The following is a 72,089-nucleotide window of genomic DNA, read 5'->3' as shown; positions in this document are numbered from 1 at the left end:
TCCAAGTTTCTTGGAGAAATACAAGCTGGAACTGCCTGATAAGTCTGATCCAGCTAGGTGTAGACATATGTTTAAGGAGGACTGCTATGTTACAAGAAAGCATGTTCAGGTGGTGGGGGGATCAAATCATCCATTGTGCTGCCCAGCGGAAGTCAATCCATATCTTAAAGTCCTTCATCTCTTGAGGCCAAGCTGGGTTTACTTAATGTATGTTAAGGATTTCAATCAGGAAGGGGTGAACATTTCTCAAAATGAAAATTTGTGGCAAACTTTTCCATGCACGAGTTGAAATGCATTGTTCCTGCATGGCTATCTGTCTATGGAGCCTGTCATTTTTTTCACAGAGAGCCTCATTGTCTCCCTGTGCTTCCTGTCTGGATTGGGATTATTGGACCAATGTTTGCATCTTCCACCCTCCTGGTATGCTCTAACAGCTTTTCATAGTCCATTTTGAGTCCACCCAGTCCCTGAAGGGCCAGGTGATTTTCTTCTAACTTGGTTTTTAAAAGGATGACTTCCTGGCCTAAGGCGTCCCTTTCCTGGGTTAGAGTGCCCCTCTGCTCAGCCAGGTCGTCCCTTTGTTTTCTAATTGCATCAATATGACTTTCTAGGGCAATTATCTGCCCTGCGCAGGCTCTATTATAATTTAATTGCTGCTCCAGCTTTTGTTGGCTCTGTTGTAGAGAATCCAACCTTTCTTGACACTCTTTTTGCATTGTCAGTAATTTGGTATCTTGCTCTGCCTTCTCTTGCTGCAGGAGGTCCAGATCTTCCTTTACTTTTGTCGGGTACTGTCTGGTTTCACTCTCTGATTCTTGGCTCTTTTTTAGCCTTTGCTCTGCAGAGTCCAGATCAGTTTGGGGTTTCTCTAGGGATTGTACTTGCCTCTTTGCCAGATCTAGGCTTTCGGCATATTTTTCCTGTATTACTCCAGTGTGGAGGTACAGGTAGCTGCTATTTTGGCAATTTTACATTGCTCTTCTTTTACTTTTGGGGCCATATACAATTCACAAAGTGCCTGGTGTAATGGACCCTGGTCCTGCCATGTATCTAAGTCTGTGGCAGTGACTTGTTGTTTGATTTCCTGCAGCCAGACATTCTCATCCTGCTCTACCCATTCACCCCTGACAAACAATTTGTGCAGTAGGTGTTCCCTTGCAATATTGATTTCCACTCGGGTCGCCATTCCGGAAATATTAATTTCCTTCTGGCTTATTACAGGGTAAATTTACTTTTTCAAACAGGCCTGATTTCTAGAGTATTTATTTTAGGGGCGCTTATACAGTGTAGCACAGTACTCACACCACACAAAGTATTATTACTCTGCAGGTTAGATTGCTGTGTTAGACTGTCACGGGTGGCAATCAATCAAACCCCGGACTCGAGCCCCCATATTTGTTAAGGATTTGAATCGGGCGATACACTCTGCTCCCAGCCTAGTATACCGCGCAATGGAAAAACTTATTAGATATATGGATTCAATTATTTGAAAGATGTACCACTAGTATCACACCCCTTATTTAAGAATACCCTGGGTCACGCTGGACCAGAAATCAGGCTGGTTTGCAAAAGGGATTATTTATTTACTTAGTGAAGATCAAAATCACAATATATATTTTAATAGATAAACAACAATCACCAATGGGGTGACAGAACACAGAATGAACACATTTAATACACTGGGACTATGTTATGAGCAAGCAAATGCAGCACAGAAAATAATACTTTTGTGTTGGTTTCAGATCAGATAGCACAATGGTTAACAGTTCCCCCTTCAACACCCCTCAACCCCTCCAATAGGCAATGTAAAGAGATAGGAGGAGAGAACAGGTATTCAGGAATGTACAGATCAAACAGTGTCACACTCCCCCTTCCCCCTTACACAGAAAGAGAACAACAAAGTGGGCTTTTCAACTGTTAGAATGACTTTTAAAGTCTTTAGAATAGACTGGGCAAAAACACCAAATATGGTCTAAAATATTTACGTTGCTCTAAATTCTTATGGGAGCCGCTTTGAATAGTTGCACACAAACACAAGCAATGATTTAAAGCAAAGAAAACATTTGAAATCTTAAAATCCAAGTTGGAAGCAGTTTAGAGCTATTTTACACATGTAAAAAATGTCTCAAAAAGAAAATTTGCGGCAAACTTTTCTGTGCGCGATATTTGTGAGAATGCATAGGTACTGATGTTAGCTACAAGTAGGAGTTGAAATGTTGTTTCTATCACGAAAAATGAGGGAGTTACAGAGGTTTTAGTGAAGGTTGTTTTTGTAAAATAGGCGCGAGAATTGAAACAGAAATGCACTTTTAAAAATGCCAAATGGGTTTGCTTACACTATATTAAAGACTACCAAAAAGTTGAATGCCACACAGGAAGGTCATTTACGGCCGAATCATAACAGTTCAGGTGTGATACTCTGCTTTCTGTTTGGTTTGCGAATTACTTTCTTAATCAATCAATAGAAAGATAGGGTTTAGGAACACATGTGAGAAAAAAGGCAGTGCAAAGATAGTTCTGACAATACTGGTTCTAAATGAAAAATAGGATGGGTATAAGCTAGGGACAAGGCTATGCAAAGTACATACGCTATATGACACAGTTCTTCCTATTTATACTCACTGGATACATTTTTAAATGGGACCGTCAGGATTCTGGACCGTCAGGATTCTGGACCTATCAGGGACTGACAGCTAGGCACATCGGACTGGTCAGGGTCAGTAAGGTGCTCTGGTCACAGCACAGTACAGGACTGGACAGGGTCAGCAAGGTGCTCTGGTCACAGCACGGCACAGGACTGGATGGGATCTGCCCTTGTTGGTTCTGAGGATTTTTTTTGATTCAGCAGGCGAGCAGTAAGAGCACAGCCCGGCTGTATTATGATGCTTCCCCTAGGCTTTTGGGGTGGTTCTGTTCTAGAATTTGAAACCTAGCTGAGAATGGTTCAGTTATGCAATTGGCCCTTACTTTGCCAAGTTTCTGGACTCTGCAGCAAGGAAGATGTAGATTTCAGCAGCAGGATGCTCCGCCAGCATCAGGAGGGTGAGTGGATCAGTCTGTCCGTATGTCTGGTGAGCTGTCTCTATTTATGCTATGAAATGACATAATACAGAGGGTGTGTGGGCCGGCTTCTCTAAGCTTGCCCCTTTGTGCTGGGATAGGGTCAATACTTTATCTCCGCCTTGCAATTTGAGTGATTGGCTCAAGGCTGGGTGATGTCAGGTTCATGACTTTCTTCTTCACAATCCTTAGAGACCTCCTTTTAGCCACTGGTCTCAAAATCGGATTGTACCTTAAACACACATTTCTACATTAGTCACCTTTATACAAATTACACATACAGATGGCATATTTTATATAGCAGCTATTCCTCAAAACCCTGTTGCTGTGGGATCATGTCTCCCCTTTCCACAGAATTTTGCCCTTTTCACTATGAACACACTTTCCGATTTTTCTGCAACTTTCCACAAATATGCATGCTTAATGTAAGCGACTTCAATTCAACACTACAGCTAAGTCAATGCCTAGTCTGGGATGCTGATGGAAGCCCTTATTGATGTATTTTTATGTCCAGTTCATTTACTCTGGATGACAACCCTTATATAACACCCCTCTCTCAGAATCCCCCTGACCCCGCTGAGCCAAGAAGTAGGTTTGTTTTGCAAATTTAAAAGGTTTATTTGAAAATTAAACAATATATATCTATCACACTTTTATAGTAAATTAATATTTGATATCACACTTGAGAATATGATGTTGATCAACAATGGATAATGTTATAGTGGTACACTCTTTTTAATGGCTTAGAAGTTGATATAGAGAGGATGAAGTAGCTGAGAATGCTTTTATGGCTTCAAGGACAATGCAATAATGAATGGAAATGCAGTACAGAAAATAAACATGATATGACTTCAACAAAAGACAATGTAATCACTTTTCTTTGACAATTCACCCCCCTTTACACAAGGTAAAGAGATGGAAGGAAAGCACAAAGTTCTCAGGAATGCAATAAAATATAATTCAGTTCCCCCCTAGCAAGCTTAGAGGAAAAGGGATGATTTTAACACAGGCAAAGTACTTTAAAGGTGGTATACAAAGAAGTGACAAATATGCTAAAATGATTTTAATTCCCTCTAGAGGTTCAGGGTGGGTGACAGTTACTTTGTATTAGTTCAGGATCACTTTAGCAATGCTCTATGAATGATTGTCAGGTTGCAAACGAATTTTAGCAAAGGAAAGCAAGGACAAATATTTTTACACATGGCTGAAATTAAGCAAAATGTCAAATCGTGGCAAATTTAGTCGCGTGTGTTGAGCGCAATTACGGAGGCACTATAAGGGGTAGCAAGTCGGTTCTAGGCTCGTTGGAAAGCTTAGAAGCTTAGCTTTAAGATGACAGTTAAAACTTGCTCCTAGCACACAGAGATACGGCCGATTTAGTAAAGGTAGTTTTTCAGATTTGAAATTTTAAAGCTCAGAATGACAGATGACAGTTTTCAGTTTTAAAAATGACAGAATGACACGATTTTAGGAGGCAGTTCTAATAGGCTAAAATAGTTTGGATTAGATTCTTTTAAACTAAGAGATTGGTTTTGGCACAGTGCTAGCTGGGTACTCACACTAGATTTTGGACCGGAATGCGACTTTGTCACCGATCGGGTCAGGATTGGCTGGACTTCTGCTAGCAGTTCTTCACAGCGATCTGGTCTCTGGTTCTCTCTGGTTCCGGATACAGCACTGCTTTCTGGATACTGCTACAGGTTCTTGCAAAAGTTCTTGGCAAAGAATTCAAACAGCTCGCCCGGCTGTTGAATAGTTTGGTTGGTTTTGAGGCCTGCTGAATAGAACTCAGCTTGTGGTTTATGCCTGTGCTTTAAATTGTGGAGTCAGAGTTCTAAATTCTGGACTCTGTCTAGCTGGAGTCAGTCTAGGTCTCTGGAGATTGATGGATTTGAAGTCTGGAGTCTCCCGGCAAAGCGTACCGCAAGAAAGTGGAAAGTGAATGTCCCTACCTGGGTTTCAATGTTCCTTTTATGTGTTTTGAATATAGGTGTGTGCCTGGGCCTAGCTAAGCCTGCCCCTGTCACTTATCATTAGCCAAGCTTTCCTCTCTCCCTTGATTGGGGGAAAGAAATGGAGTGTCAGAGTGATGCTGTAGGTTTTATGGCCAGAGGAACCTCCTCTTGTCAAATTGCACACAAATCTATTTCTGACCCAAATACATATTTATCTATGTACCATTTTTGTAATATTATAGGTCCAGTTAACATATTTTCTGTAGCACCAAACCATCCGATCCCTGTCTTTGTACAATGTTGTGTCCACTTATGACAGAATTCTCCCCTTTTCATCCAGGTAACGACCTCTAAACCTTTCCAGATTTTACACAAATGTGCACCAGGAATATGAGTTTCAGATGATAAAGTGTCAGATTTTTAACATGCATACATTTAGAGTAACAGCCTTTTTTCCGCTACTATCCCCAAGAACATACCACAGGGTCCTAACACCTCTTAAAATGTGCACAGAAAAATCACAAAAATGATGATGTTATTTATATAATTTTGACAAGTCCGCACAGTGAATTATCCATCTTTTTAAAATCATGCTCTGGCCCCAAAGGGGTGTGGTTTTCCAAAGCACATGGTGGAATTTCTGGTTTATCCACTTCCCCCAAGCTCAGCTGGCTCTCACAGGCACTGCCCCTCCCAGTTTCTCCCAAGAGGAAGCCATTTTACGACCCCCCCCAATATAACATTTGCCTGAGTCCAGGACAGGGCTTTGTGCAACTTCCTGCAGTCACCAGGTGCTCCTCCCCTTTTCCAATCAGAGAGGTGTCATCTCCTTTTGGCAGGGGCAGCAGGATGCAGCTAGGCCTGGGAAGAGTGGCTGATCAGGTTTCTCCTGTCGAGGGTAGTTGTCAGGCAGAATTCAGCTAAATGTCACTTTAGTTCCCAGTTTTCTACATTCAAATCCAACTTACAATTTTTGCACATGCAGCTAGAATGCTGATTCTAAGTTCAAAACTATGACATTTAAACAATTGCAACCTATGTGACACTCACAAGTAGGTCACTCATTTATTCTAAACATTTTGATTTTAGTGGCTTTACCCCCAAATTCACTTAAGCTGCTGACATCCCCAGCTATTTTATTATATATACATTAAATAATTACTTCCTTCAAGTGATTTCAGAATATAGTTTGACATTGTATCCATCTCTTAGCAAGTCGTTCCTTGGCCTGGTTGGGGTTCATTTGTTCAATTTTACACAAAAGTCTGGTGGTTTTAAAACGTCGGCTTTCTGATAGTGGTGAGCACCAGTATTGCATCCATTTTTGACATTAAGAAAATGAATTCCCCACAGTTCTGGGTTGCTTTTGGCAATCAGCATTGCCATTGCCAATGGTTTCAGGCTACTGTGTGTGTAGCCCAATGGTGGTTTTAGGCAGTGCCCTCCTGTGTTCCCAACATAGGCAAAAATGGGTGGCAGCCTATTCTTCATGTTTTCCCTGTGCACTCTCTGGGGAGTTCTGGCCATCATGATGTTTTCAATGCCAGTAATGCACAGTTTTATGGTAGGGCTTGGATGCATGGGTAAAAACATCCCACATTAACATGGGGACATGCGTGTACATTTTCACAATTCTAACAGTCATGCATTTTGCGTAAAATCACATTTCTTGCCATTTCTTTCCAGAACAAGTCACACAGTGTTTCCGCCTCTTAAAACTTGCAGCCAGAAATTAAATGAACAACTCTGTTATTTTTATATTTTTCACAATTTTGACTAGCAAGTTATAAGTCTTTTTAAAAAGTGTTCTTTGTTAATGTTCAGCCACAGATGGTTGTTTGGGTCCGCCTCTTTTGGTCTCCCTGCAGTCGAGGAGCAGCCTCCTCCTTGTTTGTTCCTTGCAGAGGCCATTTACGACCCTCATCACACTTTGAGTTTCCTGAGTTGCAGCTTGTCATTGTTCATTTTCCCTCTGTAGATGAGATTCTTTCCTACCCTGTAATTAACACTTCCCTGTGAGTTCCTGCTGAGGGAAGGCCTTCCTTCTGTGAGAAAAACCTGCTATTCCGGTTTTGCAGCTCAGCCAGGTTTTAATTTAATTGTTAAATTCTTTTGGCTTTTCTTTAGCACAGAACAAACTTGTTGTATCAAATAACAAATAGAATTCTCATTCAAGATTTTCAACCTGTGGGATCAAAAACAACTACGATATGGGTTACTATCAGAAACAGGCCTCTTATATTGCAAACATTTGAATTTCAGTTTATATCATTTTAAAGTTTAATCAGGAAGGCCCTGACAGCTGTCATCACAAGTAGCCCTCTGCTGCACAGAGATTTTTTTACAGATCCACAGACAGGCTGCTTTTGCTGTGGAGATCTCTTCATGCTCTTAGCCTTTCTGGGCTTGTAGGTTCACAGTGATTCCTTAAACTAAGTGAATTGTAGCACCCAGCGAGAATTTTGAATATTTGGAAGGTGTTCTGTACCGGCATTCTGAAATGTCAGCAGCAAAGAAAAGGTGATTTAAAGTAATATTGGAGTTTCCTTTAGCAAAGCACTGCTTTTTCCTTCTGCACTCCACTTTTAATTGTTGTGGAACCCAGTGACACATTTCAGTAGTGAGATCTCTGTTACACCACTGATAACAGGCGTGGCAGATTGGGCAGCCATCTTTTTGTGCGTTGAAAAGCGCGATTTTCAGGGGTTTTGGTGCGCACAAGGGTTTTGCAGCCATTTTGCTGTTTCTGGCCCCACCATCACAGAGTGATGCAGCATAGCAGAGCAAACATGGGTCAATACATCCCACATGTAAAACTTGCATGCGTCGCAATTGTTTCCACCTCCGTGGTCAGCTGTGGTATCACCGGCCTGATCATATCCTGGTAGGTATGCCCTCAAGCATTTTTCAGTTCCCTTAGGTGGGTATGTTCTGTAATCAATGGACAGCAGTCCTTTGATCAAATGACGATTAGAAAATAATATGTGGATATAAGTCAGACAAGCCATCCAAATCGCTACTTTGTACACACCTAACTATATCTTCCGGAATTACACACTCTATCGTTTTCCTGATCCAGTAAATGCATGTATCTGTTGGAGATGCTTGACTTTCAAAGCAATCTGGGGGCAACCTGGGGGCATTATGCTTGATCACAAATGTCATGGCCTCCATAGATTGTGTCATGTCTACGGGTTCTAACCGCTTCCCAGTCTAAAAAAACCCTCCTAATCCCATTTATTCTGCTACCAATCTTTTTGAATGTTCCAAACTGCATGAGGGTCAACAACTTCAATAGTAGGCCTCAGGCAGTTGCTGGATGGCAGATCTCCACGGGGAATAGGTGGGTCTCCCTTATCCTGCCTGTTTAGCCAGCCTGTTTTGGGATTGTAATATAATGGTGGACGTTAACGCTCTGAAGTGGCAGGTGGGTCGGGGTCTGACCCGGTGTAATACTCAATCCTCCTTCATTAGCTGTCATCATTGGGGATGCCTAATGCCCAAGCCCAACCCCACACCCAAACTTCATACCAAGTTCCTTTATGCTGCTATCCAAGTATCTAATCTGCATCACTAGTTCTTGCATAACTCCGACTAGCTGCCCTATATTGAGTTCACCTATAAGCTCCTTCATTGAACTCAAATCTCTAAGGGCGTCATTATGTGGCACAACACTGGTGGGGTAGCAGTAGGCTGGACTCAAACGCCTCGGCATTCCACACCCTGGGGTTCCTTCACATTTTTTTTGGGGTGCTTTGAGTTACTACCATACAATAATGTGGGCTTCTTAGGAGTCGTAGAGATAGCAGTTTTCCTGACCCTTTTCTGCTTTTCCTGTAGGCAGCCACTTTGTTCCAACGGTGTACCCTGGGGGATCAGCGCAGAAAACCTGTTGGATAGTAGGAAGCTAGAATCAATTACAATAGTCCCCACTGTCAGCGAATTCTGGAATCCATTGCTTGAATCAGTGTTTTTTCCTACAGTGCCACAGTCAGCAACGCTATCTATATCTATACCTGGGTGGCAGCAACCTCCACCACATTTTTCTTTGGGTAAACTTCAATAATGTCAAAATGATTAAATCCTGCAGACTCACCCACATTAACAGGTAATAGAAAGTACCCCAGTGCCCCCATGTCCATCGATATCAAAGGCCTTTAGCAGGTCCTCAACCTTTCTGATTGGTCCGCATTTGCCCAGCATGTTGGTAGTAGAAAGGTTGCTTTTGAGGGAGAGAGGTGGAGGTCTTTGGCAGCCAGTGCACATGCAGTGATTTCATTCTCGACCCCTGCTACAGCACAATTTGAAACACAGTTAACTGTCAATTGTGTCCGCTTTTTCCGCAGCCCTGGGCCCCTCTCCCACAAGTATCTATGCAGTCGATATTTTGGATAAGGTGCTAAATTTCGGTAATCAGAATAGTAACATCGTTTATGGGGCCAAACATATTTGAGATTTTTTATTTTTTTTGTCGATCCTCAGACGAGATAGAGGACATAGCGTTCTGCTTGGTCATAATGCTAAGCGCAGAGTGCAAAGTGCAGGTGCAAAGTACATATATTAAATTATTAAATTATGACGATATTACAGTATTTAACAATGTTAAAAATGTTAAAAACATTAGGGTGTTGAATGGTATCTGGTGTATAATAGATGCAGTTATAATGACCATCGTCGTAAGCCTGCAACTAACATCCCAAATGACTGTGTATATTTTCTGTGAAAAGAAATGTTCATAATGCAGGCAGATATTCAAAATGCCCTGCTGATTTCAGAAATCGACCTTAAATGTCCAACATTTGGGACATTTCTGCAGATGATCACTGTTCATATAGCATGCATTGTTTCTCTTGAACTTCCAGGCAGAGAGGAAGCCCACAGAGCCACAAAGTGCATGCTTGCCAACATGAGCCATTCCAATCTGTAGGTGCGTATCCAACAAGTCTGAGTTTTATAATGGGAAAAATGGAACTACAAATCCCAGAATGCAAAGAGAAAAAAAACAGGTCTGTAAAGGCACCTAGGGATTGGAATGGGTCAGGGTGGCAAGTATGAAAGTGTGCCAAAATTACTGAGGACAAAAAGGTGAGATCACAGAGGCAGCTAAAGACATATGCATGCATCAGTGCATCATTTTGAGCATTACATTGATACATTCAAGCGTGTACTTTGCATTGTTTTTTTTCGTGTTTAACCCATTGAATTTACTTTTTTTTTCTACAGAGTAATTGAAAGAATATGTCCACAGAATTGTGCATATTTTACCGCAGATTTCGTCGGCCTCTATTTATCTTTACCTCTGGGGTAGGTTTAACTATGAATAGCCAACATTTGCTGGGCTCCTAAACACTTGAGTGCGTGTAATGGTGCTGTTTTTGGAAACATGAATCAAGCTACTTCGTTAATTCAAACGTATATATGTTTGAGACAAGAAAACCCTTGTTAAGAAGGAATGCCTCTATCCAGTAGATGGCCCTTCATGTCTTCTGAGAACTTGTACTCTTCCTGGAATTGTTTTCTCCAATAGTGGTGATAGTTTGTGGTACAAATATCCATTAACATTAATATAACAATAGTTTAATAGCATCACAAAATATGTCTTTAACTTGCAAACGTATGCATGTGTTGCATGTTTGGACATTTTGGATCACAATTACCTTCAAAAAAAATATTCTTAAATGCCTCTTTCAATACAGATGGCAATTTATGCTGACAAATTGCAAATCAATATGAGCTTTCCTCGATTTGTTTTGCTAAATATCACTTTTTTTCAAAGTTAATTCATAAAAAATATACATAATATAACTTTGCCATAGTGTCTTTTCCCAATGTTTCCACCTTTTTTACCACCAAAAGTGGAGGGAGACCCCCAAAGTCCCCTCTTGAAGCTGAAACCACCCTCATCCCAGATATACCATACCACAATTTACCAGATATAGATTTGTGGTAAACAGGTGATAACAAATTGCGAGAAATAAATCGGCAAGTCTCCTTTCAGCAAAGTGATCAAACATATGTCTCATTAAGGCTAGAGAACAGGTGTTCTTGGATTGTGGTGAAGTCTTTTTTTTTTTTTTTTGAATCATTGAAATACCAGTCAGAAATGTAAATAAACACAAAAAAGGAATGAATTACATTCACATTATCTGATAAGGAGTAGTCAGCGGGTCAGTGAATAGATGTGCCAGGAGACACTCATTCAGTGCGGGTTCAGTCAATGATGGCTTTAGATACAGTGTCATATTTAGGACGCGGCCGGTCTCTAAGCATTAGAGTTTTGGATTGGCTCAAGGAATGCAGAAATGGATGCGATCTGGCGGCCCGTCACCATTTCTTTGAAGATTAATTTTGTATTTACTTTTCATGTGCTAAAAGAATGTATACCGTGTGTACAGAACCACAAATAGAGGTGTCAAAGAGGTCATTTTTAAAGGTTACGTGAGGTGTTGCACTGTGAGGCTACCGTAGGCGCCGGGCCTGTTCGATGGCATAAAAGGTTGACAGGCCCCTGACTACTTTACTTTCTACAATGGCCTGTCTGCGTAGGCCCCACGGCACTGTCGCGCGAGCGGGCCTCGGAAGGAAACTCAATCCCACTGCGCCTGGCACTCCTCCAGAGTTCATTAGATTGTTGACGCAGAGGCCCATCATGCAAGGGGGAAGAATGGATTAAATGCCCCTGTGCTTTCTTCTCATTACAACCCGTGTCACACGGCAATATTGATTTCATGCCACCTGCTCTGTTCTTGTCACACATTTTTGTCACAAGAATGATGTTGGGTAATTCTGATGCCTATATGTTGTAATGCGCGGTGGTATGCAGCCATTCCTGCTTGACCTTTTGGGCATTTCGTATTTTGATGGGGTAGCAATTTCCCTCCTTGTCCTACTGTGCATCGAAAGCTATTGTCAATAGGGCGAATACACTCAATGCAATTACAGAACATTACAAAGGTCACCGTACTGTAATGCAACACACATTGTTCCAGAGTACATATTAGAAAAGGAACTGGCTAGAGCCAGCTCAAAAGAGACAGACAATTGCATAGATGTGTGACAAGATGAACACGGTTACAACCAGCATACATATGACTTTCACCTTAACTGAAGAGTGTCATCTCCTTCCACAAACCATGCAACTCACTTTACATTTGTGCCAGACTATTAAAGTAACATTAAATAAAACACTAAGGGCCTGATTTACAAAAGCCCTTTACAATGGAGCAACCCCATCGAAAACTGCTTTGTAAATCAGACCCTCAGAATCATATATAACAGATTTATCAGGTTAACGAAATCGGACAGACAAATGCGTACAAACAATTTGTTCTGAACATTGCCTACTCCAAAATGATCAACTCACATCAAAGCCACCCATGGGTCTGCAAGCTGCTGCTCTCCAGATGTTATGAACTAAAACTCCCTTGAACCCTCACCATTGACTATACTGGATAGGGATTGTGGGATTTGTAGTCCTAAACATTTGGAGAGCCAAAGGTTAAAAAGTCCTGTAATTAAACCATTCCATGTTACAAAACAGCTCTCAAGTGGAAGTTATAGTCAAGAGGATGATTTCATCAGGTAAGGCATGTGAATAGGGGCCAAATCACTAGACTCTGGAACCAACTGTACAGAAGGCAAACAGGTAGAAGTGTATCTGTGGCCATCTCCTTGTAGCATAGCAGTATTTTCTTTTCCTTGGCAAGTGTGCTAAACATTTAGACCACCATAACTGCATGGGAGGGCATGGATTGTCAGTTTTGGGAAATGGTCAATCTCGCTGCAAGTAGCATGTGGGGTCCCAACGGTGGTTAATAGTTCACCGTCATAAAAGAATAACCTTAGGAGGCTTCACCAGGTCTAGCTTTGATGTTTGTTTGACAGGAAGGAGAGAATCAACAATGATTGTGTATTCTAAAGTAGAACTACATTTCTTTATTACATCATGTTTAATATTTTGGCAACATAATCAAAGTTACTTGTGCTCATGTCGCAACTTTGTAAGCTTTGCATCTCCAGACTTCTGCGCCCTTTTACTTACGAGTCTGGTGCGCATAACAAATGAATAAACAAACAAACAAACAAACTTCTTCCGTACAGGACAAGGAGATAGAAAAGATGTGCGGGTAAAGAGTGAGTGCTCTGCATACAGTCTTTCGCTCCCCATTTAGGAGGTCATTAGCAGAACGCGGATGTAAGTATTATGCATGGAAGGCCTGGGAGAGAAGAGATATGTTGCATGTGTATAATAGATACTGCAAACAGTTACATGAGCTATTTGTTGTTGCAGTTCCAGACAAGGAAGTTGCTGTTTTACTGTGAACAAGTAAAAGAAGAGACTCATGTACACAAGATCATACATTAACGGCGATGAAATAAGTAAGTGCAGATCTATATTAGGCTATAAGGGCCTTATTTACAAAGCGTTTTCCAATAGGATTGAGCCATAGTAAGATACATTTGTAAATCCGAACTAAAGTCTGCATGAGATTTATTTAATAATAAGATAGCAAATAAAGTGCTATTTGCATATGGTCTTTCCCCTTGGGTAATGGCTTAGCAGGCGAAGAACTATGATCTGGAGGGTTACCCAGAGCAATGCCACAGGTTAAGATTAATTCAAAACCTTCCAGCTGTCACCTTTTATGTTTTGCTTTTTCACCCCGAGTGCGATGGGAATGCCCAGATGTGGTCTACGTGCCTGCTGGGCCTAGTGATCCAAGCTACTCCTCACTGATTAGGTTAAACAATGCCAAAACATATCTAGGGATACTTGTGGTCCCATGTAGAAGGGATTTGACCAAGCAGTTTGGGCTGGACTACCACTTTTGGGTTTGGACCTAGCCTTATTAGCATATGGTCTGTCCCCTTTTGTAATGGTTTAGCAGCAAGGAAAGATGGTCTGGGGGGGGCCCATAGCAGTGCCAGAGGTTAAGATTAGTTAGAAACCTTCCAGCCATCACCTCTTTGTTTTGCTTTGTCACACCGAGTGGGAAGGGTATGCCCAGACGTGGATCCGGTGACTGCTGGGTCTATAGACCTAAGCTACCCCTCACTGATGGAGCCCAACAAGGCCAAAACCTGTCTGGGGATGCTTGTGGTTCCGTGCAGAAGGGATGTGACCAAGCAGTTTGGGCTGGACTACCCCTTTTGCGGTGGGACCAATCCTGCTTTGCATATGGTCTTTCCCCTTTTGTACTGATTAATCAGGTGAAGAACACTGGTCTGGAGGGTTGCCCAGAACAATGCCAGAGGTTAAGAATAATTCAAAACTTTCCAGCCATCACCTCTTATGTTTTGCTTTGTCACGCCGAGTGGTACGGGTATGCCCAGATGTGGGACCCGTGACTGCTGCACCTAGAGACCCAAGTTACTTCTCACCCAACAAGCCCGAAACATGTCTGGGGATGTTTGTGGTCACGTGCCGAAGGGGTGTGACCTAGCAGTTTGGGCTGGACTACCCCTTTTGGGGTAGGACCAAGCCTGATTTGCATATGGTCTTTCCCCTTTTGTAATGGCTTAGCATGCAAAGAACAACGGTCTGGAGGGTTGCCCAGAGCAAATCCAGAGGTTAAGATTAATTCAAAACCTTCCAGCCATCACCTCTTTTGTTTTGCTTTAACCATGTGTAACTCAATATTAAGAATAACTCTCAACTCCACAGTTGGATATTGGTTAAATTCAAGGGAATATTGGTATTTCCCGTTATCCTGTTTGAATAATCAGATTGTTTCTTTGTGTTTTTTCCCCTTTTTCCTGCCCCCATATTCACTCCCTTTCACTTCACTACTCATTTGAAAGCAACTAGCTAATATGCTACGAACTTGCATACTGTTTTATATCCTGGCTACTAAATTGTAAGATGTCTTCAAAGTTAATGAATCTCATGTTATATTTATGCTTAAGTATTCTTTTCATTGTATATATGAAATGCATTCTATGAGCTTAAGGCTATGTTACAAAATTGAGAGTTCATATAGACTCAGACTGTAATTGTTTACTTCTGTACTAAATAAAATAAAATTCCTTAAACTAAAAGAAATAACTGTAAATATTTTTCTACCTTTAGATGAGGTACTAGATTTGTTCAATAAGAACGCCCACTAGAAGTTTCTAGTGGCTCGTCCAGTATTCATATGTGTTCTATTTTTAATAGAAATCTAAGATGGTCTAAATTAATTCATATTTTACTATTTTAATGAGGTGCAAAAAAGTACATATTGATAAATACAATTATTTCCATAAACACTCAATCAAAACATTTCACTACTGAACAATGTATACAAATATAACTATACAGACAATAAAAAATGCATGGATGCTGGGAATCTTGTGTAGCTCTCAGTCAGTAGTACACTGAGACTTTTATGGCATGCTCAATTGTTCATGCTCGTACTGTGTACCCCTGTATGCTCATACACACCGTTAATAATTACAGTGCTGTCTGAAGCTTCCTTTTTTGGGAGCTGAAATACTTATACTGCGGCAGATTTTGGACGAATTCCAGATTTGTCCAAGATGTAGCAAAGTGCTGAGTGCCAATATTGAGAACAAGGTGCCTAATAGAAAAATGAATTCTAATATGGCTGGCTGCATTCAGTTTGAGCTGATCTCTTAGCCTGAATGTGCACTAGTTTCTACGAGAACTTCGTCTTCATCAGGGAAAGTCTTCCTCAGTACTGAAATTCAAAAACCATATGTTTGAATGAGTGATGACGGAATGTTGTATGCATGGAATCACTTATATACGCATAATACTGGACTCATATGTTTTTTAACAAACAAAAACATGCATGGAGTACGTATGTACTTTTTTTAACCTCCTTAATGAAATAAAAATGAATTAATTCAGACCATTCAGCATTCTTTTCAAAGTAGAACGTATACAAATTCTGGAGGAGCCACTAGAAACTTCTATTAGGCTTTTTAAAGAAGAAATACCTGATCTAAAGGTTATTCTTTAGATTTAGATACAGAAGGTTATCCATACACTTTAACAAGTGTGTTTTTTTCATAGATATCCTTGCTAGTGTATGGAATTACCGGGACTCCCTGAGTAGGATATTGAATGTGAATAGACCATGGGTTCCAGGGGGAGTTGCCCTGTTCTGGCTACAGGCACAATCAATGAAGTATTTCGGGTTGAGGATAAGCGCATATTTCAACGAACTGATTCAACTCAACTATCCCACTATAGTGATCTAACTACTTGGAACATCCTACCATTATCACTTACGGGTCGCATCAATGCAATGAAAATGAATACTCTGCCTAAATTAGTATATTTGGCACAGATGATTCTGCTGCCCCGACTAGCACCCATGATTCGAGATATAGAAAGACAAATTAGGATATTTAAATGGCGCCCTAAAAAAGCAAGGCTCAACATCAAAATACTTAAGGCAACAAAAATTGATGGGTGGGGCTTGCACTTCCATCTTGAAGGGCCTTCTTCCTTGTGGTGCAAATGACTTGGCTTAATAGACAGTTCAACACAGAGGATACTAGCCATTGGAGACTAACTGAGCTGGAGCTGATGCACCCATATACCCCTCAGGAGATTATTGTAATATCTCTCAAGAGACTACCGAAACATGTCAAGACACATACCATACCATGTACCATGATATGACAATGCCAACAAATACAATGAAAGAAAGGGACTAATACAAACCACATCCCAGCGTTGCTCAGTATACAGGCATTATTGTCCCTTTGCATGGCACACAGGAAATGGACAGGTATAATATCTGGATCATGGATATATATGACAGAGCCACGCTGTTACCAGTCCTTGATGTCATGGACACATTGGGCTGTAAACCTAATGAATGGCTGCAGCATAGTGATGTGATATAATTTGTGAATTCACACATTTCAGACACCACGCATACCAGAGATATTTTGTCCTGTGACTCTGAATTACTCAAGGAAATCACTGACTTCCCAAAGATACATGTATTCAATATACTATGTATTCCTAATAATCCATGGAGGAACAGTATCCTCATGACCAAATGAGCAGAGGACCTAGAAATGCCACTAGACGCTAATGATATATTCACAGCCTACACATTAATTAATAAAGTATCGCTCAATCTAAAGAACAAGGAGAACCAATATAAATTGGTACAATGAGTTGTAAGGATGCAGAAGAAGGAAACTGACACAAAGGCGGCACAGTGGTTGTCAAAGTCTTACATTCTTTGTTAAAAGAAAGAACAAGGACTACCTGTCCCTGTTTCTATGAGGCGTTTCCCTGCCTAAATTAAACACTAAATAGGATTCAGCAACATGTCTGTTTAATTTAAGTGTCCACGTTCTGTGTCATAATCCCTAGTTCTGTCCCTCACACTCATAACTAAAGAAGATAAGGATAAACTGTTCAGTGCTCATGAGAATGGCACTTTCTCCTGGGTTTGTGATCACACAACAAAGTTCAAACAATGTTCACCAAGGAGATTGACTCCCTTCCCATGCTTGAAAATGTCCTCAAACAAAAATAACAAGCCCAACAACCCTTCTCCTCTTGGGTCGTTGATGTATATGGGGAATGCCTCCCTTCCCCTGATTGAAATGTTCTTTTAACATGTTGTCATCAAAGGCCAGGTGGAATGACTCCCTTGCCCTGGCTGGAAGCTTGTTCTTACTTTAGCCACTTGATATCAGGAGGATTACTCTCTCCTCCTGATGTTTCTCATTAAAACCTGCCAGTGACATAAGGCCCAGGGGGCATTACTCTCTTCCCTGGGACACTCCCCTGGACACTCCAGTGTCTCCTCTGTTCAATACCATATAAAGTTCAATCTGAGGTTGGTTCCCAGGTCAAATTCTTCTTCTTTGATTTGGCAGACCTGGTTCACTAACCTTCCAAGTACTGCCACGAGGAAGATGACTCATGTCTCTCTCTGGACTTGGGTTCTCGACCTGGGTTTCTCTTCTTGGACTCAGCCTTCTTGGTTCACTACCCTGACAAGTACTGCCATGAGGAAGAAGATATGTATTATTCTCTTGGTTCGTGTTATTGACCCCGAATCCCTCTTATTCTTCTTTGGTATGGATCCTTTATCCTTCCCTGGTGGTCAATTCGATTCCCCCATCCACTGACAATAAGAAGATGAACTTTCAGGTAGGTTTGATGCACTTAAGAGCCAATCTGGATGTCACGACTATTAAGCAGAGGGAGAGGCTTTAATGCCTTCCACCTTTCTAACTCCAATTCCTCCCGGTTGTCCTGTACCTCCCTTTACCTTCATAGAGATGTCGGTGTCGCTGGGGCTTCCAGGGACAATGGTTTGCCTCTCTGCTGCTTGAGGCTTCTCTCTGCATCTGCGATAACAGTCTGGCTTCCCTCTGTGCAGCTCAGCTTCTTGGCAATTCTCTCCGCGTGTACAATGGCAGTGCGGTCTATCTCTGTGTCACGTCAGCGCAGTACTTCCTGGCGCAGTTCAGCTTCCTTCTGGCCTTCGGGACAGCTCCAACTGCACCGAGAAGAAAGGCTGCAGCATCTCTGCAGTGTCCTCTGCGCTCCTTCTTCTTTGATCCCCCAAGCAGCTTTGAAACTCTCATGCTTGAGAGTTTCTACAGCTGCTGTGATTTTCAGCTGGAGTTGACAAGTCTGTTTGTTCCTCTTTAGTTTTTATACAATATAGCCCTTTTCCCAACTAGCTTGCTGTATAAGTCCTTCATCTCTTTTATTGTGTTGTTCTTGATACTGGAGTGGGGCCACCTCTTTCCAGTACATGTGGCAAGTGATCTTCACTTTTCCTACACTCTTCCTCATCAGTTCCCTACAGTTCTCTACCTGATAACAGTAAAAGGTATTCAAGGAAAGAGAGGTTAGATTGTGTGGGGGTGTCCTGATGTTACAATAGATGCATTCTAGATGGTCATACTCATCCCAAGAGGGGATCCCTCCCCATGAGATCCTCCTGCATTATATAACCCTCAGTGGGACAATCGGGTAGTGGCCTCACTTCCCCGGCCTCATGGGAATGGGATCCCACACAGGGAGAAATGACAATATCTAGTAAATCATCACATACCCTTATGTTGCTGGCCTCCCCATCTCCTTCAATAGTAAAATGTGACAGAAAATTCACACTCCCTTGTTCCTTCCCATCCCTGTGTTCCATGCTGAATCAGAAGGGTTCTAGGTCCAAGAACCAACACATGATCCTAGAGTTGGTACCCTTTCAGAGACTCATTACAGGCCCTCATTACAAGTTTTGCAGGAAAATGCAGCTAATTCTGGCATGTCGGTACTACTGTTTCCAGCAGACAGGCCACCAGAATTACCGGCACATTGTATCTCTGCTGGCATGCGCATACCCTCTTGCGGGAAATGGTAGTATTGATGCAGCAGAATTACCAATGTCAACACAAAAATGCCAGTGATTGCATCAAAAATATGCAGAAAGCACTGATACCGGCCCCCATACTGCCGTAATCACTACTGCCGATATTTCCAATGCAGGAATTTCCAGTGCCGGAATTTCCAGCACCAGGTCTAGCTTTGATGTTTGTTTGACAGGAAGGAGAGAATCAACAATGATTGTGTATTCTAACGTAGAACTACATTTCTTTATTACATCATGTTTAATATTTTGGCAACATAATCAAAGTTACTTGTGCTCATGTCGCAACTTTGTAAGCTTTGCATCTCCAGACTTCTGCGCCCTTTTACTTACGAGTCTGGTGCGCATAACAAATGAATAAACAAACAAACAAACAAACTTCTTCCGTACAGGACAAGGAGATAGAAAAGATGTGCGGGTAAAGAGTGAGTGCTCTGCATACAGTCTTTCGCTCCCCATTTAGGAGGTCATTAGCAGAACGCGGATGTAAGTATTATGCATGGAAGGCCTGGGAGAGAAGAGATACGTTGCATGTGTATAATAGATACTGCATACAGTTACATGAGCTATTTGTTGTTGCAGTTCCAGACAAGGAAGTTGCTGTTTTACTGTGAACAAGTAAAAGAAGAGACTCATGTACACAAGATCATACATTAACGGCGATGAAATAAGTAAGTGCAGATCTATATTAGGCTATAAGGGCCTTATTTACAAAGCGTTTTCCAATAGGATTGAGCCATAGTAAGATACATTTGTAAATCCGAACTAAAGTCTGCATGAGATTTATTTAATAATAAGATAGCAAATAAAGTGCTATTTGCATATGGTCTTTCCCCTTGGGTAATGGCTTAGCAGGCGAAGAACTATGATCTGGAGGGTTACCCAGAGCAATGCCACAGGTTAAGATTAATTCAAAACCTTCCAGCTGTCACCTTTTATGTTTTGCTTTTTCACCCCGAGTGCGATGGGAATGCCCAGATGTGGTCTACGTGCCTGCTGGGCCTAGTGATCCAAGCTACTCCTCACTGATTAGGTTAAACAATGCCAAAACATATCTAGGGATACTTGTGGTCCCATGTAGAAGGGATTTGACCAAGCAGTTTGGGCTGGACTACCACTTTTGGGTTTGGACCTAGCCTTATTAGCATATGGTCTGTCCCCTTTTGTAATGGTTTAGCAGCAAGGAAAGATGGTCTGGAGGGGGGCCCATAGCAGTGCCAGAGGTTAAGATTAGTTAGAAACCTTCCAGCCATCACCTCTTTGTTTTGCTTTGTCACACCGAGTGGGAAGGGTATGCCCAGACGTGGGTCCGGTGACTGCTGGGTCTATAGACCTAAGCTACCCCTCACTGATGGAGCCCAACAAGGCCAAAACCTGTCTGGGGATGCTTGTGGTCCCGTGCAGAAGGGATGTGACCAAGCAGTTTGGGCTGGACTACCCCTTTTGCGGTGGGACCAATCCTGCTTTGCATATGGTCTTTCCCCTTTTGTACTGGTTAATCAGGTGAAGAACACTGGTCTGGAGGGTTGCCCAGAACAATGCCAGAGGTTAAGAATAATTCAAAACTTTCCAGCCATCACCTCTTATGTTTTGCTTTGTCACACCGAGTGGTACGGGTATGCCCAGATGTGGGACCCGTGACTGCTGCACCTAGAGACCCAAGTTACTTCTCACCCAACAAGCCCGAAACATGTCTGGGGATGTTTGTGGTCACGTGCCGAAGGGGTGTGACCTAGCAGTTTGGGCTGGACTACCCCTTTTGGGGTAGGACCAAGCCTGATTTGCATATGGTCTTTCCCCTTTTGTAATGGCTTAGCATGCAAAGAACGATGGTCTGGAGGGTTGCCCAGAGCAAATCCAGAGGTTAAGATTAATTCAAAACCTTCCAGCCATCACCTCTTTTGTTTTGCTTTAACCATGTGTAACTCAATATTAAGAATAACTCTCAACTCCACAGTTGGATATTGGTTAAATTCAAGGGAATATTGGTATTTCCCGTTATCCTGTTTGAATAATCAGATTGTTTCTTTGTGTTTTTTCCCCTTTTTCCTGCCCCCATATTCACTCCCTTTCACTTCACTACTCATTTGAAAGCAACTAGCTCATATGCTACGAACTTGCATACTGTTTTATATCCTGGCTACTAAATTGTAAGATGTCTTCAAAGTTAATGAATCTCATGTTATATTTATGCTTAAGTATTCTTTTCATTGTATATATGAAATGCATTCTATGAGCTTAAGGCTAAGTTACAAAATTGAGAGTTCATATAGACTCAGACTGTAATTGTTTACTTCTGTACTAAATAAAATAAAATTCCTTAAACTAAAAGAAATAACTGTAAATATTTTTCTACCTTTAGATGAGGTACTAGATTTGTTCAATAAGAACGCCCACTAGAAGTTTCTAGTGGCTCGTCCAGTATTCATATGTGTTCTATTTTTAATAGAAATCTAAGATGGTCTAAATTAATTCATATTTTACTATTTTAATGAGGTGCAAAAAAGTACATATTGATAAATACAATTATTTCCATAAACACTCAATCAAAACATTTCACTACTGAACAATGTATACAAATATAACTATACAGACAATAAAAAATGCATGGATGCTGGGAATCTTGTGTAGCTCTCAGTCAGTAGTACACTGAGACTTTTATGGCATGCTCAATTGTTCATGCTCGTACTGTGTACCCCTGCATGCTCATACACACCGTTAATAATTACAGTGCTGTCTGAAGCTTCCTTTTTTGGGAGCTGAAATACTTATACTGCGGCAGATTTTGGACGAATTCCAGATTTGTCCAAGATGTAGCAAAGTGCTGAGTGCCAATATTGAGTACAAGGTGCCTAATAGAAAAATGAATTCTAATATGGCTGGCTGCATTCAGTTTGAGCTGATCTCTTAGCCTGAATGTGCACTAGTTTCTACGAGAACTTCGTCTTCATCAGGGAAAGTCTTCCTCAGTACTGAAATTCAAAAACCATATGTTTGAATGAGTGATGACGGAATGTTGTATGCATGGAATCACTTATATACGCATAATACTGGACTCATATGTTTTTTAACAAACAAAAACATGCATGGAGTACGTATGTACTTTTTTTAACCTCCTTAATGAAATAAAAATGAATTAATTTAGACCATTCAGCATTCTTTTCAAAGTAGAACGTATACAAATTCTGGAGGAGCCACTAGAAACTTCTATTAGGCTTTTTAATGAAGAAATACCTGATCTAAAGGTTATTCTTTAGATTTAGATACAGAAGGTTATCCATACACTTTAACAAGTGTGTTTTTTTCATAGATATCCTTGCTAGTGTATGGAATTACCGGGACTCCCTGAGTAGGATATTGAATGTGAATAGACCATGGGTTCCAGGGGGAGTTGCCCTGTTCTGGCTACAGGCACAATCAATGAAGTATTTCGGGTTGAGGATAAGCGCATATTTCAACGAACTGATTCAACTCAACTATCCCACTATAGTGATCTAACTACTTGGAACATCCTACCATTATCACTTACGGGTCGCATCAATGCAATGAAAATGAATACTCTGCCTAAATTAGTATATTTGGCACAGATGATTCTGCTGCCCCGACTAGCACCCATGATTCGAGATATAGAAAGACAAATTAGGATATTTAAATGGCGCCCTAAAAAAGCAAGGCTCAACATCAAAATACTTAAGGCAACAAAAATTGATGGGTGGGGCTTGCACTTCCATCTTGAAGGGCCTTCTTCCTTGTGGTGCAGATGACGTGGCTTAATAGACAGTTCAACACAGAGGATACTAGCCATTGGAGACTAACTGAGCTGGAGCTGATGCACCCATATACCCCTCAGGAGATTATTGTAATATCTCTCAAGAGACTACCGAAACATGTCAAGACACATACCATACTATGTACCATGATATGACAATGCCAACAAATACAATGAAAGAAAGGGACTAATACAAACCACATCCCAGCGTTGCTCAGTATACAGGCATTATTGTCCCTTTGCATGGCACACAGGAAATGGACTGGTATAATATCTGGATCATGGATATATATGACAGAGCCACGCTGTTACCAGTCCTTGATGTCATGGACACATTGGGCTGTAAACCTAATGAATGGCTGCAGCATAGTGATGTGATATAATTTGTGAATTCACACATTTCAGACACCACGCATACCAGAGATATTTTGTCCTGTGACTCTGAATTGCTCAAGGAAATCACTGACTTCCCAAAGATACATGTATTCAATATACTATGTATTCCTAATAATCCATGGAGGAACAGTATCCTCATGACCAAAAGAGCAGAGGACCTAGAAATGCCACTAGACGCTAATGATATATTCACAGCCTACACATTAATTAATAAAGTATCGCTCAATCTAAAGAACAAGGAGAACCAATATAAATTGGTACAATGAGTTGTAAGGATGCAGAAGAAGGAAACTGACACAAAGGCGGCACAGTGGTTGTCAAAGTCTTACATTCTTTGTTAAAAGAAAGAACAAGGACTACCTGTCCCTGTTTCTATGAGGCGTTTCCCTGCCTAAATTAAACACTAAATAGGATTCAGCAACATGTCTGTTTAATTTAAGTGTCCACGTTCTGTGTCATAATCCCTAGTTCTGTCCCTCACACTCATAACTAAAGAAGATAAGGATAAACTGTTCAGTGCTCATGAGAATGGCACTTTCTCCTGGGTTTGTGATCACACAACAAAGTTCAAACAATGTTCACCAAGGAGATTGACTCCCTTCCCATGCTTGAAAATGTCCTCAAACAAAAATAACAAGCCCAACAACCCTTCTCCTCTTGGGTCGTTGATGTATATGGGGAATGCCTCCCTTCCCCTGATCTGATTGAAATGTTCTTTTAACATGTTGTCATCAAAGGCCAGGTGGAATGACTCCCTTGCCCTGGCTGGAAGCTTGTTCTTACTTTAGCCACTTGATATCAGGAGGATTACTCTCTCCTCCTGATGTTTCTCATTAAAACCTGCCAGTGACATAAGGCCCAGGGGGCATTACTCTCTTCCCTGGGACACTCCCCTGGACACTCCAGTGTCTCCTCTGTTCAATACCATATAAAGTTCAATCTGAGGTTGGTTCCCAGGTCAAATTCTTCTTCTTTGACTTGGCAGACCTGGTTCACTAACCTTCCAAGTACTGCCACGAGGAAGATGACTCATGTCTCTCTCTGGACTTGGGTTCTCGACCTGGGTTTCTCTTCTTGGACTCAGCCTTCTTGGTTCACTACCCTGACAAGTACTGCCATGAGGAAGAAGATATGTATTATTCTCTTGGTTCGTGTTATTGACCCCGAATCCCTCTTATTCTTCTTTGGTATGGATCCTTTATCCTTCCCTGGTGGTCAATTCGATTCCCCCATCCACTGACAATAAGAAGATGAACTTTCAGGTAGGTTTGATGCACTTAAGAGCCAATCTGGATGTCACGACTATTAAGCAGAGGGAGAGGCTTTAATGCCTTCCACCTTTCTAACTCCAATTCCTCCCGGTTGTCCTGTACCTCCCTTTACCTTCATAGAGATGTCGGTGTCGCTGGGGCTTCCAGGGACAATGGTTTGCCTCTCTGCTGCTTGAGGCTTCTCTCTGCATCTGCGATAACAGTCTGGCTTCCCTCTGTGCAGCTCAGCTTCTTGGCAATTCTCTCCGCGTGTACAATGGCAGTGCGGTCTATCTCTGTGTCACGTCAGCGCAGTACTTCCTGGCGCAGTTCAGCTTCCTTCTGGCCTTCGGGACAGCTCCAACTGCACCGAGAAGAAAGGCTGCAGCATCTCTGCAGTGTCCTCTGCGCTCCTTCTTCTTTGATCCCCCAAGCAGCTTTGAAACTCTCATGCTTGAGAGTTTCTACAGCTGCTGTGATTTTCAGCTGGAGTTGACAAGTCTGTTTGTTCCTCTTTAGTTTTTATACAATATAGCCCTTTTCCCAACTAGCTTGCTGTATAAGTCCTTCATCTCTTTTATTGTGTTGTTCTTGATACTGGAGTGGGGCCACCTCTTTCCAGTACATGTGGCAAGTGATCTTCACTTTTCCTACACTCTTCCTCATCAGTTCCCTACAGTTCTCTACCTGATAACAGTAAAAGGTATTCAAGGAAAGAGAGGTTAGATTGTGTGGGGGTGTCCTGATGTTACAATAGATGCATTCTAGATGGTCATACTCATCCCAAGAGGGGATCCCTCCCCATGAGATCCTCCTGCATTATATAACCCTCAGTGGGACAATCGGGTAGTGGCCTCACTTCCCCGGCCTCATGGGAATGGGATCCCACACAGGGAGAAATGACAATATCTAGTAAATCATCACATACCCTTATGTTGCTGGCCTCCCCATCTCCTTCAATAGTAAAATGTGACAGAAAATTCACACTCCCTTGTTCCTTCCCATCCCTGTGTTCCATGCTGAATCAGAAGGGTTCTAGGTCCAAGAACCAACACATGATCCTAGAGTTGGTACCCTTTCAGAGACTCATTACAGGCCCTCATTACAAGTTTTGCAGGAAAATGCAGCTAATTCTGGCATGTCGGTACTACTGTTTCCAGCAGACAGGCCACCAGAATTACCGGCACATTGTATCTCTGCTGGCATGCGCATACCCTCTTGCGGGAAATGGTAGTATTGATGCAGCAGAATTACCAATGTCAACACAAAAATGCCAGTGATTGCATCAAAAATATGCAGAAAGCACTGATACCGGCCCCCATACTGCCGTAATCACTACTGCCGATATTTCCAATGCAGGAATTTCCAGTGCCGGAATTTCCAGCACCAGAAATAGCATAAGCTCAGGAACGTGAAGCCATTTTGAAAAAACTCAATGCACTTTAAATACCCCACTTCCTGACGCCATCCACACCATCTAAGATTGCAGGCATGTCAGGAAGTGGGAAGGCGTATGTCCCAGATGTTCGGCTTTGCAAGCTGTATTTCACTGACCAAGAGTTGATGGCCCTTACTGGCGATTTGGTGACGAATTTGGTGGTCCTCTTCAGGGCTGATAATTGCAGGACCAGCCAGAGGAGGAAGACAGCCATCTGGCAGGAGGTGGCTGGCATGGTGACAGCTGTGGGGACCATCTCACACATGCCATGTGACTGCCACAAGCACTGGTACGACTTACAGCTGAGGGTCCGTAACATCCTGGCCACCCATAAGAGGGAATCTACTGTCACAGGAGGAGTGGCAGTGGCACCACTGACCCTGATGCCCTTGGAGAAGACATGCAGCTCCATCTTGCACATGGAGGTCATCGAGGGAGTCGAGGCAGCAGAGGCCAGAGCTGAGTCCCAAAGCGATGGTGGTAAGTACCACAAACCCCATGTAAATACCAATTTTGAGCCTAAATAAATGTATCCCTTAGCAGAGAAAAACTTAATGGGCAAGGGAACAGGCCCAACACATGTCAGTCACAACAAATAGGCCAATCACACACACATGCCAAAATGCACTGCCCAACTGATGGACAGATGATGACCACCCATGTGTGCCAAGGGAGAACATGACAGGGGTCATAGGCCCACCACACACACCACAAGTCACCTTGGCAGACCAACAGTCAATGTGCACTCCCACCACCCACATGTAGAAGCACACATCAGAGCAAACAGACCAAACAAACAGCATGACAATAGTAGGAAACACACAATGCAAGCCCACTGATATGACTCCCAGAAGACTAACAGCATGCTCATCTCACCCCAACAGGCACATCCTCTGATGATGACGATGTGGCAGAACCGTTGTCAGGTTCAGCATGTGTGGCCAGACCTGGCAAGGCCTCACCACCACTTCCTAATGCCCCAGCTCCACCTCCTCCTGTGCCAGCACCTCCTCCTCCTGTGCCAGCTCCACCTCTACACACAACAGCTCTACCTCCTCCTGCAACCAGCACCACCTCCTCCTGCACCAGCTACACCTACTCCTACGCCACCTCCACTGCCAGCTGTGACACCACCAGCTGCTGCAAAAACAGTAGCCCCACTGCCCCTCCTGTGCCGATCCACACCACCATGGGCAAACCAGCCACCAGGTCAATGTGGCCACTGCAGCACATCGGAGGAGGAGGAGCACACCCCCTACCCAACCCATTGTTTAGCCTGGCAACAATACACATCCCCCCTTGTCCACCCATCTCCAACATCCAGGACATGATGTGCGGCTCATTGCAATGGAGGACCGGCATGGGGCAATGACAGAACTGGCCCAGAAGCAGCTCAATGAGGGTGCTTGGAGTGTATGAGGAAGCAGAGTGTGTGTGTGGGGGGACAGGGTGTGTGGGGAAGGGAAAGGGGTTGTGGGGATGGAGAGTGTGTGGGGAGGGGAGTGGTGAGGGGGAGGAGGATGTGTGGGGACAGGGTGTGTGGGACAGGCGAGATGGTGTGTAGGGATTGGGTATATGAGGGAGGGGGGTCAGGACAGGGTATGTGGGGAGAGGTGCATGTGGGGACAGGGTGTGTGGGGAGGGGGAGGGGGAGGGTGTGTGTGTGAACAGGGTGTGTGGAGAGGGGGAGGGCGAGGGCAATGTGTGCGGATGGGGTCCATGGGGAGGGAAAGGAGGGCACATGGTGTTGTATTTAGAACATCATTTCAATACATAATAGTGTAAACTTGAAGCAAAGAGTGGGCATTCCTTATTTTGGAGCAAGTATTTATTGTGTGCGTGCATCATATGCAGAAAAGTGAAAGGGAAGTGCAGAGTGAAATACATACTCACAAAACATTATTTATGAGTTCTTGATGGACATGTTCCCATCCCTGGACTCCATACGCAAATGCATGGGCTCTACTGGTGATGCATCATCATCCTCTGGCAGAGGAATGTCCTGATCTGGGGGAAGGAGTATGTTTCCTCTGACACATATATTATGCAACAGTGCACAGGCAGAGACTGTCTGCCCCACCTTCTCTGGCATGTACATGAGCTAGCCCGCAGACTGGTGTAGGCATCTGAAACCTGTCTTCAAGAGCCCAATGGTCCACTCAATGGTCACCCTGGCCCTCACATGCACCCTGTTGTATGCTATTGCCTCAGTATCTGGTGATCCCTCAGAGGGGTCATCAACCACAGAAGTAGCTGGTATCCTGTGTCACGTGCAAGGGGGTAAGGACACAAAGTTAGCCCTATCTTGCATGGAGCATAACTGTGTAAATTAGGCATAATGTACACTTAGCCTGTGTGTGGGAGTGAGGGGTCGTTTAGGCCCCCCTCATACATTCAGCACAATGTAAACCACTTGCTCCTACAATAATGAGGGACGCTTCCATTTGCTCGCATGCACACTAGCAATTTCATTGGCAGTGGCAGAGGCAAGGTTATTGTGTTGGACACTTGGCTTCCATTTTGTGTACCCTCGACTCCATCTTTGGACTAGGCCTCACTGCGATAATACGAAAAGGCTCCTCTCCCCTCTGCAGCGCCGCGCACACCACACTCATGGCCACCACCTTTTCCCACTGTGCTTGAAAGCTTTGCTGCTCCGTTCTCACGGCTGCGTCAGAGATAATTGCAACAAATACACCAATGTAACATCTCACTCTTCATCTGAGATCATTGTCCTATGTGTGAACCAGTTCCAACTATGCCCTGTAGCTCATCCATCTCCACAAACCTGCCCGTGCCCTCTTACCCCCGCTGTTGGAAAATTACTGCCACTACAACCCTGTGTCCCTACAAGGTATTCCCTTGATGTACCAGAGTCATGACCCCACTGTGAATCCCACCCCAGTGTGCCCCCAACTAACACCAAACCTCTGTCACAGTACATTGCACCCTAGAAGTAACAAATGTCAGAATGTCTTATAGCCTCTTTGATGCACCTGGACCCACCCCACCGCCAATGTTATCTTACTGACCAGGATCCTAAGCCCGGTACTTCATATAAGTCCCAATGAATATGATTCAGAGATCTATGATGGTGTACTCAAAGGAACTGTAGTGACTGTTATTTAGTGCATGTCTAATGGTAGTATTTCACGTTAGCATAGTTAGGGCTCGCCCTACCACACCACGACCTGACCCTCACCCCTCCTGGACGCTAGCAGCCGGGCCACGTGATGTTCACCCTCCCGCCAACTGGGCAACCAATCCGGACAAAGCAGTGCCTCCTTGGACATATGTATCTATATTGTCTATCCAATCCTGCGCTGGTCTGGTACCCTATGTTAGTTGCTTCATCTATGACGCTGTTTCACTTTATATTGTCATGTAATTGTAATGTTTGCCAGAGAGCTCTCGGGCAGCAGCGTTCTCTGGATGCCAATTTTATATAAACAAAACTTAACTCTCACAGCCTGTTCTCTTAGCCTCATTCCTCATTTGGGTAATTCTCATTTATTGGTATTGCTCGTTTTAGTTGGGGAGTGCGCCTATACATTTGGTGACCCCCGCAACGTGATTGGGACAGGTAACCCGAGGCCCTGTACGTTGCAGCAAGATCCGGGACGCCCCCAGCAAAAGCCATTGCCTCCGCGGTTGACAAGTTTGCGTGCACAAACAAGAGGTTCCACTGGTTCCCGTGTTCCAAATACCCAACTAAAACTGCTCGCCAAGGCGGGACACGGCTTGGTTTGGGTGCGGACCAGGTTGTGGATAGACCGTGAACGGTGGCCCTCGGACCACCATACTGAACACGTGAGTACTGGTTGCGAGACTCTCAGGGGAGGAAGGAAAAGTTGGGAAAGGGGTATAACAAAGTAAAAGAGATAAAATAGGGGAAGGTAGAAACAGAAACTAAGGGTATAGTTTAGGGTATGTGTGAATGTGACTGAGGCTTTGTCTTATCTATCCTTTATATGGCCATTAGGTTGTTGTGGAAATAGAGATAAAAAGAGTATGGGATCCTAGCTCCGAAGGGGGGTAGAAGGCGGTGCCGCATCGCATTGTCTTGACCAGTGCAGGGAATAAGTGGAGATAAAGAGTATAAAAAAATGTAGGAGTCTCATATATTTAGTAGACTCGGAAAAGTAATTTAGAATTTTCTTTTTCCGTGTGGACAGAAGTGTTGGAGAGATAGAGTAAGGGGGCTCAGAGGTGGGGAGTGTCTGATAAAATAAGAATGAGGGAAAATTACATGTTCAATGTGCTAAAGTTCTTTGTCAATGTGTTAAAGTTTTTGATGTTGGTTCGTCAGTAAGTACATATTTATCTGTGCACGCACCAAAATAAGGCCTGATAAGAAATATTGGTAAATCATTTGTGATTTACATTGGTAAAAAATGTGTGATTGCTGCAAAGGGGTGTAAGTAAAAGAGGTTGTGATATCTTCTGATGTGGACGGTGAAATAGGACTGAACAGAGGTGTTAAAGGAAGGAGGTCACTTGGTAATTGACATTTGGCAAGGCTCTTGTAACCAGGACACATGTCTGGCAGAGAGTCTCCCAGGACCCCCCTTGTTATTTGCATATTTCAAGTAGCTTTGGGTCTCACCCTAAATTACTAGGGGAATCCAGACATGGACCCCTTGCTCACTATTCTTAGAGAGGCACAGCTACACCCTACTGCTGAGGTTCAACCAGACCGAAACACGTGTCTGGGGTTGCTGTTGGTACTCTTGTTCAGAGGACAATTGCCTAGCATTTCGGTGCTTGACTGCCCGAGGGCAGGACAAAGACTGATATGTTTAGGATATTTCTCCTCTGTGAAAGATAGTGAGCTAAAGACTCTGGGAAAGGCTCTTGTAACCAGGACTCATGTCTGGCAGAGAGTCTCCCAGGACCCCCTTGTTATTAGCATATTTCAAGTAGCTTTGGGTCTCACCTAAGTTACTAGGAGAATCCAGATGAGGACCCCTTGATCACTATTCTTAGAGAGGCACAGCTACACCCTACTGATGAGGTTCAACCAGACCGAAAAACGTGTCTGGGGTTGCTGTTGGTACTCTTGTTCAGAGGAGAATCGTCTATAATTTTGGTGCTGGACTGCCCCAGGGCAGGACAAAGGCTGATATGTTTAGGTTATTTCTCCTCTGTGAAAGATAGTGAGCTAAAGACTCTAGGCAAGGCTTTTGTAACCAGGACTCATGTCTGGCAGAGAGTCTCCCAGGACCCCACTTGTTATTTGCATATTTCAAGTAGCTTTGGGTCTCACCCTAAGTCACTAGGAGAATCCAGACGTGGACCCCTTGCTCACTATTCTTAGAGAGGCACAGCTACACCCTACTGAAGAGGTTCAACCAGACCGAAACACGTGTCTGGGGTTGCTGTTGGTACTCTTGTTCAGAGGAGAATTGGCTAGCATTTCGGTGCTGGACTGCCCCAGGGCAGGACAAAGACTGATATGTTTAGGATATTTCTCCTCTGTGAAAGATAGTGAGCTAAAGACTCTGGGCAAGGCTCTTGTAACCAGGACTCATGTCTGGCAGAGAGTCTCCCAGGTCCCCCTTTGTTATTTGCATATTTCCAGTAGCTTTGGATCTCACCCTAAATTACTAGGGGAATTCAGACGTTGACCCCTTGCTCACTATTCTTAGAGAGGCACGGCTACACCCTACTGATGAGGTTCAACCAGACCGAAACACGTGTCTGGGGTTGCTGTTGGTACTCTTGTTCAGAGGAGAATTGCCTAGCATTTCGGTCCTGGACTGCCCCACGGCAGGACAAAGACTGATATGTTTAGGATATTTCCCTTCTGTGAAAGATAGTGAGCTAAAGACTCTGGGCAAGGCTCTTGTAACCAGGACTCATGTCTGGCAGAGAGTCTCCCAGGACCCCCCTTGTTATTTGTATATTTCAAGTAGCTTTGGGTCTCACCCTAAGTTACTAGGGGAATCCAGACGTGGACCCCTTCCTCAGTATTCTTAGAGAGGCACAGCTACACCCTACTGATAAGGTTCAACCAGACCGAAACACGTGTCTGGGGTTGTTGTTGGTACTCTTGTTCAGAGGAGAATTGCCTAGCATTTCGGTGCTGGACTGCCCCAGGGCAGGACCAAGACTGATATGTTTAGGATATTTCTCCTCTGTGAAAGATAGTGAGCTAAAGCTTCTGGGCAAGGCTCTTGTAACCAGGACTCATGTCTGACCGAGAGTCTCCCAGGACCCACCTTGTTATTAGCATATTTCAAGTAGCTTTGTGTCTCACCCTAAGTTACTAGGGGAAACCAGACGTGGACCCCTTTCTCACTATTCTTAGAGAGGCAAAGCTACACCCTACTGATAAGGTTCAACCAGACCGAAACACATGTCTGGGGTTGCTGTTGGTACTCTTGTTCAGATGAGAATTGCCTAGCATTTCGGTGCTGGACTGCCCCAGGGCTGGAATATGTTTAGAATATTTCTCCTCTGTGAAGGATAGTGAGCTAAAGACTCTGTGAAAGGCTCTTGTAAGCAGGACTCATGTCTGGCAGAGAGCCTCCCAGGACCCCCTTGTTATTAGCATATTTCAAGTAGCTTTGTGTCTCACCCTAAGTTACTAGGGGAAACCAGACGTGGACCCCTTGCTCACTATTCTTAGAGAGGCACAGCTAGACCCTACTGATAAGGTTCAACCAGACCAAAACAAGTGTCTGGGGTTGCTGTTGGTACTCTTATTCAGAGGAGAATTGCCTAGCATTTCGGTGCTGGACTGCCCCAGGGCAGGACAAAGACTGATATGTTTGGGACATTTCTCCTCTGTGAAAGATAGTGAGCTAAAGACTCTCGGCAAGGCTCTTGTAACCAGGACTCATGTCTGGCAGAGAGACTCCTAGGAGTCCCCTTGTTATTTGCATATTTCAAGTAGCTTTGGATCTCACCCTAAGTTACTAGGAGAATCCAGACGTGGACCTCTTGCTCACTATCCTTAAAGAGGCACAGCTACACCCTACTGATGAGGTTCAACCAGACCGAAACACGTGTCTGGGGTTGCTGTTGGTACTCTTGTTCAGAGGAGAATTGCCTAGCATTTCGGTGCTGGACTGCCCCGGGGCAGGACAAAGACTGATAGGTTAAGGAAATGTCTCTTCTGTGAAAGATAGTGAGCTAAAGACTCTGGGCAAGGCTCTTGTAACGAGGACTCATGTCTGGCAGAGAGTCTCCCAGGAACCCCCTTGTTATTTGCATATTTCAAGTAGCTTTGGGTCTCACCCTAAGTTACTAGGGGAATCCAGACGTGGACCCCTTGCTCACTATTCTTAGAGAGGCACAGCTACACCCTACTGAAGAGGTTCAACCAGACCGAAACACGTGTCTGGGGTTGCTGTTGGTACTCTTGTTCAGAGGAGAATTGGCTAGTATTTCGGTACTGAACTGCCCCAGGGCAGGACAAAGACTGACATGTTTAGGATATTTCTCCTCTGTGAAAGATAGTGAGCTAAAGACTCTGGGCAAGGCGATTGTAACCAGGACTCATGTCTGGCAGAGAGTCTCCCAGGTCCCCCTTTGTTATTTGCATATTTCCAGTAGCTTTGGATCTCACCCTAAATTACTAGGGGAATTCAGACGTGGACCCCTTGCTCACTATACTTAGAGAGGCACAGCTACACCCTACTGATGAGGTTCAACCAGACCGAAACACGTGTCTGGGGTTGCTGTTGGTACTCTTGTTCAGAGGAGAATTGCCTAGCATTTCGGTCCTGGACTGTCCCACGGCAGGACAAAGACTGATATGTTCAGGATATTTCTCTTCTGTGAAAGATAGTGAGCTAAAGACTCTGGGCAAGGCTCTTGTAACCAGGACTCATGTCTGGCAGAGAGTCTCCCAGGACCCCCCTTGTTATTTGTATATTTCAAGTAGCTTTGTGTCTCACCCTAAGTTACTAGGGGAATCCAGACGTGGACCCCTTCCTCACTATTCTTAGAGAGGCACAGCTACACCCTACTGATAAGGTTCAACCAGACCGAAACACGTGTCTGGGGTTGTTGTTGGTACTCTTGTTCAGAGGAGAATTGCCTAGCATTTCGGTGCTGGACTGCCCCACGGCAGGACCAAGACTGATATGTTTAGGATATTTCTCCTCTGTGAAAGATAGTGAGCTAAAGACTCTGGGCAAGGCTCTTGTAACCAGGACTCATGTCTGGCCGAGAGTCTCCCAGGACCCCCCTTGTTATTAGCATATTTCAAGTAGCTTTGTGTCTCACCCTAAGTTACTAGGGGAAACCAGACGTGGACCCCTTGCTCACTATTCTTAGAGAGGCACAGCTACACCCTACTGATAAGGTTCAACCAGACCGAAACACATGTCTGGGGTTGCTGTTGGTACTCTTGTTCAGATGAGAATTGCCTAGCATTTCGGTGCTGGACTGCCCCAAGGCTGGAAAAAGACTGATATGTTTAGAATATTTCTCCTCTGTGAAGGATAGTGAGCTAAAGACTCTGTGAAAGGCTCTTGTAAGCAGGACTCATGTCTGGCAGAGAGTCTCCCAGGAACCCCCTTGTTATTAGCATATTTCAAGTAGCTTTGGGTCTCACCCTAAGTTACTAGGGGAATACAGATGTGGACCCCTTGCTCACTATTCTTAGAGAGGCACAGCTACACCCTACTGAAGAGGTTCAACCAGACCGAAACACGTGTCTGAGGTTGCTGTTGGTACTCTTGTTCAGAGGAGAATTGGCTTGTATTTCGGTACTGAACTGCCCCAGGGCAGGACAAAGACTGATATGTTTAGGATATTTCTCCTCTGTGAAAGATAGTGAGCTAAAGACTCTGGGCAAGGCTCTTGTAACCAGGACTCATGTCTGGCAGAGAGTCTCCAAGGTCCCCCTTTTTTATTTGCATATTTCCAGTAGCTTTGGATCTCACCCTAAATTACTAGGGGAATTCAGACGTGGACCCCTTGTTCACTATTCTTAGAGAGGCACAGCTACACCCTACTGATGAGGTTCAACCAGACCGAAACACGTGTCTGGGGTTGCTGTTGGTACGCTTGTTCAGAGGAGAATTGCCTAGCATTTCGGTCCTGGACTGTCCCACGGCAGAAAAAAGACTGATATGTTCAGGATATTTCTCTTCTGTGAAAGATAGTGAGCTAAAGACTCTAAGCAAGGCTCTTGTAACCAGGACTCATGTCTGGCAGAGAGTCTCCCAGGAACCCCCTTGTTATTTGCATATTTCAAGTAGCTTTGGGTCTCACCCTAAGTTACTAGGGGAATCCAGACGTGGACCCCTTGCTCACTATTCTTAGAGAGGCACAGATACACCCTACTGATAAGGTTCAACCAGACCGAAACACGTGTCTGGGGTTGTTGTTGGTACTCTTGTTCAGAGGAGAATTGCCTAGCATTGCGGTGCTGGACTACCCCAGGGCAGGACAAAGACTGATATGTTTGGGACATTTCTCCTCTGTGAAATATAGTTAGCTAAAGACTCTCGGCAAGGCTCTTGTACCCAGGACTCATGTCTGGCAGAGAGACTCCTAGGAGTCCCCTTGTTATTTGCATATTTCAAGTAGCTTTGGATCTCACCCTAAGTTACTAGGGGAATACAGAGGTGGACCCCTTGCTCACTATTCTTAGAGAGGCACAGCTGCACCCTACTGATGAGGTTCAACGAGACCGAAACATGTGTCTGGGGTTGCTGTTGGTACTCTTGTTCAGAGGAGAATTGCCTAGTATTTCATTGCTGGATTGCCCCAGGGCAGGACAAAGACTGATATGTTTAGGATAGTTCTCCTCTGTGAAAGATAGTAAGCTAAAGATTCTGGGCAAGGCTCTTGTAACCAGGACTCCTGTCTGGCAGAGAGTCTCCCAGGACCCCTCTTGTTATTTGCATATTTCAAGTAGCTTTGGGTCTCACCCTAAATTACTAGGAGAATCCAGACGTGGACCTCTTGCTCACTATCCTTAAAGAGGCACAGCTACACCCTACTGATGAGGTTCAACCAGACCGAAACACGTGTCTGGGGTTGCTGTTGGTACTCGTGTTCAGAGGAGAATTGCCTAGCATTTCGGTGCTGGACTGCCCCAGGGCAGGACCAAGACTGATATGTTTAGGATATTTCTCCTCTGTGAAAGATAGTGAGCTAAAGACTCTGGGCAAGGCTCTTGTAACCAGGACTCATGTCTGGCCGAGAGTCTCCCAGGACCCCACTTGTTATTAGCATATTTCAAGTAGCTTTGTGTCTCACCCTAAGTTACTAGGGGAAACCAGACGTGGACCCCTTGCTCACTATTCTTAGAGAGGCACAGATACACCCTACTGATAAGGTTCAACCAGACCGAAACACATGTCTGGGGTTTCTGTTGGTACTCTTGTTCACATGAGAATTGCCTAGAATTTCGGTGCTGGACTGCCCCAGGGCTGGACAAAGACTGATATGTTTAGAATATTTCTCCTCTGTGAAGGATAGTGAGCTAAAGACTCTGTGAAAGGCTCTTGTAAGCAGGACTCATGTCTGGCAGAGAGACTCCTAGGAGTCCCCTTGTTATTTGCATATTTCAAGTAGCTTTGGATCTCACCCTAAGTTACTAGGGGAATACAGAGGTGGACCCCTTGCTCACTATTCTTACAGAGGCACAGATACACCCTACTGATAAGGTTCAACCAGACCGAAACACGTGTCTGGGGTTGTTGTTGGTACTCTTGTTCAGAGGAGAATTGCCTAGCATTTCGGTGCTGGACTACCCCAGGGCAGAACAAAGACTGATATGTTTGGGACATTTCTCCTCTGTGAAATATAGTTAGCTAAAGACTCTCGGCAAGGCTCTTGTAACCAGGACTCATGTCTGGCAGAGAGACTCCTAGGAGTCCCCTTGTTATTTGCATATTTCAAGTAGCTTTGGATCTCACCCTAAGTTACTAGGGGAATACAGAGGTGGACCCCTTGCTCACTATTCTTAGAGAGGCACAGCTGCACCCTACTGATGAGGTTCAACGAGACCGAAACATGTGTCTGGGGTTGCTGTTGGTACTCTTGTTCAGAGGAGAATTGCCTAGTATTTCATTGCTGGATTGCCCCAGGGCAGGACAAAGACTGATATGTTTAGGATATTTCTCCTCTGTGAAAGATAGTAAGCTAAAGATTCTGGGCAAGGCTCTTGTAACCAGGACTCATGTCTGGCAGAGAGTCTCCCAGGACCCCTCTTGTTATTTGCATATTTCAAGTAGCTTTGGGTCTCACCCTAAATTACTAGGAGAATCCAGACGTGGACCTCTTGCTCACTATCCTTAAAGAGGCACAGCTACACCCTACTGATGAGGTTCAACCAGACCGAAACACGTGTCTGGGGTTGTTGTTGGTACTCTTGTTCAGAGGAGAATTGCCTAGCATTTCGGTGCTGGACTGCCCCAGGGCAGGACCAAGACTGATATGTTTAGGATATTTCTCCTCTGTGAAAGATAGTGAGCTAAAGACTCTGGGCAAGGCTCTTGTAACCAGCACTCATGTCTGGCAGAGAGTCTCCCAGGACCCCTCTTGTTATTTGCATATTTCAAGTAGCTTTGGGTCTCACCCTAAATTACTAGGAGAATCCAGACGTGGACCTCTTGCTCACTATCCTTAAAGAGGCACAGCTACACCCTACTGATGAGGTTAAACCAGACTGAAACACGTGTCTGGGGTTGCTGTTGGTACTCTTGTTCAGAGGAGAATTGCCTAGCATTTCGGTGCTGGACTGCCCCAGGGCAGGACAAAGACTGATAGGTTAAGGATATTTCTCCTCTGTGAAAGATAGTGAGCTAAAGACTCTGGGCAAGGCTCCTGTAACCAGCACTCATGTCTGGCCGAGAGTCTCCCAGGACCCCCCTTGTTATTTGCATATTTCTAGCAGCTTTGGGTCTCACCCTAAGTTACTAGGGGAATTCAGACGTGGGCCCCTTACTCACTATTCTTAGAGAGGCACAGCTACACCCTACTGATGAGGTTCAACGAGACCGAAACACATGTCTGGGGTTGCTGTTGGTACTCTTGTTCAGAGGAGAATTGGCTAGCATTTCGGTCCTGGACTGCCACACGGCAGAACAAAGAGTGATATGTTTAGGATATATCTCCTCTGTGAAAGATAGTGAGCTAAAGACTCTGGGCAAGGCTGTTGTAACCAGGACTCATGTTTGGCAGAGAGTCTCCCAGGAACCCCCTTGTTATTTGCATATTTCAAGTAGCTTTGGGTTTCACCCTAAATTACTAGGGGAATCCAGACGTGGACCCCTTGCTCACTATTCTTAGAGAGGCACAGATACACCCTACTGATAAGGTTCAACCAGACCGAAACACGTGTCTGGGGTTGTTGTTGGTACTCTTGTTCAGAGGAGAATTGCCTAGCATTTCGGTGCTGGACTACCCCAGGGCAGGACAAAGACTGATATGTTTGGGACATTTCTCCTCTGTGAAATATAGTTAGCTAAAGACTCTCGGCAAGGCTCTTGTACCCAGGACTCATGTCTGGCAGAGAGACTCCTAGGAGTCCCCTTGTTATTTGCATATTTCAAGTAGCGTTGGATCTCACCCTAAGTTACTAGGGGAATACAGAGGTGGACCCCTTGCTCACTATTCTTAGAGAGGCACAGCTGCACCCTACTGATGAGGTTCAACGAGACCGAAACATGTGTCTGGGGTTGCTGTTGGTACTCTTGTTCAGAGGAGAATTGCCTAGTATTTCATTGCTGCATTGCCCCAGGGCAGGACAAAGACTGATATGTTTAGGATATTTCTCCTCTGTGAAAGATAGTAAGCTAAAGATTCTGGGCAAGGCTCTTGTAACCAGGACTCATGTCTGGCAGAGAGTCTCCCAGGACCCCTCTTGTTATTTGCATATTTCAAGTAGCTTTGGGTCTCACCCTAAATTACTAGGAGAATCCAGACGTGGACCTCTTGCTCACTATCCTTAAAGAGGCACAGCTACACCCTACTGATGAGGTTCAACCAGACCGAAACACGTGTCTGGGGTTGCTGTTGGTACTCTTGTTCAGAGGAGAATTGCCTAGCATTTCGGTGCTGGACTGCCCCAGGGCAGGACAAAGACTGATAGGTTAAGGATATTTCTCCTCTGTGAAAGATAGTGAGCTAAAGACTCTGGGCAAGGCTCTTGTAACCAGCACTCATGTCTGGCCGAGAGTCTCCCAGGACCCCCCTTGTTATTTGCATATTTCTAGCAGCTTTGGGTCTCACCCTAAGTTACTAGGGGAATTCAGACGTGGACCCCTTACTCACTATTCTTAGAGAGGCACAGCTACACCCTACTGATGAGGTTCAACGAGACCGAAACACATGTCTGGGGTTGCTGTTGGTACTCTTGTTCAGAGGAGAATTGGCTAGCATTTCGGTCCTGGACTGCCACACGGCAGAACAAAGAGTGATATGTTTAGGATATATCTCCTCTGTGAAAGATAGTAAGCTAAAGACTCTGGGCAAGGCTCTTGTAACCAGGACTCATGTTTGGCAGAGAGTCTCCCAGGAACCCCCTTGTTATTTGCATATTTCAAGTAGCTTTGGGTCTCACCCTAAGTTACTAGGGGAATCCAGACGTGGACACCTTGCTCACTATTCTTAGAGAGGCACAGATACACCCTACTGATAAGGTTCAACCAGACCGAAACACGTGTCTGGGGTTGTTGTTGGTACTCTTGTTCAGAGGAGAATTGCCTAGCATTTCGGTGCTGGACTACCCCAGGGCAGGACAAAGACTGATATGTTTAGGACATTTCTCCTCTGTGAAATATAGTTAGCTAAAGACTCTCGGCAAGGCTCTTGTACCCAGGACTCATGTCTGGCAGAGAGACTCCTAGGAGTCCCCTTGTTATTTGCATATTTCAAGTAGCTTTGGATCTCACCCTAAGTTACTAGGGGAATACAGAGGTGGACCCCTTGCTCACTATTCTTAGAGAGGCACAGCTGCACCCTACTGATGAGGTTCAACGAGACCGAAACATGTGTCTGGGGTTGCTGTTGGTACTCTTGTTCAGAGGAGAATTGCCTAGTATTTCATTGCTGGATTGCCCCAGGGCAGGACAAAGACTGATATGTTTAGGATATTTCTCCTCTGTGAAAGATAGTAAGCTAAAGATTCTGGGCAAGGCTCTTGTAACCAGGACTCATGTCTGGCAGAGAGTCTCCCAGGACCCCTCTTGTTATTTGCATATTTCAAGTAGCTTTGGGTCTCACCCTAAATTACTAGGAGAATCCAGACGTGGACCTCTTGCTCACTATCCTTAAAGAGGCACAGCTACACCCTACTGATGAGGTTCAACCAGACCGAAACACGTGTCTGGGGTTGCTGTTGGTACTCTTGTTCAGAGGAGAATTGCCTAGCATTTCGGTGCTGGACTGCCCCAGGGCAGGACAAAGACTGATAGGTTAAGGATATTTCTCCTCTGTGAAAGATAGTGAGCTAAAGACTCTGGGCAAGGCTCTTGTAACCAGCACTCATGTCTGGCCGAGAGTCTCCCAGGACCCCCCTTGTTATTTGCATATTTCTAGCAGCTTTGGGTCTCACCCTAAGTTACTAGGGAAATTCAGACGTGGACCCCTTACTCACTATTCTTAGAGAGGCACAGCTACACCCTACTGATGAGGTTCAACGAGACCGAAACACATGTCTGGGGTTGCTGTTGGTACTCTTGTTCAGAGGAGAATTGGCTAGCATTTCGGTCCTGGACTGCCACACGGCAGAACAAAGAGTGATATGTTTAGGATATATCTCCTCTGTGAAAGATAGTAAGCTAAAGACTCTGGGCAAGGCTCTTGTAACCAGGACTCATGTTTGGCAGAGAGTCTCCCAGGAACCCCCTTGTTATTTGCATATTTCAAGTAGCTTGGGTCTCACCCTAAGTTACTAGGGGAATCCAGACGTGGACACCTTGCTCACTATTCTTAGAGAGGCACAGATACACCCTACTGATAAGGTTCAACCAGACCGAAACACGTGTCTGGGGTTGTTGTTGGTACTCTTGTTCAGAGGAGAATTGCCTAGCATTTCGGTCCTGGACTACCCCAGGGCAGGACAAAGACTGATATGTTTAGGACATTTCTCCTCTGTGAAATATAGTTAGCTAAAGACTCTCGGCAAGGCTCTTGTACCCAGGACTCATGTCTGGCAGAGCGACTCCTAGGAGTCCCCTTGTTATTTGCATATTTCAAGTAGCTTTGGATCTCACCCTAAGTTACTAGGGGAATACAGAGGTGGACCCCTTGCTCACTATTCTTAGAGAGGCACAGCTGCACCCTACTGATGAGGTTCAACGAGACCGAAACATGTGTCTGGGGTTGCTGTTGGTACTCTTGTTCAGAGGAGAATTGCCTAGTATTTCATTGCTGGATTGCCCCAGGGCAGGACAAAGACTGATATGTTTAGGATATTTCTCCTCTGTGAAGGATAGTGAGCTAAAGACTCTGTGAAAGGCTCTTGTAAGTAGGACTCATGTCTGGCAGAGAGCCTCCCAGGACCCCCCTTGTTATTAGCATATTTCAAGTAGCTTTGTGTCTCACCCTAAGTTACTAGGGGAAACCAGACGTGGACCCCTTGCTCACTATTCTTAGAGAGGCACAGCTACACCCTACTGATAAGGTTCAACCAGACCAAAACAAGTGTCTGGGGTTGCTGTTGGTACTCTTATTCAGAGGAGAATTGCCTAGCATTTCGGTGCTGGACTACCCCAGGGCATGACAAAGACTGATATGTTTGGGACATTTCTCCTCTGTGAAAGATAGTGAGCTAAAGACTCTCGGCAAGGCTCTTGTAACCAGGACTCATGTCTGGCAGAGAGACTGCTAGGAGTCCCCTTGTTATTTGCATATTTCAAGTAGCTTTGGATCTCACCCTACGTTACTAGGTGAATACAGAGGTGGACCCCTTGCTCACTATTCTTAGAGAGGCACAGCTGCACCCTACTGATGAGGTTCAACGAGACCGAAACATGTGTCTGGGGTTGCTGTTGGTACTCTTGTTCAGAGGAGAATTGCCTAGTATTTCGTTGCTGGATTGCCCCAGGGCATGACAAAGACTGATATGTTTAGGATATTTCTCCTCTGTGAAAGATAGTAAGCTAAATATTCTGGGCAAGGCTCTTGTAACCAGGACTCATGTCTGGCCGAGAGTCTCCCAGGACCCCCCTTGTTATTTGCATATTTCTAGCAGCTTTGGGTCTCACGCTAAGTTACTAGGGGAATTCAGACGTGGACCCCTTGCTCACTATTCTTAGAGAGGCACAGCTACACCCTACTGATGAGGTTCAACGAGACCGAAACACATGTCTGGGGTTGCTGTTGGTACTCTTGTTCAGAGGACAATTGGCTAGCATTTCGGTCCTGGACTGCCCCACGGCAGGACAAAGAGTGATATGATTAGGATATATCTCCTCTGTGAAAGATAGTGAGCTAAAGACTCTGGGCAAGGCTCTTGTAACCAGGACTCATGTCTGGCAGAGAGTCTCCCAGGACCCCCCTTGTTATTTGCATTTTTATAGTAGCTTTGGGTCTCACCCTAAGTTACTAGGGGAATCCAGACGTGGACCCCTTGCTCACTATTCTTAGAGAGGCACAGCTGCACCCTACTGATGAGGTTCAATGAGACCGAAACATGTGTCTGGGGTTGCTGTTGGTACTCTTGTTCAGAGGAGAATTGCCTAGTATTTCGTTGCTGGATTGCCCCAGGGCAGGACAAAGACTGATATGTTTAGGATATTTCTCCTCTGTGAAAGATAGTAAGCTAAAGATTCTGGGAAAGGCTCTTGTAACCAGGACTCATGTCTGGCAGAGAGTCTCCCAAGACCCCTCTTGTTATTTGCATATTTCGAGTAGCTTTGGGTCTCATCCTAAGTTATTGGGAGAATCCAGACGTGGACCTCTTGCTCCCTATCCTTAAAGAGGCACAGCTACACCCTACTGATGAGGTTCAACCAGACCGAAACACGTGTCTGGGGTTGCTGTTGGTACTCTTGTTCAGAGGAGAATTGCCTAGCATTTCGGTGCTGGACTGCCCCAGGGCAGGACAAAGACTGATAGGTTAAGGATATTTCTCCTCTGTGAAAGATAGTGAGCTAAAGACTCTGGGCAAGGCTCTTGTAACCAGCACTCATGTCTGGCCGAGAGTCTCCCAGGACCCCCCTTGTTATTTGCATATTTCTAGCAGCTTTGGGTCTCACCCTAAGTTACTAGGGGAATTCAGACGTGGACCCCTTACTCACTATTCTTAGAGAGGCACAGCTACACCCTACTGATGAGGTTCAACAAGACCGAAACACATGTCTGGGGTTGCTGTTGGTACTCTTGTTCAGAGGAGAATTGGCTAGCATTTCGGTCCTGGACTGCCACACGGCAGAACAAAGAGTGATATGTTTAGGATATATCTCCTCTGTGAAAGATAGTGAGCTAAAGACTCTGGGCAAGGCTCTTGTAACCAGGACTCATGTTTGGCAGAGAGTCTCCCAGGAACCCCCTTGTTATTTGCATATTTCAAGTAGCTTTGGGTCTCACCCTAAGTTACTAGGGGAATCCAGACGTGGACCCCTTGCTCACTATTCTTAGAGAGGCACAGATACACCCTACTGATAAGGTTCAACCAGACCGAAACACGTGTCTGGCGTTGTTGTTGGTACTCTTGTTCAGAGGAGAATTGCCTAGCATTTCGGTGCTGGACTACCCCAGGGCAGGACAAAGACTGATATGTTTGGGACATTTCTCCTCTGTGAAATATAGTTAGCTAAAGACTCTCGGCAAGGCTCTTGTACCCAGGACTCATGTCTGGCAGAGAGACTCCTAGGAGTCCCCTTGTTATTTGCATATTTCAAGTAGCTTTGGATCTCACCCTAAGCTACTAGGGGAATACAGAGGTGGACCCCTTGCTCACTATTCTTAGAGAGGCACAGCTGCACCCTACTGATGAGGTTCAACGAGACCGAAACATGTGTCTGGGGTTGCTGTTGGTACTCTTGTTCAGAGGAGAATTGCCTAGTATTTCATTGCTGGATTGCCCCAGGGCAGGACAAAGACTGATATGTTTAGGATATTTCTCCTCTGTGAAAGATAGTAAGCTAAAGATTCTGGGCAAGGCTCTTGTAACCAGGACTCATGTCTGGCAGAGAGTCTCCCAGGACCCCTCTTGTTATTTGCATATTTCAAGTAGCTTTGGGTCTCACCCTAAATTACTAGGAGAATCCAGACGTGGACCTCTTGCTCACTATCCTTAAAGAGGCACAGCTACACCCTACTGATGAGGTTCAACCAGACCGAAACACGTGTCTGGGGTTGCTGTTGGTACTCTTGTTCAGAGGAGAATTGCCTAGCATTTCGGTGCTGGACTGCCCCAGGGCAGGACCAAGACTGATATGTTTAGGATATTTCTCCTCTGTGAAAGATAGTGAGCTAAAGACTCTGGGCAAGGCTCTTGTAACCAGGACTCATGTCTGGCCGAGAGTCTCCCAGGACCCCACTTGTTATTAGCATATTTCAAGTAGCTTTGTGTCTCACCCTAAGTTACTAGGGGAAACCAGACGTGGACCCCTTGCTCACTATTCTTAGAGAGGCACAGATACACCCTACTGATAAGGTTCAACCAGACCGAAACACATGTCTGGGGTTTCTGTTGGTACTCTTGTTCAGATGAGAATAGCCTAGAATTTCGGTGCTGGACTGCCCCAGGGCTGGACAAAGACTGATATGTTTAGTATATTTCTCCTCTGTGAAGGATAGTGAGCTAAAGACTCTGTGAAAGGCTCTTGTAAGCAGGACTCATGTCTGGCAGAGAGACTCCTAGGAGTCCCCTTGTTATTTGCATATTTCAAGTAGCTTTGGATCTCACCCTAAGTTACTAGGGGAATACAGAGGTGGACCCCTTGCTCACTATTCTTACAGAGGCACAGATACACCCTACTGATAAGGTTCAACCAGACCGAAACACGTGTCTGGGGTTGTTGTTGGTACTCTTGTTCAGAGAAGAATTGCCTAGCATTTCGGTGCTGGACTACCCCAGGGCAGGACAAAGACTGATTTGTTTGGGACATTTCTCCTCTGTGAAATATAGTTAGCTAAAGACTCTCGGCAAGGCTCTTGTAACCAGGACTCATGTCTGGCAGAGAGACTCCTAGGAGTCCCCTTGTTATTTGCATATTTCAAGTAGCTTTGGATCTCACCCTTAGTTACTAGGGGAATACAGAGGTGGACCCCTTGCTCACTATTCTTAGAGAGGCACAGCTGCACCCTACTGATGAGGTTCAACGAGACCGAAACATGTGTCTGGGGTTGCTGTTGGTACTCTTGTTCAGAGGAGAATTGCCTAGTATTTCATTGCTGGATTGCCCCAGGGCAGGACAAAGACTGATATGTTTAGGATATTTCTCCTCTGTGAAAGATAGTAAGCTAAAGATTCTGGGCAAGGCTCTTGTAACCAGGACTCATGTCTGGCAGAGAGTCTCCCAGGACCCCTCTTGTTATTTGCATATTTCAAGTAGCTTTGGGTCTCACCCTAAATTACTAGGAGAATCCAGACGTGGACCTCTTGCTCACTATCCTTAAAGAGGCACAGCTACACCCTACTGATGAGGTTCAACCAGACCGAAACACGTGTCTGGGGTTGTTGTTGGTACTCTTGTTCAGAGGAGAATTGCCTAGCATTTCGGTGCTGGACTGCCCCAGGGCAGGACCAAGACTGATATGTTTAGGATATTTCTCCTCTGTGAAAGATAGTGAGCTAAAGACTCTGGGCAAAGCTCTTGTAACCAGGACTCATGTCTGGCCGAGAGTCTCCCAGGACCCCACTTGTTATTAGCATATTTCAAGTAGCTTTGTGTCTCGCCCTAAGTTACTAGGGGAAACCAGACGTGGACCCCTTGCTCACTATTCTTAGAGAGGCACAGATACACCCTACTGATAAGGTTCAACCAGACCGAAACACATGTCTTGGGTTGCTGTTGGTACTCTTGTTCAGATGAGAATTGCCTAGCATTTCGGTGCTGGACTGCCCCAGGGCTGGACAAAGACTGACATGTTTAGAATATTTCTCCTCTGTGAAGGATAGTGAGCTAAAGACTCTGTGAAAGGCTCTTGTAAGCAGGACTCATGTCTGGCAGAGAGCCTCCCAGGACCCCCCTTGTTATTAGCATATTTCAAGTAGCTTTGTGTCTCACCCTAAGTTACTAGGGGAAACCAGACGTGGACCCCTTGCTCACTATTCTTAGAGAGGCACAGCTACACCCTACTGATAAGGTTCAACCAGACCAAAACAAGTGTCTGGGGTTGCTGTTGGTACTCTTATTCAGAGGAGAATTGCCTAGCATTTCGGTGCTGGACTACCCCAGGGCATGACAAAGACTGATATGTTTGGGACATTTCTCCTCTGTGAAAGATAGTGACCTAAAGACTCTCGGCAAGGCTCTTGTAACCAGGAATCATGTCTGGCAGAGAGACAGCTAGGAGTCCCCTTGTTATTTGCATATTTCAAGTAGCTTTGGATCTCACCCTACGTTACTAGGGGAATACAGAGGTGGACCCCTTGCTCACTATTCTTAGAGAGGCACAGCTGCACCCTACTGATGAGGTTCAACGAGACCGAAACATGTGTCTGGGGTTGCTGTTGGTACTCTTGTTCAGAGGAGAATTGCCTAGTATTTCGTTGCTGGATTGCCCCAGGGCATGACAAAGACTGATATGTTTAGGATATTTCTCCTCTGTGAAAGATAGTAAGCTAAATATTCTGGGCAAGGCTCTTGTAACCAGGACTCATGTCTGGCCGAGAGTCTCCCAGGACCCCCCTTGTTATTTGCATATTTCTAGCAGCTTTGGGTCTCACCCTAAGTTAATAGGGGAATACAGACGTGGACCCCTTGCTCACTATTCTTAGAGAGGCACAGCTACACCCTACTGATGAGGTTCAACGAGACCGAAACACATGTCTGGGGTTGCTGTTGGTACTCTTGTTCAGAGGACAATTGGCTAGCATTTCGGTCCTGGACTGCCCCACGGCAGGACAAAGAGTGATATGATTAGGATATATCTCCTCTGTGAAAGATAGTGAGCTAAAGACTCTGGGCAAGGCTCTTGTAACCAGGACTCATGTCTGGCAGAGAGTCTCCCAGGACCCCCCTTGTTATTTGCATTTTTCAAGTAGCTTTGGGTCTCACCCTAAGTTACTAGGGGAATCCAGACGTGGACCCCTTGCTCACTATTCTTAGAGAGGCACAGATACACCCTACTGATAAGGTTCAACCAGACCGAAACACGTGTCTGGGGTTGTTGTTGGTACTCTTGATCAGAGGAGAATTGCCTAGCATTTCGTTGCTGGACTACCCCAGGGCAGGACAAAGACTGATATGTTTGGGACATTTCTCCTCTGTGAAAGATAGTTAGCTAAAGACTCTCGGCAAGGCTCTTGTAACCAGGACTCATGTCTGGCAGAGAGACTCCTAGGAGTCCCCTTGTTATTTGCATATTTCAAGTAGCTTTGGATCTCACCCTAAGTTACTAGGGGAATACAGAGGTGGACCCCTTGCTCACTATTCTTAGAGAGGCACAGCTGCACCCTACTGATGAGGTTCAACGAGACCGAAACATGTGTCTGGGGTTGCTGTTGGTACTCTTGTTCAGAGGAGAATTGCCTAGTATTTCGTTGCTGGATTGCCCCAGGGCAGGACAAAGACTGATATGTTTAGGATATTTCTCCTCTGTGAAAATAGTAAGCTAAAGATTCTGGGCAAGGCTCTTGTAACCAGGACTCATGTCTGGCAGAGAGTCTCCCAGGACCGCTCTTGTTATTTGCATATTTCAAGTAGCTTTGGGTCTCACCCTAAGTTACTAGGAGAATCCAGACGTGGACCTCCTGCTCACTATCCTTAAAGAGGCACAGCTACACCCTACTGATGAGGTTCAACCAGACCGAAACACGTGTCTGGGGTTGCTGTTGGTACTCTTGTTCAGAGGAAAATTGCCTAGCATTTCGGTGCTGGACTGCCCCAGGGCAGGACAAAGACTGATAGGTTAAGGATATTTCTCCTCTGTGAAAGATAGAGAGCTAAAGACTCTGGGCAAGGCTCTTGTAACCAGGACTCATGTCTGGCCGAGAGTCTCCCAGGACCCCCCTTGTTATTTGCATATTTCTAGCAGCTTTGGGTCTCACCCTAAGTTACTAGGGGAATTCAGACGTGGACCCCTTGCTCACTATTCTTAGAGAGGCACAGCTACACCCTACTGATGAGGTTCAACGAGACCGAAACACATGTCTGGGGTTGCTGTTGGTGCTCTTGTTCAGAGGAGAATTGGCTAGCATTTCGGTCCTGGACTGCCCCACGGCAGGACAAAGAGTGATATGTTTAGGATATTTCTCGTCTGTGAAAGATAGTGAGCTAAAGACTCTGGGCAAGGCTCTTGTAACCAGGACTCATGTCTGGCAGAGAGTCTCCCAGGACCCCCCTTGTTATTTGCATATTTCAAGTAGCTTTGGGTCTCACCCTAAGTTACTAGGGGAATCCAGACGTGGACCCCTTGCTCACTATTGTTAGAGAGGCACAGATACACCCTACTGATAAGGTTCAACCAGACCGAAACACGTGTCTGGGGTTGTTGTTGGTACTCTTGTTCAGAGGAGAATTGCCTAGCATTTCGGTGCTGGACTGCCCCAGAGCAGGACAAAGACGGATATGTTTAGAATATTTCTCCTCTGTGAAGGATAGTGAGCTAAAGACTCTGGGAAAGGCTCTTGTAACCAGAATTCATGTCTGGCAGAGAGTCTCCCAGGACCCACCTTGTTATTAGCATATTTCAAGTAGCTTTGTGTCTCACCCTAAGTTACTAGGGGAAACTAGACGTGGACCCCTTGCTCAATATTCTTAGAGAGGCACAGCTACACCCTACTGATAAGGTTCAACCAGACCAAAACAAGTGTCTGGGGTTGCTGTTGGTATTCTTGTTCAGAGGAGAATTTCCTAGCATTTCGGTGCTGGACTGCCCCAGGGCAGGACAAAGACTGATATGTTTGGGACATTTATCCTCTGTGAAAGATAGTGAGCTAAAGACTCTCGGCAAGGCTCTTGTAACCAGGACTCATGTCTGGCAATGAGACTCCTAGGAGCCCCCTTGTTATTTGCATATTTCAAGTAGCTTTGGGTCTCACCCTAAGTTACTAGGGGAATACAGAGGTGGACCCCATGCTCACTATTCTTAGAGAGGCACAGCTGCACCCTACTGATGAGGTTCAACCAGACCGAAACACGTGTCTGGGGTTACTGTTGGTACGCTTGTTCAGAGTAGAATTGCCTAGCATTTTGGTCCTGGACTGCCCCACGGCAGGACAAAGACTGATATGTTTAGGATATTTCTCTTCTGTGAAAGATAGTGAGCTAAAGACTCTGGGCAAGGCTCTTGTAACCAGGACTCATGTCTGGCAGAGAGTCTCCCAGGACCCCCCTTGTTATTTGTATATTTCAAGTAGCTTTGGGTCTCACCCTAAGTTATTAGGGGAATCCAGACGTGGACCCCTTCCTCACTATTCTTAGAGAGGCACAGCTACACCCTACTGATAAGGTTCAACCAGACCGAAACACGTGTCTGGGGTTGTTGTTGGTACTCTTGTTCAGAGGAGAATTGCCTAGCATTTCGGTGCTGGACTGCCCCAGGGCAGGACCAAGACTGATATGTTTAGGATATTTCTCCTCTGTGAAAGATAGTGAGCTAAAGACTCTGTGAAAGGCTCTTGTAAGCAGGACTCATGTCTGGCAGAGAGCCTCCCAGGACCCCCCTTGTTATTAGCATATTTCAAGTAGCTTTGTGTCTCACCCTAATTTACTAGGGGAAACCAGACGTGGACCCCTTGCTCACTATTCTTAGAGAGGCACAGCTACACCCTACTGATAAGGTTCAACCAGACCGAAACACATGTCTGGGGTTGCTGTTGGTACTCTTGTTCAGATGAGAATTGCCTAGCATTTCGGTGCTGGACTGCCCCAGGGCTGGACAAAGACTGACATGTTTAGAATATTTATCCTCTGTGAAGGATAGTGAGCTAAAGACTCTGGCAAAGGCTCTTGTAACCAGAACTCATGTCTGGCAGAGAGTCTCCCAGGACCCACCTTGTTATTAGCATATTTAAAGTAGCTTTGTGTCTCACCCTAAGTTACTAGGGGAAACTAGACGTGGACCCCTTGCTCACTATTCTTAGAGAGGCACAGCTACACCCTACTGATAAGGTTCAACCAGACCAAAACAAGTGTCTGGGGTTGCTGTTGGTATTCTTGTTCAGAGGAGAATTGCCTAGCATTTCGGTGCTGGACTGCCCCAGGGCAGGACAAAGACTGATATGTTTGGGACATTTATCCTCTGTGAAAGATAGTGAGCTAAAGACTCTCGGCAAGGCTCTTGTAACCAGGACTCATGTCTGGCAATGAGACTCCTAGGAGCCCCCTTGTTATTTGCATATTTCAAGTAGCTTTGGGTCTCACCCTAAGTTACTAGGGGAATACAGAGGTGGACCCCATGCTCACTATTCTTAGAGAGGCACAGCTGCACCCTACTGATGAGGTTCAACCAGACCGAAACACGTGTCTAGGGTTACTGTTGGTACTCTTGTTCAGAGGAGAATTGCCTAGCATTTCGGTGCTGGACTGCCCCAGGGCAGGACAAAGACTGATATGTTTAGGATATTTCTCTTCTGTGAAAGATAGTGAGCTAAAGACTCTGGGCAAGGCTCTTGTAACCAGGACTCATGTCTGGCAGAGAGTCTCCCAGGACCCCCCTTGTTATTTGTATATTTCAAGTAGCTTTGGGTCTCACCCTAATTTATTAGGGGAATCCAGACGTGGACCCCTTCCTCAATATTCTTAGAGAGGCACAGCTACACCCTACTGATAAGGTTCAACCAGACCGAAACACGTGTCTGGGGTTGTTGTTGGTACTCTTGTTCAGAGGAGAATTGCCTAGCATTTCGGTGCTGGACTGCCCCAGGGCAGGACCAAGACTGATATGTTTAGGATATTTCTCCTCTGTGAAAGATAGTGAGCTAAAGACTCTGTGAAAGGCTCTTGTAAGCAGGACTCATGTCTGGCAGAGAGCCTCCCAGGACCCCCCTTGTTATTAGCATATTTCAAGTAGCTTTGTGTCTCACCCTAATTTACTAGGGGAAACCAGACGTGGACCCCTTGCTCACTATTCTTAGAGAGGCACAGCTACACCCTACTGATAAGGTTCAACCAGACCGAAACACATGTCTGGGGTTGCTGTTGGTACTCTTGTTCAGATGAGAATTGCCTAGCATTTCGGTGCTGGACTGCCCCAGGGCTGGACAAAGACTGACATGTTTAGAATATTTCTCCTCTGTGAAGGATAGTGAGCTAAAGACTCTGTAAAAGGCTCTTGTAAGCAGGACTCATGTCTGGCAGAGAGCCTCCCAGGACCCCCCTTGTTATTAGCATATTTCAAGTAGCTTTGTGTCTCACCCTAAGTTACTAGGGGAAACCAGACGTGGACCCCTTTCTCACTATTCTTAGAGAGGCACAGCTACACCCTACTGATAAGGTTCAACCAGACCAAAACAAGTGTCTGGGGTTGCTGTTGGTACTCTTGTTCAGAGGAGAATTGCCTAGCATTTCGGTGCTGGACTACCCCAGGGCAGGGCAAAGACTGATATGTTTGGGACATTTCTCCTCTGTGAAAGATAGTGAGCTAAAGACTCTCGGCAAGGCTCTTGTAACCAGGACTCATGTCTGGCAGAGAGTCTCCTAGGAGTCCCCTTGTTATTTGCATATTTCAAGTAGCTTTGAATCTCACCCTAAATTACTAGGGGAATACAGAGGTGGACCCCTTGCTCACTATTCTTAGAGAGGCACAGCTGCACCCTACTGATGAGGTTCAACGAGACGGAAAATTGTGTCTGGGGTTGCTGTTGGTACTCTTGTTCAGAGGAGAATTGCCTAGTATTTTGTTGCTGGATTGCCCCAGGGCAGGACAAAGACTGATATGTTTAGGATATTTCTCCTCTGTGAAAAATAGTAAGCTAAAGATTCTGGGCAAGGCTCTTGTAACCAGAACTCATGTCTGGCAGAGAGTCTCCCAAGACCCCCCTTGTTATTTGCATATTTCAAGTAGCTTTGGGTCTCACCCTAAGTTACTAGGGGAATCCAGACGTGGACCCCTTGCTCACTATTCTTAGAGAGGCACAGATACACCCTACTGATAAGGTTCAACCAGACCAAAACACGTGTCTGGGGTTGTTGTTGGTACTCTTGTTCAGAGGAGAATTGCCTAGCATTTCGGTGCTGGACTACCCCAGGGCAGGACAAAGACTGATAGGTTAAGGATATTTCTCCTCTGTGAAAGATAGTGAGCTAAAGACTCTGGGCAAGGCTCTTGTAACCAGGACTCATGTCTGGCCGAGAGTATCCCAGGACCCCCCTTGTTATTTGCATATTTCTAGCAGCTTTGGGTCTCACCCTAAGTTACTAGGGGAATTCAGACGTGGACCCCTTGCTCACTATTCTTAGAGAGGCACAGCTACACCCTACTGATGAGGTTCAACGAGACCGAGACACATGTCTGGTTTTGCTGTTGGTGCTCTTGTTCAGAGGAGAATTGGCTAGCATTTCGGCCCTGGACTGCCCAACGGCAGGACAAAGAGTGATATGTTTAGGATATTTCTCCTCTGTGAAAGATAGTGAGCTAAAGACTGGGCAAGGCTCTTGTAACCAGGACTCATGTCTGGCAGAGAGTCTCCCAGGACTCCCCTTGTTATTTGCATATTTCAAGTAGCTTTGGGTCTCACCCTAAGTTACTAGGGGAATCCAGATGTGGACCCCTTGCTCACTATTCTTAGAGAGGCACAGATACACCCTACTGATAAGGTTCAACCAGACTGAAACACCTGTCTGGGGTTGTAGTTGGTACTCTTGTTCAGAGGAGAATTGCCTAGCATTTCGGTGCTGGACTGCCCCAGAGCAGGACAAAGACGGATATGTTTAGAATATTTCTCCTCTGTGAAGGATAGTGAGCTAAAGACTCTGGCAAAGGCTCTTGTAACCAGAACTCATGTCTGGCAGAGAGTCTCCCAGGACCCACCTTGTTATTAGCATATTTAAAGTAGCTTTGTGTCTCACCCTAAGTTACTAGGGGAAACCAGGCGTGGACCCCTTGCTCACTATTCTTAGAGAGGCACAGCTACATCCTACTGATAAGGTTCAACCAGACCAAAACAAGTGTCTGGGGTTGCTGTTGGTACTCCTGTTCAGAGGAGAATTGACTAGCATTTCGGTGCTGGACTGCCCCAGGGCAGGACAAAGACTGATATGTTTGGGACATTTCTCCTCTGTGAAAGATAGTGAGCTAAAGACTCTGGGCAAGACTCTTGTAACCAGGACTCATGTCTGGCAGAGAGTCTCGCAGGACCCCCCTTGTTATTTGCATATTTCTAGTAGCTTTGGGTCTCACCCTAAATTACTAGGGGAATCCAGACGTGGACCCCTTGCTCACTATTCTTAGAGAGGCACAGCTGCACCCTACTGATGAGGTTCAACGAGACCGAAACATGTGTCTGGGGTTGCTGTTGGTACTCTTGTTCAGAGGAGAATTTCCTAGCATTTCGGTGCTGGACTGCCCCAGGGAAGGACAAAGACTGATAGGTTAAGGATATTTCTCCTCTGTGAAAGATAGTGAGCTAAAGACTCTCGGCAACGCTCTTGTAACCAGGACTCATGTCTGGCAGAGAGACTCCTAGGAGTCTCCTTGTTATTTGCATATTTCAAGTAGCTTTGGATCTCACCCTAAGTTACTAGGGGAATACAGAGGTGGACCCCTTGCTCACTATTCTTAGAGAGGCACAGCTGCACCCTACTGATGAGGTTCAACGAGACCGAAACGTGTGTCTGGGGTTGCTGTTGGTACTCTTGTTCAGAGGAGAATTGCCTAGCATTTCGGTGCTGGATTGCCCCAGGGCAGGACAAAGACTGATAGGTTTAGGATATTTCTCCTCTGTGAAAGACAGTGAGCTAAAGACTCTGGGCAAGGCTCTTGTAACCAGGACTCATGTCTGGCAGAGAGTCTCCCAGGACTCCCCTTGTTATTTGCATATTTCAAGTAGCTTTGGGTCTCACCCTAAGTTACTAGGGGAATCCAGACGTGGACCCCTTGCTCACTATTCTTAGAGAGGCACAGATACACCCGACTGATAAGGTTCAACCAGACCGAAACACGTGTCTGGGGTTGTTGTTGGTACTCTTGTTAAGAGGAGAATTGCTTAGCATTTCGGTGCTGGACTGCCCCAGAGCAGGACAAAGACGGATATGTTTAGAATATTTCTCCTCTGTGAAGGATAGTGAGCTAAAAACTCTGGCAAAGGCTCTTGTAACCAGAACTCATGTCTGGCAGAGAGTCTCCCAGGACCCACCTTGTTATTAGCATATTTAAAGTACCTTTGTGTCTCACCCTAAGTTACTAGGGGAAACCAGACGTGGACCCCTTGCTCACTATTCTTAGAGAGGCACAGCTACATCCTACTGATAAGGTTCAACCAGACCAAAACAAGTGTCTGGGGTTGCTGTTGGTACTCTTGTTCAGAGGAGAATTGCCTAGCATTTCGGTGCTGGACTGCCCCAGGGCAGGACAAAGACTGATATGTTTGGGACATTTCTCCTCTGTGAAAGATAGTGAGCTAAAGACTCTGGGCAAGACTCTTGTAACCAGGACTCATGTCTGGCAGAGAGTCTCGCAGGACCCCCCTTGTTATTTGCATATTTCAAGTAGCTTTGGGTCTCACCCTAAATTACTAGGGGAATCCAGACGTGGACCCCTTGCTCACTATTCTTAGAGAGGCACAGCTACACCCTACTGATTAGGTTCAACCAGACCGAAACACGTGTCTGGGGTTGCTGTTGGTACTCTTGTTCAGAGGAGAATTGCCTAGCATTTCGGTGCTGGACTGCCCCAGGGCAGGACAAAGACTGATATGTTTAGGTTATTTCTGCTCTGTGAAAGATAGTGAGCTAAAGACTCTGGGAAAGGCTCTTGTAACCAGGACTCATGTCTGGCAGAGAGTCTCCCAGGACCCCCATTGTTATTAGCATATTTCATGTAGCTTTGGGTCTCACCCTAAGTTACTAGGGGAATCCAGACGTGGACCCCTTGCTCACTATTCTTAGAGAGGCACAGCTGGACCCTACTGATAAGGTTCAACCAGACCGAAACAAGTGTCTGGGGTTGCTGTTGGTACTCTTGTTCAGAGGAGAATTGCCTAGCAATTTGGTGCTGGACTGCCCCAGGGCAGGACAAAGACTGATATGTTTAGGATATTTCTCCTCTGTGAAAGATAGTGAACTAAAGACTCTGGGCAAGGCTCTTGTAACCAAGACTCCTGTCTGGCAGAGAGTCTCTCAGGACCCCCTTTGTTATTTGCATATTTCCAGTAGCTTTGGGTCTCACCCTAAGTTACTAGGGGAATTCAGACGTGGACCCCTTGCTCACTATTCTTAGAGAGGCTGTTGGGTGTCCTGACCCACGTTTGAGCTATCATGCTGAAACATTTGGTGCTGTGGGCTTAGAAAATCCAAGATGGCCAAAAAGCCCAAATGTGCGCCAGAATCCAGGAGAACCACGCAGTGTGTGCGCACACCAAGATGGTCACCCAAGGTGCCACCCATTTTTGCCTATGTTGTGAGCACAGAAGGGCACAGAGCCTAAAACCATTGTAAAAGGGGCAATGCTGATTGCCAAAAGCAACCCATAACTGTTGGGAATTCGTTTTCTTCAGGTCAAACATGGCTAATTTATGGGCACAACATTATTTTAGTGCAGAACTACACCATGCCATTTGTTGAACCTGGACAATATACTTCCATGTAATATCTCTTGTTTGAAATGCTTGAATTCAAGACTGATCCAAAGAAATGCATGCAGTACCCGCTTTTGACTGAGGGCGGCGCTAGCGGTCTAAACTCTGACAGGGAAACTGCATGTCAGGAGTTGCAGGAGAGGCCTTTACATCAAAGGCTGGGAGTTAATTAAAATCTTAACCACATGCTGTTCCCAGAAGACAATCTGATTTAATTAACAGGCCAAAGGCTGGGAAACCTCTCACCTCCAGAGATTCACACCAGGAGTCAGAATCTCACATGACCTCTTGATTGATAGAAGGCAGACTGGCTGGCAGCCTCCTGGAGACCACACAATAGGCTCTTGCACTTGAATAGAATATGCTGATGTTGACTGTTGACTGTACACAAAGAGCTCCCAGCAGAAGACACATGTGATCACTGACCCACCCAAGTCTTGGAGGCGGACTCCAACACTCTGAGAACTGAATTGAAAGCAAAATATATATTTTACAGAAACACTGATAACTCTTTGTAATCAAATGACAGCAATGTATAACTTTGAGAGCCTTAATTTAAAAAGGTACCTTCGATTCAAACCCAAACTCCAATTTGTGTGATGTTCTGGGGCAAAACCCCGCTATTTATGGATACTACAGACTCTGTGTTTAAGCTAGAGACATGGGAATTTACTGGAGTATGCATGGACAGGCCTTGTATATGTGTATAATTTTTAATGAAAAACCAATATTGCAAAACCAGTTAAAAAACGCAAAATGTTGCCGTTTCTGAATGCAAGCTCTTAGAAACATCAGAGTTCGAACAGAGTATACCTCATGTGATACGTGATGGGTGCATGTAATTTCAAACCACTGTGTATCTATGAAATATGTCTTTAGGTCAAATATAGATTTGTGGGCAAACTGACCAGGGGAGGATCCTCTGACCCATAAAACCTACAGCATCACTCTGACTCACATTTCCTTCCCCCAATCATGGGAGAGAGGAGAATTGCGCCAATGACAAGTAGAAAGGGGAAGGCTTAGCTAGGCCCAGGCACACACCCACTTTCAAATCACATAAAAAGAGACTGCTGGGACAGGTAGAGGCATTCAATTCCATTTGCTGCGGAGCATGCTGACCGACGACTTCACATCCAGAGATCCTACACTTAGACTTCCAAGCTAAACAGAGACTACAGAACTGTGAACCAAGAAGGCCCACTGCAAGCATAAGTATTTGTCAGCAGGCCCAAAATCATTTGCAGACTATTCACAGCTGTTGATTCTGGCCTAAAACCCTGCGCCAGAAAGATCCAGAAGCAGTGCTGTACCCAGAGAAAGCAGAGCAGTATCCAGAACCAGAGGCCAGAGCAGAGCTGACCCAGACCGTTGTTCGCAGAACCAGAGAGCTGACCCAGATCACTGTGAAGTGTCGAGACCAGAACCGGGGTCCCGTCCAAAACCTGACCAGATCCGTGGCGAGGCCTATTTCAAAAATATATTGTGAGTACCTAGCAGAACTGTGTAGAACCAATCTCTTAGTTAAAATAATCTTATCCAAACTATTTTAATATAACCAGAACTGCCTCCTAGAAGTTGTCACTTGTTATTTTGCAAAGCTGTCACCTGTCATTTTCTAGCTGCAAGCTGTAACCTGTCGCTTTGAACTTTTAAAATTTCAAATCCGAAAAACAACCTTCACAAAATCGTTCATAACTCCGTAACCGTGTGGGCTAGGACCTCGGTTTAACTTTCCTCTGAAAGCTTAGCATCTTACCTTTCCAACAAGTTTAGAACCGACTTCCTACTCCTTATACTTTCTCCGCAATCACGATTCACGCATTCGCGAATTTTGCCGCGATTTGCAATTTGGCCCGATTTCTTTACTGTAAAAATCAGCAGCTTTTGCATGAACTGCTCAAATTTCGTTTGCCTCTTAAGAACCATCCCTGAACCATTGCTAGAGTGAGCCTAAACTCATATTAACTAGATACCACTCACCCTGAACCTCCTGAAGGGAATTAAAAGCATTTTCAGCATATTTCTCACTGCATTGTCACCATATTCAAAGCATTTTGCCTGTGTTTCAAAACTCCTATTGTTGTATAAGCTGCTGAGGGGGAATTGAACTGAATTCTATTTGATTGCATTTCTAAGAACTGTGTGCTCTCCTCTTCATTTCCTTACATTGCATAAGGGGGGGGGGGGTGGATTGCCAGAGAAAAGTGATTACATTGTTTTCTTGAAATCATATTGAGTATTTTCTGTATTGCATTTTCATTCAACATTGCATCCCACTGAAACTAGATAAAGCATTCTCTACCACCTTATTCTTCTGTTCCTGTTCCCAAGTGTGCTACCTCATCTTGTATACTACTCCTGGGTAATCAAATCAGTTTATTAGTAGAACATTTTCCATTGTTGTTAACTGCTCATGTTCTGAAGTGTGATATTAATTATTAATTTATTATAAAGTGTGATATATATATATTGTTTACATTCTCAAATAAACCGTTTAAACTTGCAAAACAGAACTACTTCTTGGCTCAGTGGGGTCAGGGGGGTTCCAAGAGAGGGGTGTTATATAGGGGTAGTCTTCCAGAACTCATGAACTGGACATAAATATATATAAATAAGGGTTTCCATTCAGTATCCCAGACTAGGCATTGACTTAGCTGTAGTGCTGGATTGAATCCTCTTACAAAGTGGGGGCTTGAGCCGGACATCTGGGTTAGATTTATCACTTGTGCAGATTAATACAGTGTGCTAACTGACAGGAGACATACATCCGGTAGGATCACCACGCTGTGTTACGCTGTAAAGCACTCCTCAAAGGAAAGCTCTAAGGAAACGGTCTGTTTTGCAAAAATAAAATACAAACTTCTGTAAGTCAGGAAGGAACTCATATTCCAGAATGACGACACTGGTAGACATCAAAATAGTCAGAGAGCACTTCTTACATAAGCTATTTGTGAGAGGTGAGTGGACTCATCAGGACCAAACGGTCTGGTTGCAGGCAATCGCGCAACAGGTCACTGAAACACGGTCCGATAATGGGGAGATCAGGGTCCCCTACATGTGGCCCTGAGTGAACTATACATGGCCCCTAAGGCCAAGGATGAGCACAACAAGATTGCCAGGGTAGCAACATATTTATATTTACATATGGGAGCCATGCAGGACAAATGTGCTGAAGGCCAAGATCTGGCAAGTAGGCAACTGCTGGCATTACAGAAGGCCCAATCTGATCTGGACTCTTCTGAGCAGAGGCTGCTCAGGAGCCAGGAGTCAGAAAATGACAGCAGACGGTACATCACTAAAATAAAGGAGGATATGGATGTGCTGCAACAGGAAAAGGCGGACCAGGATACCAGATTTCTGGCCTTGCAGAAGGAGTACCAAGAAGGTTTGGACTCCCTACTGCAGAGCCAGAAAAAGCTGGAGCAACAGTTAGACTTCAATAGGGCATGTGCTGAGCAGGTAGTCACCCTGCAAAGCCACCTAGATAGGGAGAAGGCAGAGAGCAATAAACTGATTTCGAAAGACCTGGATACCCAGGCAGAGTTTGACCAGGAGCGCCAGAAAGCTGGTGCCTTCCAAAGGCAAAGGGACGACCTGGCGGCACAGATGCAGGCTCTTAGTCAGGAAAGGGATACCTTAGGCCAGGAAGTCTGCCACTTAAAAAGGAAAATGGAAGAAAATCACCTGGCCCTCCAGGGACTGGGTGACCTCCAAAAAGAACACCAGAACTTGTTAGAGCACACCAGGAGGGTGGAGGATGCTCTGGCGAGAAAGGAGCAGGCCAATAGGGACACAGCTCAGGAGGTAACCCTCCTGCAGCAGAGACTGGCCCAGTACTCCAGGACCAATCAGGAGGCACAGAGAGAAAATGAGGCTCTCTGTCAGCACAATGATAGGCTCCAACAACAGGTAGCGATGCAGGAGCGACTGATAGAGTCTAGTAAGGCCTTAACTGAGGAACTGAAAGCGCAGGCTCTTGCATTGCAACAGGGAGCAGGGACGGATAGAGACCAGGTTCGCTGGGAAAGGGAAACTCCTGAGCATAACCTCAGGAGCCCTAGTACCAGAGGCCTTTATCTCTCTCAGTCCCTGGACTCTGCCACCCCCATGTCCCCTGGCGCACATGAGCACCGGGCCACAGGGATGGATTACTATCCAGCCAGAAGCATGGGGCTCATAGGCCAGTACCTCCCAGGAATGGATGGGCGGGCATCCGGGTATGGGCACCCAAGCACAGTGCAATTTAGTGGGGAACCCCAGGAGAATAGGCCCATTAAGGGCATCCTGAAAACTTCTGCCCAGTTAGGTCAGTGGGGGGGTACCCATCAAATCCTGGCAGCAAGGAGGAATCTGAAGACTCCTCTGAACGGCGCAGGACACAGGAGACCAGGTCCCCACATTCTGCCAGCCATTCCCAGGCTCGCAGAATCCGGGAAAACCTGGAAGATCAGACAGGAACCTCTGGGAGCAGTGCCTCTGAGTCAGAGGATGAATGGACCAGGGTTACCCGAACCAAAAAGGCCAATAAGGCAAAAAGGGCCTTGCTTAAGGACCCATTGAAACAGATTAAGGCAATCAGGAGTGTCATCACGCCTTATCATAAGAACGCCAAGTACTCTGTTTGGGAACACTTGGAGCTCTATGAGCAAATGATGGAGACTTTTCATTTGAAGGACAGCCAAAGCTGTATCTAATATGTAAAGTGGACATTCTCCCCAGAGTACTCCAGTTTCTTTGCGGGGCTGGAGGACCAAAATCATTCAAGGTAGTCCACCTATAGGGCGGCCATATTAAAACATTTTTCTGTTCACAGAAATCCCCAAGAGGCTCGCAAGGCAGCCTACAATTTGCAGTGTGAGGAGGATCAGGCCCCACAAGAGTTTGTGCAAGAATTAAAGCGTGCTTTTGCGCAGACCACTAGAAGGGTGCGCACAGACAGCAGAGAATTTATCAATACTTTTTTCCATGCCTTGCCCAAATACATCATGACCCAGCTCGTGAGAGATTTTCACGAGAAAAGATCTTTAGACTGGGTCATTGAACAGGCTACCCAGATCTATGAGGTGCAGAAGCCTATCGAAAATAAAAATAACGTGCCGAAAAACCCCAAAACCAACAGCACCCCTGCTGCTGCCAAGGTGGCAGAGGTAAAGGTTGCCCCCGTTTTAGATTTGGAGATGGGGGGGGCCTAAAAACCTGCCTGCACCAAATGATTCACAGCCCAGAAGGCCCTCGGGCCAGTCACAGACAGGGAGTCGAGGGGTAGTCCCACAAATGGGGTCCCCCGCTCCCCTGACTATGGAAGTCCCCGCTACAAAGGAAACCGACCAATCCTGGGTTATGTGTGGACACATCCAGCCCAAGGGGGGGTCCAGCCAAGCACCTGACCCGAAGAACTTCCCTCCTAACTTCCCCCAGGAGAGCAGAAATTCTCCAAATCCTGGGCAGAACTTTTCCCCAGGTATCCACCCAATTTCCAGCCCCAAAATCATCCATCCTTCTTTCCCCAATTCCCTGAGCCCAGACAACCTAATCCGGGAGAGGGGAGGCCAAGGGTGGAGGGGTACCAAAATCTTCCCAACCAGGGGTACTACCAGAGAAGGGATAGCTACCCTTCCCGGGATCAGCCCAGGGGAGAAAATAGAGCCCCGTATCAGCCTGAGCGGGTTTCACAACTTGAGCTCCAGGTCCAAAATATCGCACGAGATCTGGGTCACATACTGAGGGCTCAACAGAACCCTCAGATGAGCATGCCACCGCAGAATGCCCCAAACATGGGACCTGGTACTCCAGAACAATGACGGGGGCAGCACCCCGATAACCCACCGGTTCCCATGGAGGAGGCACAAGGGGAAGGGGGGTGTAAAGCCTTGGAGGAAGTTTCCTTCCCAACTTGTAAACAGCCCCTGGAAAACCAGGAACCGGAAATAACATCTCCTGCCCCTGAAAGCCCGCATCCCAAGGAGCAGAGGGGGGATAGGAGAAACAAAGGACCCAAACAGACCAAATTTGTGGAGGAGGTACAGGTCTTCCAATTTGAGGGAGAAGGATCCTCAGAAGATCCTGGGAAAAGGATCTTCTCCTTCAGAGATGGGGGAACTCCTCCCAAGGAAAAATGGGTCCCAAGGGATGTCAATTCAGACTGGGGAGATATGGAGACTGAGCTACCGCCGCCCATCATCTCATCCCAGAACCCAAAATAACGAAATCCCCTGGTTCAAACCCATCCTGGTGACTGCCTCCAAAAAGGGGGGGCGGCCCAGAACCGGAACCAGGGGAACCCACAATGGCTCTGATCTCCAGTTGCCAACTTTTCCTTTCAGATTCCCAAGACTCTCCACAGAATTCTGCCCAAATCTCTTCTCTAGCAATGTCCAAAATCAGAAAGTTAGCCCACCAGTTGTCCAAAAATGTGCATTATCTGTGCCCCCTTGAGGAGAAGGAGGGAAGATACTATGCCCCGGTACAAGTACAGGGGCAGGGTACAAGTTTGGCACTGGTGGACACTGGATCCCAAGCTACCCTTCTGTCCAAAAGGGCCTTTGAGGAACTAAATGCAGGAAGGGGGGAGAATTACCAAATTCCTCTTACCTCTCTTCCCAGACAACTGCAGAACTTTGACGGGAAGGAAATTCCCGTTGAGGGGACTGCAGACTTGGACATTAAAATTGGGCGACACAAGGTGAAACACCCGGTCATAGTAGTGACTCCCGAGGGCACCCCTTGTTTACTAGGGAATGACCTCCTGAGAAGATTGTCACCCATAATAGATTGTGTAAACAAGGTCCTCTGGACCCAGACTAGCCGACCAATAAAATTAAAACAGAGTGTCAACCAGGTTAGTTTAAACGGCACCTGCCACATGGTTGAACAAAAATCTGACCAAGTAGAATTTCACTTCCGGAACAACCAAATTCCAGACGTGACAGTAATAGCAGTAGGACAAAGACTGGTGATGGGGGGTCCTCTCTATTTCTGAAAATCAACCTTCCTTCCAGTCTAAGGTGGTATTCCACACTGGAAGGAAACACCCTGAAATTCGTTACTAATCCACAATCAGAAACTCTCACTCCTATAGTCCAGAAAGAGGTGAAGTCAGCTCAGAGCCTGGCTGATATTCAGCAAGTTGGAGAGCAGTTGTTCATCCCTGTTCAGTTAAATGATGGGAAGGACTATGTTCTTGCTCGAGTGTGCGTGAACAATGGTAAGAGCTTCATCAGCGAAGCCATGTTCCGCCAACTCCCAAAAGATCCAGCCATTCCCACATTCAAACTGATAGACAAATGGGAAATGGACCTGGAAGCACCCAATTCCAAACATCTCCTGCCAAGCAGGTGTATGCTCAAAATCTCCATTTGCAACAAGAGCATAGTCCACAATTGTTGGGTCGTGCGAGACGTCACTGCCGCTTTTTACTTAGGCAGTGACATTCTCAATCGCTTTGCCATTAGTTTGGACCTAATAAACTTCAAAGCTTCGTCCCGATTAGCGGATAATCCCATGGGCTTTGATGATCCAGAAAAAGCATTTAGGTCAGCTCAATTGCTACCTTATGCAGTTGAAATTCAGATTAAAGAGGAAGTCACCATCCCAGAAAGGACCCGACAATTCTCCCTGGAAGTGAAAGTTAAAAGAGGACAATATTTGCAAAACCCTGATGCTTATATACATCTAAATGCTTCTCTCCAACAGCAAGGGTTGGGGGTAAACCCAACTCCATTAGTCAACATAGAACATGACACCATTCCAATAGAGGTGGATAACAGCGACTTAAAGAGTATTACTCTAGCCGCAGGCACCATTATTGGAATGGCGGTTGATGACCGATATTTTTCCGTTGATCTAGGAAATGAACTGTTAGGACCAATCCCCAAGGACTGTTTTGACAGTGACAGTGAGGACAATACAACACCAGACAGGATTTTTACCCGGCATGGGGGGAACTTCCTGGTGTACACTTCCTGCCCCTATGGTAAGGAAGATGTGACTTGTGACTTCAGGAGGGATGAGGTGATTTTCCAGGTCCATGAGGGTTGCCTTTCCCACCTGAGGCCTCCAGTCCAAATCAGCACTCTGACCAGGGACTTCTCCACTCAGCTGGAGGAGGCCGCTGAGATAGCCAAACCAAAAGTCTTTCCAGGCTTCAGGCAGATGGTGGAAGAGAGAGTCAACCTAGCTGATGCCTGTGTGACTCTGGAAAAGAAGCAAAAGTTGAAACAAGTTTTCTTGAATTTCCAAGATCTCTTTGCAGTAGACTCATATGACTGTGGCCGCACCGACATCCACACAACAACAATCCCCACGGACCCTGGCATGACTACAGTGTTTGTGATGCAATATCGCTTGCCTCTCGCATCAATGGAGTCCCTTACTGAAATAATTAAGAACCTTGAGTCCCGGGGAATAATCCGTCCAATACACAGCACCTTCAATAATCCGGTGCTGGGAATATTGAAGCCAAACGGCCAGTGGAGACTCTGCGCCGACCTTAGGGAGCTCAACAAACGGGTCCATACTTCCCGATGGCCTCTGCCCTACACTGACCAAGGGCTGGCCCAGATCCAGGGGTCACAGGTATTCACTGCAATAGACCTGACCAATGGATACTGGACTGTGCCTGTCAGTAAGGAGGACCAATACAAACTGGCTTTTACCTTTGGGGGCCAGCAGTACACATGGACCCAGAATCCCTTCGGATACCTCAACTCCGGCAATTAATTCAACATTTTCCTACACAAGGCCATGCCCGACCTGGGTGCAAGGGGTAACCTGGCTTATGTAGATGATGTCCTCATCAAAAGTTCATCTGTGGAGGAACACATAGCGGAGATCCGTTATGTTCTGACCCAGTTGAGGGCCGCCGGAGCAAAACTTTCCTTTCAGAAAGCACAGTGGTGTAGAACCCGTGTTAATTTCTTGGGGCATGAGATTACTCCTCAGGGTCTCTGTCCCCAGGAAAAGAAAGTGGAAGCACTTCAGAAACTGAAAGACCCCACAACTCTGCGGGAACTAAGGAGCCTCCTTGGACTGACTAATTACAGCAGAAAGTTCATTGAAGGCTACGCAGAAATCACTAGACCCCTGATTCATCTCTTGAAGGGGGGGTCAAGTGGGAATGGGGTCCAGAACAATCCGAGGCGGTAAGACAACTCAAAAGAAGCCTCTCGCAAGTGCCTTGCCTAGCTTACCCTGTCAGAAACAAGGAGTTCTTCCTGGAGACAGGGTTCTCTAATACGTGCTTGACGGCAGTATTATACCAAAAGCATGACAAGGTCAATAAAGTAATCTCCTATGCGAGCAAAACTTTATCCTCTGTGGAGGAAAAAGTCAACGATTGTGAGAAGGCACTCCTGGCAACGGTGTGGGCATTGAAGAATTACCACCCGTTCATCCATGGGGAACACATCATAGTGGAGACTCCACACCAGCCTCTGCAATATCTCCAAAGTGACAGAATCCGGGCCGGAAATGTGAGTAATTCCCGAATTACTTCCTGGATTCTGTCAATGCAAGGCTTTCCTGTGGAGGTCAGATATGGCCAAAACAAGAAGAGTCCCCTCGCGCAAGGTCTGGCTGACTTGCATGATTGTGCCAGAGAAAACTGTCTCGAGGACGAAAGTCTAAAAATCAAGGACAACACGGAGGCATACCTTAATTCCCCACACAAAGTCTTTGAAGAAGACAAGTGTGAGGGAATGCCCACTGTCTATGTGGATGGATGCTCTTACCATGTTGACAACGACAGGGAGAAAGAACTGGTGGCTGGCGTAGGGAAAGCATGGGTGAAGGAGTTTCCAGAACCCTCCGCTGGATACAAAATTGGTTCCCGAAGTAGTCAGGTGGCAGAATAGATGGCTGTGCATCAGGCCATCCTCACTGCTGTCCAGCATCAACTCCACGAACTGGTCATAATCACAGATTCGGATTATGTACGGAACGGGTTCGTGGAGCACCTGGTTAATTGGAAAACCAGAGGCATGTTATTTGCTAACAACAAACCCTTGAAACATGGGAAGTTGATCCAAAACATTGATGATCTGGTCACATCGAATGGGATGACCATCTACTGGAAAAAGATTAAGGGTCATTCCAAAGTAGAGGGACCAGACAAAACTGGAAATGACTTAGCTGATCAGCTGGCCAAAACCGGGGCCATCCAAGGGGATCTAATTGAGATTGAGTCCCTGTTGGGGGAAATCCAGGTCACTGCTATCACTAGGTCCCAGACAAATGCTCACAACGATCTTTCAATTGCCCAATGGAGCAAGGAGACCCCTGATGCTGATTTGATTACAGCTCAGAAGGGGGATCCAATTATTGGTAAGTTTTACCAACACCTTGAGGACCCTGAGAACTTTCCCCTGACGGATACCGATTACATTGGGAAAGAGGACCTAAGAGTGTTGATGAAATGTCCAAAAATGTTCCGGATCCAATACGGTTTGTTGGTAAGGAAATCCAAAGCTGGCCACGATCAGTGGGTGGTTCCTACCTCATTCCGAAGCCTGATGCTAAGTCACGCCCATGATGTGGCCACCGCCGGTCATAGGGGGTTTCACACAACACTGGAAATCTTAAGAGAGGTTGCATACTGGCCACACATGGGGCAGGACCTTGACGAATACTTGAAGGGGTGTCTTGTGTGTGCACAATTTCAGCCATCATCCCTCACGCACCGTGCACCCCTCCAAAAGAGGGGGATGACACTGCCATAGTCAGATTTGCAAATCGACTTTGTAGGCCCTGTAATCCGCTCGTCTAGAGGAAACAAGTACATGTTGACCGTTATATGCTTGTTTACCAAGTGGGTGGAATGTCTCCCAGCCCCAAACTGCAAGGCAGAAACAGCAGCTGCCCTGATTATTAACCACATCTTTTCCCGTTTTGGTCTACCTCAAAGGATTGAGTCAGACAGGGGTAGCCACTTCACCAGTGAAGTAATGACAAAGATGTGGGAGATACTGGGGGTCAAAAGGAAGTTACATATTGCTTACCGGCCAGCTTCTTCTGGGGCAGTAGAGAGATATAACCAAACCATTGTGAGCATATTAAAGAAGTTTGTGGCAGATTATGGGCCAAGTTGGGATATCCGATTACCTCTGGTCCTAATGGCCATCAGATCTACCCCTTCATCTGCAACCAAAATGCCACCATTCGAGTTGATGACTGGACGCAAGATGATGCTTCCGCAGCATTTGCTCTACAGGACCCAAGAGCAGACACTAATAAATGCCTCCACAACTCATGAGTATGTGGAGAATTTAAGGAAACACCTTCAACATGCTTTTGCCTATGCTCAGCGGAATCTAGAAAGATCAGCTGAGAGTATGAAGACCCACTATGACCTGAAAACTTCCAGGAAGGAATATCAGGTGGGGGACCGGGTCTATTTATATAATTTCCAAAGGAACCAGGCCAAACAGCAAAAATGTTTGCCTACATGGAAGGGACCGTTTGAAATTATAGACAAGATCTCCCCTGTGGCCTACAAGATCCGCATCCCCAGAGGCGGTTTAGCAGAGGGGGAAGACAAGTGGGTCCACATAAACCAGTTGAAGTGTTGCCATCCCAGGCACACTTTGCAGCAACTGGAGGAGTCCTCTGCAATCCCAGAGGGTACCGCTCCAGAGTAATTCAATTCCAACCCTAAAATATCCTACATATAACCTATCAAATTCTGTGTTTCTCAAGTTTATGTGTTCCTGTCGCTTAATTTAAAAAAATGTGCATGTTCATATCTGTTGAGTTCTAAAATATATATGCCACCCCACTATATCAATGGTGGGGGAGAAATGTCCATGAATAGGTATTGCCGCTCTTCCTTTGTCGTCCTAGGAGAAAGAAAACCTGGAGACTGGCCAAGGAGGACGATCCGGAGACCGGGAGCAGAGACGCAAGGGGGCCGGGGTACCGCCCAATATTCCCATCAGGACCGGCGAGGAGAATCGATCGATCAGTACCGGATGGAGGAAAAGATGCTGAACTGTGCCATTTGCAGAATTGGGAGAAGATTATGCGGACATACCAGTACATGGGTCAAAACACTCTTTGCACCCGACTCCCCATCGACTCAGATTTAAAGTGCAGTCGGGTGGGGGGCTTTGTTGGGTGTTCTGACCCACGTTTGAGCTATCATGCTGCAACATTTGGTGCTGTGGGCTTAGAAAATCCAAGATGGCCAAAAAGCCCACATGTGCGCCAGAATCCAGGAGAACCACGCAGTTTGTGCGCACCCCAAGATGGTCACCCAAGGTGCCACCCATTTTTGCCTATGTTGTTAGCACAGAAGGGCACAGAGCCTAAAACCATTGTAAAAGGGGTAATGCTGATTGCCAAAAGCAACCCATAACTGTTGGGAATTTGTTTTCTTCAGGTCAAACATGGCTAATTCATGGGCACAAAATTATTTTACTGCAGAACTACACCAATGCCATTTGTTGAACCTGGACAATATACTTCCATGTAATGGGCCTCATTACACGGAAGGCGGTAATCCAGGGTGCTATTAGCACCCTGGACCATGCCGGTAAATTACCGGCACCGCCTTGGCGGAAAGGGGATTTACCGCCCCATTCCAAGGTTGGAGGGGCGGTAAATCCCCTTTCCGCCATTGCCCTTCCCCATTCCCATTTCTGCCCCATAGGACTCTATGGGAATGGGGAAGGCGCTAATTACGACACCGCAATTTTGCGGTGCCGTAATTAGCTCCGAGGTCCCTTAGCGGGTTGGATTTTAACGCCTGCAAGAAGCAGGCGTTAAATCCTCCAACCCGCAAAGGGACCTCGTAGTACGGCGGTAAGGGTTAACGGTCACCGTTGCCATTAACGGTGACCGTTAACCCTTACCGCCGTCCGTGTAATGAGGCCCAATATCTCTTGTTTGAAATGCTTGAATTCAAGACTGATCCAAAAAAATGCATGCAGTACCCACTTTTGACTGAGGGTGGCGCTAGTGGTCTAAACTCTGACAGGGAAACTGCATGTCAGGAGTTGCAGGAGAGGCCTTTACATCAAAGGCTGGGAGTTAATTAAAATCTTAGCCACATGCTGTTCCCAGAAGACAATCTGATTTAATTAACAGGCCAAAGGCTGGGAAACCTCTCACCTCCAGAGATTCACACCAGGAGTCAGAATCTCACATGACCTCTTGATTGATAGAAGGCAGACTCGCTGGCAGCCTCCTGGAGACCACACAATAGGCTCTTGCACTTGAATAGAATATGCTGATGTTGACTGTTGACTGTACACAAAGAGCTCCCAGCAGAAGACACATGTGATCACTGACCCACCCAAGTCTTGGAGGCGGACTCCAACACTCTGAGAACTGAATTGAAAGCAAAATATATATTTTACAGAAACACTGATAACTCTTTGTAATCAAATGACAGGAATGTATAACTTTGAGAGCCTTAATTTAAAAAATGTACCTTCGATTCAAGCCCAAACTCCAATTTGTGTGATGTTCTGGGGCAAAACCCCGCTATTTATGGATACTACAGACTCTGTGTTTAAGCTAGAGACATGGGAATTTACTGGAGTATGCATGGACAGGCCGTGTATATGTGTATAATTTTTAATGAAAAATCAATATTGCAAAACCAGTTAAACAACGCAAAATGTTGCCGTTTCTGAATGCAAGCTTCTAGAAACATCAGAGTTTGAACAGAGTATACCTCATGTGATACGTGATGGGTGCATGTAATTTCAAACCACAGTGTATCTATGAAATATGGCTTTAGGTCAAATATAGATTTGTGGGCAAACTGACCAGGGGAGGATCCTCTGACCCAAAAAACCTACAGCATCACTCTGACTCACATTTCCTTCCCCCAATCATGGGAGAGGGGAGAATTGGGCCAATGACAAGTAGAAAGGGGCAGGCTTAGCTAGGCCCAGGCACACACCCACTTTCAAAACAAATAAAAAGAGACTGCTGGGACAGGTAGAGGCATTCAATTCCATTTGCTGCGGAGCATGCTGACCGACGACTTCACATCTAGAGATCCTACACTTAGACTTCCAAGCTAAACAGAGACTACAGAACTGTGAACCAGGAAGGCCCACTGCAAGCATAAGTATTTGTCAGCAGGCCCAAAATCATTTGCAGACTATTCACAGCTGTTGATTCTGGCCTAAAACCCTGCGCCAGAAAGATCCAGAAGCAGTGCTGTACCCAGAGAAAGCAGAGCAGTATCCACAACCAGAGGCCAGAGCAGAGCTGACCCAGACCGCTGTTCGCAGAACCAGAGAGCTGACCCAGATCACTGTGAAGTGCCGAGACCAGAACCGGAGTCCCGTCCAAAACCTGACCAGATCCGTGGCGAGGCCTATTTCAAAAATATATTGTGAGTACCTAGCAGAACTGTGCAGAACCAATCTCTTAGTTAAAATAATCTAATCCAAACTATTTTAATCTAACCAGAACTGCCTCCTAGAAGTTGTCACTTGTTATTTTGCAAAGCTGTCACCTGTCATTTTCTAGCTTCAAGCTGTAACCTGTCGCTTTGAACTTTTAAAATTTCAAATCCGAAAAACAACCTTCACAAAATCGTTCATAACTCCGTAACCGTGTGGGCTAGGAGCTTAGAATCTTACCTTTCCAACAAGCCTAGAACCAACTTCCTACTCCTTATACTTTCTCCGCAATCATGATTCACGCTTTCACGAATTTTGCCGCGATTTGCGATTTGGCCCGATTTCTTTACTGTAAAAATCAGCAGCTTTTGCCTGAACTGCTCAAATTTTGTTTGCCTCTTAAGAACCATCCCTGAATCATTGCTAGAGTGAGCCTGAACTCATATTAACTAGATACCACTCACCCTGAACCTCCTGAAGGGAATTAAAAGCATTTTGAGCATATTTCTCACTGCATTGTCACCATATTCAAAGCATTTTGCCTGTGTTTCAAAACTCCTATTGTTGTATAAGCTGCTGAGGGGGAATTGAACTGAATTCTATTTGATTGCATTTCTAAGAACTGTGTGCTCTCCTCTTCATTTCCTCACATTGCATAACGGGGGGGGGGGTGGATTGCCAGAGAAAAGTGATTACATTGTTTTGTTGAAATCATATTGAGTATTTTCTGTATTGCATTTTCATTCAACATTGCATCCATCTGAAACTAGATAAAGCATTCTCTACCACCTTATTCTTCTGTTCCTATTCCCAAGCGTGCTACCTCACCTTTTATACTACTCCTGGGTAATCAAATCAGTTTATTAGTAGAACATTACCCATTGTTGTTAACTGCTCATGTTCTGAAGTGTGATATTAATTATTAATTTATTATAAAGTGTGATATATATATATTGTTTACATTCTCAAATAAACTGTTTAAACACTCACTCTTTGCAATTTTAGAACGTTTAAAATCTACATTAACAACACAGAGGGAAACAGCCTATGAAATTATAATATCCAGCCCAAACGTTCATGTGGTGAGATGCAAGACAGTAAACCCAGCTACATTCATTACTGAACGATGTACAGTTGAGGACATGCAGGCACATGATTGCGCTACATATGAGGGGGAAGAAGATGATATTCCCAAGGTAAGCGAAATGCATTACAGGAGGGGGAGGTATACTTCGTAGATGGGTCAGCATCAATAGACAGCGAGACAGGAGAAAAACATTTAGGGGCAGCAGTTGTAAGAATGGAAGAAGAAGGGTATGAGATTATTGTGCAGAAATGCCTCCCCTCTCATTACTCAGCTCAAGCAGCAGAACTGGCAGCGCTAATTGAAGTTCTGCGCACAGCAAAAGGATGTACTCTCACAATATACTTTGTCTCAGCATATGCCACAACAACAGTACAATCAGGGTTGTCACAATGGCGACGAAGAGGGTTTCAAAGGGCAGATGGTTCACCAGTACAACATGCAGCCCTATTAAAAGAACTGGTAGAAGCACTAGCAAAACCATCAGCGGTAGCGCTGGTGAAATGCCAAGCCCATAGCAACAACACGGACGCAATCTCATTGGGAAACACAGCGGCTGACGCCGCAGCGAAGGACGCTGTGTATTTCAATGTACCAAA

This window comes from Ambystoma mexicanum, chromosome 7p, assembly GCF_040938575.1.
Source record: "Ambystoma mexicanum isolate Mex_15411 chromosome 7p, UKY_AmexF1_1, whole genome shotgun sequence".
NCBI lineage: Eukaryota > Metazoa > Chordata > Amphibia > Caudata > Ambystomatidae > Ambystoma > Ambystoma mexicanum.
The sequence above is the reverse complement of the archived record's forward strand: the minus strand, read 5'-3'. Positions refer to the sequence as shown.